Source organism: Perna viridis, chromosome 7 (genome assembly GCF_037379345.1).
Source record: "Perna viridis isolate PV_CMFRI_1.1 ecotype Kerala chromosome 7, ASM3737934v1, whole genome shotgun sequence".
Taxonomy (NCBI): Eukaryota; Metazoa; Mollusca; class Bivalvia; order Mytilida; family Mytilidae; genus Perna; species Perna viridis.
The window spans coordinates 14,849,221-14,918,835 of NC_142451.1; the positions used below are offsets into that span (position 1 = coordinate 14,849,221).

Sequence of the window (69,615 nt, forward strand, 5' to 3'; positions counted from 1 at the left end):
ATCAGCAATAAAGAGTGATTTTCTTTTGTTAATATTTATAAGAAATGTTTTCATCTACTCTGATACATTTTAGATTTATATGTTAATATCAATTAGGATAGTTTTTTGTTGATATTTTAAAGTTTAATTCTGTCTTAAATTCAATATCTTCAGATGTGTTCATACATTTGCACCCATTTTTAGTCATTTAATTTTACATCTTTGGTAAACTTAAGAATATTATTCAACGGATAAAGGAAAAAAAGAGTAAAAACTATTTCAATTTAAAATTCCCCTTGTAGTAGATTGATTAATTACATATAAAATTAATTGCACATTTTTATTCTTGTTGCAAGAAAATAGATTTTTTTTTCGACAAAAATATATGCTTTTTTCAAATACATGTAAAATTAAGAAATTAAATTATTTCATCATATGATAATTTAAAAAAAAATCAAGATGTTTACCATTTCGCTCGAAAATTGATAATGTTTATTTGTTTGTTTGTTCGTTGTTTTCTTTTTTCTTTTTGTTAAACAAAAGTAAACCTGCTATACAATTTATCATAAAAGATCATGTTAAAATGTCCAATAGTAGACAATAACCATGTGATTTATGTTTCTTTTGTGTATTTATTTACCAATTCTTTTTGTGTTTTTTTATAAGTTTATTTAAAAATATAAACAAAAACACAGCTTAATAGATTAATCATATTTAACTCAAAAACATTAATCATCAAAAGTATAAAATAGGAGAAAACATTGTCGGCGTAGGAATATATCGACTAAGTTTTGTCTACCAATGTGTGCGTTCGTTATTCAAGGTAGTAGGATTGTCATTATGTTAATATGAATACATTATTTTTAAGATATGGCCCAAATAAATATGCAGTATTCGGCTACCTGGTGAAAAAAGGTGAATTATCAACAATGTTCAGACTTTATTAAGATAAATGGTATTTATATTAAGATATATTTAATCTGTTCAGTACCGAAATTGCTTTATAAATAAGGCAATCATTACCTGTTTGATAAATGAGAAATTGGCGGGATCTCCACGGTAGAGGTTGACCCGACAAATGGCGCTATAACTTTTCTATTGTATATGTTGTACAATTGAGTAATTTCTTTATGTTGAACGTGTAATAAAGGCTCGACCTCAATATTCTAAATCCATTGCATGTTTTAGGCTTCAAACAATAGATTGTCATTTAATTTATTTTTATTAAATAAAGCGTTACTCTGAACAAGATATGCTGTTGTATGTATCAATAATTTTTTATTTGATTCTTTGTTTTTGATGTCACAGACCTTTAACTTCTCTCCACATTTGATATACGTATTTTTAATTTGACTAATTTCTTTGATCATTTTAAAACATTGATAAACTTGTATCAAGTCATCTGAAATAATACATGTGTATAATATATGTTTATACCAATAAATAAGTACTTGTTAAAGTTGTCTGATCTCCTTTGTTTTTGTTCACAAGTGTAATTTCATATCATATTTATGCTGATTAAATTTTTTAAAATTGTATTGTTCTTAAGTCACAAAATTGAATAAAAATTATTTGCTGATAGATTTTTATCCCCCGTTTGTTGAGTAATTATAAATACATTGTGGAACAAAATTAAATATAATTGTCGTTTTTATATCGAATATTTAGAATTACGATAACAATTTAAATTATAATTACAGGGTAATATTCGGAAAAGATTTAAGTTTTATTTACACATTTTATTACCCTCTCGTATCAAGTGTCCATTTTGAATAAAAAACAAATATTTAGTAACAATTTTCATTGAACATTAAGATTTTTATCAAACCGAAGCAATAGGATGTGAGGTATAAATCATTTTTATTTCATATGTAAAAACGTTTTTTTTTTTAATTGAAGTGAAATGCTAACAACAACAACATCTTCTCTAAGTATTTAAGATTTTATGTAATAAACACATGCAAGCGAACAAAGGTCAAGATAATTTACTTTATAATACAATTTGATAAATGAAGTTAAAATTTAATGAATTAAGAAAAGCTTCAATGGGTGTTTTGTACCTTGTAGCTGTTTATGAAAAAATCCAAATATTCCTATTAAAATTCATATCAAATAGCAAAATTTCCATCTTCTTAATCCAATATCAGAATGATAAACACAACAATCCTGTAAATTATATCCAAACAGGTAGGGAACAGGAAAAACAACAAGCCGCCATGTTTAAACTCCATATTACCTTCCGGACCACACTACTAGAGGAATGAGGTACGCTTACATCTAGAAAACTTAGAGAAATACTTTTCCTTGATAATTCCTAAAGTCATGAAAAACGACAAAAAATCAGAGAAGAGTTAACTTCTTGAGAGAATAAGACTTGTCTGAGGGCAGGTGCGGTCGCTTCTCCTTATATCTACCGCAGACCGAGTTTTATTGCTCTTTCATTTCTTGTATCCTGACCCGTTTTTGTCGTAAAGACATAAACTTTCTAGTCGGCTCACATAATTATGGAAATATAACCTTCCTTTTAATTCTAAGCTCTTAAAACCAAACAACAAACGAATCTTGATACTAAAACACTTTAATTTTACAAAATTACGACTTTCTTTAGGGGGATATGACCAGCAAGGGATTGTTTATGGTAGTACATATACTTGTTTATGGCCCTCATCGTTATATGCCGTTTTGTACCAAAAAGCATAAAAAACTTGGCATAGTCATTTGAACAGGCTCGAGGCGTTCCACATTGCTTCAAGAATAAGATGAAAATATGGCTTTTTCCAGTGAGATGCATAATTTCAAGTCAATTTTATGAGTATTTATGTGTATCAAAATGAATAAATCAGACTGGTTTTATTGTCTTGTACGAGCACTCGTCTTCACAACCAATTGTGATCTTTATTAAAGCAAGTATTAGGCTTAATCTTTCTTCCATTACAGCTGTCCATTTCTTCCTCCACGTGTCTAAGACTAACTTAAACAATGACAGTAAAATAACAAACAATTACATCTAAAGTTTTCACTCCAGAAGCCATATTTCTATCATTAATTTAGGATAAGAGACTAATCTTTTTCATTTTCTACGGTTCAAAATTTACATTTACTGTGAAATTGGGTTTTTGTTGCGTTTCAAAATTCTCATTTCTCTTCAATTATCTAAACTCTTATTTATGGCACAACACAAGTAAGCCCTCTGTTTGATTTATGGTAATTGAAATTGCTAGACTTTTTTTCCTTTTCTTTTGCATTTCAGGGTGGGGTCTTTTGCTTTAAGGAAAAATGATTGGGATCTTTAAGTATACTTTGTTTTTATTCCATTTATCTTACCTGTTCAAAGATTACCCGTAAAACTGTGATTTTTTGGACTGAATATACACAGGATCATGATCACACACTTATCTAAACACTTCTAAACATGTGTCTTTCGTGACAGTTATTAAAATCAGTAAAGACTTCATGTATTAAATTTTGTTGACAAAAATTACCTCCATTCTTACGAATACACAAAGACCTTTTTGATTGAGATAAGTTCTTTAGAAAGCGTTTTCTTTCAAGCTTAAAGAAATTCGACTTAAATTGAGGTATACACAAATTAGAACAATAAATGTTTGAAGGGGTGACTTTAGTTACTTAATTCTCTACAATTAGTATCTGATAAATGTACCTTACATCCTGTTCACCAACACATTAATTATTGATTGAAATTAAACAATGTGCTCTTCGACCCTTTGACCACTAGATAAAATTATAGATCAAATGAAGAAAAGGAGGAAACAAATTTAGAGAGGCGGTGAAAAATCTAAATCGGTATAGTACACTGTCCAATTTTCTCGTGGTATTGTATATATTATCCGATACTTTTATTTGTAATAGAAATATACCAGGTGTTGTAGTAAATTGTAGCATTAGAAATTAGAAAGAAAATACGAATTGGCTTCAACCGTGTCTTAATTATAGACAACAAACTCCATATAAACTTTCATCTTATTTTAAGATATTTTTCAAATTTGCCCATTTTCAATGGGACGGCGGCTTTAAATTTTCTAGGTCTGTCAACTCTCTATAGTCTTATTTGTTAAATAATAATAGGGTATAAGCATCTCTTTGACATGATAATTGTGGTCGTGGTCAAATTTGACATTCTAGAAAGGTATCCCAGCGGGAAAAACAAAACACATAACTCTATCTTATTTCAAACTGTCTACATAAGCCATTCCAGTGAGGAAAACCGGATAGGATTGGCTGGATTTACCATAATATCTTTTTTCCTTGATCAATCTATTTTCTTCATAAGAAACCGATATGTTTCTTTACACACTATGAAACACATTTATTTTTTCGCTAAATTAGTTCCTTCAATGATATTATGTGTGTTTTAAACTGTGTGGTCTTCTACAAAACTCATTTATTATAATGTGATCAGGTTTATTTAATTTTGATGTATTTCTTTCGGTCCCGTTATTAATGAACACGTGTTTTATTGAAACCATAAACAAACAGATTGAAGTGAAATTAATAGCAATTTTAGCAACTTCTACAGATTTTATACACGTTGATCATTTTGCTAATTTTTTATTTTCTTTATCATGCTTTAGATATTTAGCAGTTATTTCAGACATTAGTTCACGTCAAATATTTCCGGGTATTTTGTATTTTATTTCTACATTTATTATTTTCCATCTCTTCTATGTTATCTGAAATTAGACAGAAAAAAAATCAAAAATAATATTTATATAAATTTAACAAAAACAACAATGATATTTTCTGATATAAATTTCAAAATAAAATAAAACAGTGTAAACATAGGGATCAGAACGTTTATTATTTTCACAGTCTATTATATTTTCTTGTTACTTTGTTTATGTACCGTGACAAATTTTGATAAAACCTTCAATTTGCCAGATTTTCTTATCAAAAAAACTTTGTATATTTGGTTCATTTCTCTCCGCGCCACCTGTACAGAGTAAAATAAAGATGCAATAAACACGCCATTATTCTTTTGTAATTAAAACAGCACAGATCACCATCATATTTCACTTGTTACAGGCGCGGATTTACTTGATATATATTTATCACCAATGTAAATTTACTCAATGCAAAGAGAGATCCCTTTGAATTAATCCCTGTATTTACAGAAAAACAGATTGAAAAATATCTTTGACAGAATTTTTGAAAAATCTCTAAATAATGGGATATCCTGTGATAAGTGCCTTTGATGTAGATATTATTCTTTTTAAACAAATTACACCGATTGAGAACACCTTCTCTTTCACTTACCCAAATATTTACAACAATCCGTTGGATTAATTCAGAGTAGTTTTCTCTAGGATATTTGTTTATATAATCAACATAATTTAAAAATATGAACAGGCAAACCATTCAATTCGTCTACGCAACGAGAACCAGGGAACTGCTTTACGCAGCGGAGGAAATCCAGACTCGAAGCTGTGAAGAATTAGGGTCACGAGAGGTCAAAACCGTTGAAATGTGATTGGTTGAGTATTAAATGTGTCAGTTATCTGTTGAAAGGGCTACAGGGTCCCTGAGACATCTCAAACTTATTTCTGGAACTGAAATAATATTTCGTCGATGGTGTCGTCACAACAAAATACAGTTAACGGCTCACAAACTTATAAACATTTTGGAATGAGCTCGTATTTACCCTTACGACATACCGCACCGACCCGAGGTGATGATCTACATGCAACAACAGAAAATTCATCATACATGGATCATTTTTTAAATATCCCCGAAATATGTCCAACAGGAACTGACTATAGGTCCCAAAGATATTATATGGGATCTTACCAGGCGGAGGCATGTCGTATGGAGGCTCTACAAAGGACGCATGACCATCTAAGGATGGGAATGCAAGGGAGACCGTCATTCTACCCTAATATGAGTGTTTCTGGGAATTTACGTTACAGAGATGCTTGTCCGGAAAATATCCCCTCTAGTAACAATTTAAACAATGGAACGGGAAAAGATCCAATTAGTCCGCTTACACCAGGGACCCCGTCTGGAAACGAGGACGAACCACCGCCGCCGTTTTATCCCTGGATGTCTATTGTAGGTCAGTATAATTATTATTACAATTAATTAATATAACAAACATAAATGTAATGGAATTCGAATAATCTAAGATAAATGATTCCTTGTCTCGGAGAGAGTTATCTTCGAAATATCACATAAAAGCAGATATTTATACTCCACATAATGTCAAACTACATTATTTATTATATTCCTATAAAGGATTTCTTACCCAAAGATGTATTGTATAAATTTACAATTGATCAATTCCTAACCACAAAAATATACCATCAACTTAGTGTGAAACATGTATTTATCAAGCGATACAGTAATGCTTTAAATATTTGTTGAGTAAACCTGATATTAAAATTTCTTGTTTTATGGGAAATTTTACGACTTGGTAACGCTGTGCTCCAGATATCAAATTCATTTTTGTTTGACATTTAGAACTTGTTCTCTAAGCAGATGCATTTTCCTTTGCCATAATATTTAGTTTTTATTCCTTTTGCCCTCAGAAACCCTCAGACAAAAAGGCTATAAAATACAACACTACAATTAAATCAAGGGAGCTGTCTGATTTTATAGTTATGCAGAAATTTGTTCTCATTTTACGAACAAGATAAAACTTTTCATTTTCACGCTTTTCTGTGTTCTGTTAGAGAAAACGACAAAGCTACAAAATCTCGACAAGTTCATTACTTTAAAAAGGACCAATTAAGGTTGAATTGAAATTCTATTTGACAGAGTTAACTGCTTAACTAACTGCTGTTGTCAAAAATGAATTCCCTCTATGTAAAAAAAATGTTTCATATATAATTTTGAAACCACAAGCAGTTAAGATTTGTATTCATATTTTTAAAAAAATTATTGAAATTTGGAATTAAAAAAAACAACAAATAATTGAAAAAAAAACTTATCTAGAGAATATTGTTTTAAACAAGTATGATATTCAGAAATGACATTAATAGTAATACGAAAAAAAATCACACAATTTCAATAAAACTGTGTTTTCGAATTAGATAATGCTTATAAAATACTTCACATTTCGATTGTATTGTTCTCTTTAAATACCGGAGTTATGCCCCTTGCGATGTAGCAAAAATATTAATGTGTTTTTTGATATAATGTTATTATATTAAATTACCACAGCAGTTGTTTTGTATATTAAAATAGAAAAAAAAAGCTACCAAAGAGAGGTTAACCACTTTAACTAGCAAATCTATGTATAGAGCACGATAGAAAAGTGTACATGTGACTTCATAATGATTATGATTTGGAGAGACTTTATAAACAGGAATTATTGAAGTTTGGATAAAAGTAAAAAAAGAATTGTTTTACTGCAATATTTCAAAGTTAAATATATTTCAAACGTTGGTTTTCTTTTAATTCTCATTCCATCCATCCGAGAGATACACAAATATACATTCATTCTAAAGTATTTTTCTGGGATTTCATATTTTAATCAATAGCATAGGCTTCAAAGCTGATGCAAAGGTATTTTGAATATTTTACACCCAAAAAATATCTGATTCACCTTTCAAGCTTTGTGAAATACATGAATACCATTCAAGTAATTTTGAAATTCTAAAAACCACAAAGAAAATATTGTTATAAGTTTGAATGGGGTAATAAGAACGTGGTAATCCATGACGAATTGTAGCTGTCCAAGGAAAGGAGAAAATAATCAAGTGTTTAATAGGTAATGGTGTTCAAATCTTGAAAATCCACGACCGAGCTATTAAAGACTCATTATTTCTGCCTTTGTAATACGCACTGCGGCTGATGCCTATTCATATTCTTTAAATTGCAGTCATGTTCAATAATATGAATGTCAATTTTGAACATAATCAGTTTTAACTTTGTAAAAAAAATCGAAATCAATAATCGGATAAAGTCAAGATTTGTCATTTTTGTCTAACATTAAAGTAGTTGTTTTTGCACTCTAATTATAAAAGTGGAATTGATAAGAGAATAGAAATCTGATTCCATGTCATTAGCAATAATATCGAAATCAATTTTGGTTCAAAAACTGAAAATTGATATATATCAAGTGGCATTAAGAAGTGAACATCGTATAAACGGTTGTATAAACAGTCAGTTAAAAATCCCTATTTATAAATTGAAATTCTTGAAAATACAACGATTTTTTTATTAGTCAAATTGAAGTCATGAACAAGACACGAAACTTGTTGTGTCTTCAAAAATGAAAATAAAAATACCATTGATGAAATTTACACAAAAAATGAGCCAATAATTTATATGTATTTCTAAATAGTCAAGGAAACTTTTTTACTACACTAAAATCCATATTAAAAAAAACATAGGGCAAAATATGTGAATTATGAACAGCCCATGCTAGAACACACATCTATATATATACTTATTTAGAATTTATTACACTTTTTGTTTTTTCCTTAATTACATATTTATTATTAAAAGTATAATCTATACAACATGTGTCAACCATCATGGTTTCTATTCCTCTTATGAAAGAAAGATTCGTTATAATAAAATACAGATACCAAATAAAATAAGGGCTAAATTTGGACAAATAATGTTCTTGTGGTTTTTATGAAAAAGGACTTCAGGTCAGCATTAAGGATTTTATCGATTTGATTTAAAACTTAAACAGCAACAATTTATTTCTTGCACCATGGTCAAAGTAGCGCAAAATCAAGATGCAATGAACAGTTGCAAGTTGTCGATTTGCGCGTGTCCAGAAATTGTATTGATGCTGACCCTTCTCCATCATAATGCATTTATATTTGTTTTGATGTAGATCAAGTTAATTCACAACTAACCTGTGCTAAAATGTGATGTGTAGATCAAAGGTCAAGGGGGGAAACGGAGAAAGAAGTGTAAAATATTCATACATCATAACAAAACATAGTTATTTATTTGACTAATTTATTTTTAAAATCTGAATCAATTGAAATTTTTATATGAATGTTGTTTTTATCACTTTGTAGTCAAACACAGTTGACCATAAGTACGTGAAATGTCATATAATTTTAAGATGAAAATTGAACGGATTTTTTTTCGATAGTATACTTTTAAGTATAGTGATTATTTCGACAGACTTAATTTTGGCTTGCGTAGTTTATTACTTTCTTTCGAAATTGAACAAATAAAATTTACTCTTTTATTTTTGAGGTATCATGAACACATCCTTGACGAAAAGTTACTCTTTAAACACTATTTACATGATTAAACTTGAGATTTACTGTATATAAACTAGCATATATTACACAAATGTATTCGTCGAAAGACTTTATTATCCCCAAAGCTGTTACAATGCTCTTTATCACTTTAAATTATATCTCATATACACAACACAAGTATAAAATTTAGAGATAATAATTTTTGTCAATTATAATCTAATCTTTTATTTAGGAGATTTATAAATGCTTCAAATAAAAACTTAACCATCCCAAAGTTAGCTTAGTTTGGAATTGTTAAAAAGTGTTATATTCTCTGTAATCCTTTATGTTGGTATAAATTAACAGTTATGAATTAAATTAGCTACGATTTTGATTATTTATTAGTAGTTATATAGTGTTAAATGTTTTGTTCAAAGCTATTATTTTTAATCCAATTTCGATGCCTAAGTTAAATGTCCTTTAATGTGTAAATCTATGAGTCATTTTAACATTTTCGACCTCCAAGGGTTTTGTTCAAATTTTCTTTTCGAATCAAAACCGAGTTTGGAATCTTTTATGTATACAGGATGAGCCTTGGTATATAAAGATAAATATTAAAAAAAACCTACAACAATTATAAACATAGCTATAATGTGTATAATTAAAACGACTTCAAAATATTGAAACTGACCAACATATTTCCATATCAAAGTTTGATAAATAAACAATATTCCAACATGACAGATGTAAGCTTACTGTAGAAAAAGAACAACCGACGAAAGTTTTCAGTTTTGATCCGGATGACTGTTTGTTTCAATATTTGCATAAAGGATGGAATTTGGGATTAATTTAAACATCTAAGCAAAATGCATATTTGAATTGCAAAATAACAGCGTTTGTCAATTCGCCAATAAAAAACATACCAACTACTTTGTTTTGACCAGTGACTATTTTTAAAGTTTAAATGAAGGATGATAAAACTAAAATACTGTCAATTCGTTATTATTGAGGGAAATGACAACAAAAGAAAAGTTTAAGACTACGAAACATGAGATCTACGGGTTGCTTATAGAACCGTTACTTTTGGAAGCTCCTTATGCACATCAAAACCATTATGTGTGTTAGGTTTTATATCTCACGGAGATTATGAACCACGAACAGGATGAATCAGATCAAGGTCTGCTTGCTATAAGACTCATCTTTCCTACAAAATGTACAAATGATAGCGTGTCCTCAGTCATTTTAGTTTTTCTATTCGCTCAAAACGTTCCATCCTACAATGCAAGATGAAATAGCACCAATAACCTACAAGGCACTATTATGTCTGTATGTAAATTAAAATCTAGCCAAAAAAAAATACTTATGGAAACATTTTCAAGTTTATTGAATGTTCATATGTTAAAAGTTTGCCGAGTTTTTCAATGTATTGATTTCAATTCTTAAGCTATACATAAGCCTACAAGTTAATTCACATTTCCTTAGTAATCGTCACATTTTACCGTTTCCTATATTAATCTTTTGTGTTACTTTAGAGTCAAGCATGTGACACTTGCTACAAAGTCGGTCACGAGTAATGCAACTGCGCTTTCAGCTCACCCATTAATATTAGAATATTAAGTCGATGACTCTGAAACAAGACAAGTATAATTTATTGAAGTTCATAACTTGACTGACTTGCATTCACACGTTTTAAGTTGAAATACTTCAACATGTGCAACGAATGAATGTGACGAATTTTAATGCGACATATTTCAAATGACAACTGTCTGTTAAAGGAAACCATCAGAAAATTAAGACTTATAGTAATATATATGTCCATATTGAATGGTTGAAAATAGGGTTGCAAAATGAAAGGAACAATACACTTCGGGCTATGTACGTTTGTTACATTCCTGTGTTAGATATTACTTTGTACCTATTTTTTGTCATGGGTATATAGATTTGCCGTACAATTCTTTACTTATAATTTAATTGCTTATCTTAATTATTAAATCAAAACGCGACAGCTAAGCAAAAGTCAGAATGAAATTCCTATTCTTTCTTGATGTTCTAATGTTTTTGTCTTCTTTTTTCATTGTACAGTTCACTGGAAAATACATGTATGTGGTTGTATCTGATATATTTACCTAACACTGGTACAGTTCACCAAATCTTTTAGTATTTATATCCATGTTGTTCTGATACCATAATTTGCGAACTAATGAATTACTCGAACAAGAGTAAGATTCCCGTCCAAGGAACCACTCCTATGTCTGCCATTGTATTCTAAGGGAAGTAGTAATGGAGCCGGTTATTATACATCGGCAAACTTTTCGTGTTTTTAAGTTTTTTGTTTGTTTTTGTGCTTTTTAATTGTAATTTTGTTTTGTTTTGTTTTTTAATCGGTTTTCCTTGTCAGTCAAATGAAAACTTTGCACTTTCACTGTGTGTGCTTTGTAATTTAGATGGACTAGATCAAAAACTAATATCAAGGCCGGTTATAACCTTTGGCAAGAAAACACTTCTTGTATGTCAAAATGGGAGAATTATGATAAAAAATATAATGACTCATCTTAATTCTATGAACGGCAAATGTGGTTGTCAATTATCTTCCATGCTTTTCTAATCTGCCTGTTTTTTTTTCACAAACGTATTTGACGTCGAATGACATCCGATTCGCCGTAGAAGTGGCGTTTTAGGCAAAGAGATAATTACTGAGAATCCTGATCTTGGTGTTGAAAATTTAGTTGCCATGGAGATAATTCGTAGAGAATATAATTGAAGGCTTATATTCCATATTTTTTGCAAAAAGAAAATTGAGTTTAGATAATCAAGTCGAAACTGCGTTACTCCATTAGGGTAATAAAAATTAGAAGTTTGTGTATCTTGTTTCATTTCTCTGTGTTAGACAACTTTCATTTGGTACTGATGATGAAAACAATGGTAATTGTCTTTATATCCTTAATTAGCATATTGTCATTTCAACTAAACAACAAAGTTTAAGAAACGCAATACTTTCTTAGATGACTTGGTGAAACAATCCTTGATCATCATTCCAGAATTCAATATCAGAATGGGTTATATATATTTTTTATAAAGTCGTATAATTTCTTAAATAAACTATGTTTCTTTCTTGTATATTTTTTCAATAAGTGATAATTATTTACATATATTTTGTAAATTTGACACACATGCCCTAGGAGATGTGTTTGATATTAAATAGTTATATTCAAGACAAATTCACGGTGCATCTAAAATAATTGAGAGATAGGAAGTTAAAGCTGCATCATGTTCTTGTTGTAAGTTAAACTTTTTAAAATAAATGTTCGTAATCGGTAGATTTTAAATTTTGTAAAGCTGCAAGTGGAAAAGAAACGACTTTCCAAATTTGATCAAGCTGTTAAATACAAGTTTGTAGTAACATAAGTAAAATCTTCCCAGAACACAATATTTGACAAGTACATATATACTCTAAACGTTCCTGGCTTAGAGATTTTCTTTTGACCGGCAACCTTTGTAAACAAAGTGGTAAAAATCAAATTTATGACTTTATTTTAATTCCAAATTGCGAAATCGTCGTTTGCGGTACAGTTTTAATAAACCAGCATGTGTTGCCTTGTAAAGTCAGCTTTTATCGACCTGAAATAAAACTGGCTTTATGGCTATTCTGATATTGTTAAAGCAATTGAAAACACTTTAACTGTGGCCAGGTGTGAGCCAACAGGTGTGCTGTAATTTCTATATTTATTCCCCTCTTTACGACCAACGAATGTCTTTAAGTATAATTTTAAGTGCTTTATCCACATACTTTTCGATAGTAACAGTAAAGATGCTCGTAACAATTATTCACTATTATGGTTAGAAATGCCAAAAATATGTAAAAAATTGGACAACCATTATACAGAAAATTAATTTGTTGTATTGTGAGCTTAGAAGTATATCAACCTTTATTGCTTAAGTGACCGTAAATAGGCCATAAAGGGGAGATGATCCTGTTAGTTTGAATGGATCGTAATCTTTATGTAAACAAAGTCCACCATTCGGAAAATCTGCACCGCCATTTCAGTGTATTTTTTACATTTCAAACGTATTTGTCATGAATTGAAAAGTTCATCCAACCCATAGATGCAGGTGTAAATGTAACAATATAAGAAATCCCGCGGACAAAAATGGATTCCTTTGAAATGAAATTTCATCAGTCACTATTTTCAATGATTAACCTTAATGTACTTATGAAACTGTGACCTATTGAAATTACATCATGTCCATCGCTGCTGTTATTAAACACAATATTCTATAGATGTACTTTCGTCTTTTTATTGTAAATTTCCCCCTAAAACGTCATGTTTACAATATTTCGAAGTCTTTTACTTATTTAAAGTGTACACCGCGAAGCTTGGTAAGCTCTACAGTTAAAAATCTTAGGATTGTTAGTAAAAACTACTTCATCCTTACAAAAAGATCTTGAGTCTTTTCCGACTATTTGCATGGAATTTATTCTACAAATCCATGGATAATACATGAAACATTTATTGAATACACTGTATACATCCCCGAGATACATCTCTGGAATACACTCTTTACATACGTGGAATCAAGAACAAAAAATAAATTGGAATTTGTGGGTGGCGATATTTGAAAATAATTAGTCGGTGCTCACAACTCCGAACTATATGGCAACACCGCCTGCACAAAGTCCAGCGCCCTAGACCACTCGGCCTAGCTAGGAACGACAAAACGTTTGTATCGCGAATTTGACGGTTCTAACATCGTTGGGATGTGTAGATCTATACACGCTTATATACGCCCTTTTACGCTGAAATTGGGTATTAGTTACTTTATGGTATTAAGTATCTCTGTAATATTAAATGCACTAATCTTTTACCATTCTGACGTTTTTAGTCAAACTTTTACTTTTGCTGCTAACTTTCTAGAGAATAGTATTGTAATGAATGGAAGTAGATGCCAACTAAGATTTTCTTATTCTCTCGAAAGAAGTGTCTTTTCATTCGGTTTGATGCTTGCTTAGACATTGGCCATTGTGTGATATACACCTAATGTACTCTATCATACAGTGTCGTGTCAAAAACTCACTATATAGGATAATGGTATTGAAAAATTTCCGGAGAGTTCACGATTCGATTAAATTGATACTCTGATAATATAAAGCCCTTCAACTATCCCAATTGATATTCAAGTGGTAATTTTCTACTCAACTACCACCTCGGAAATTCGTCTTCCCAACAACAGGTCCGAGAAGGAAGATACGAAAAAGCAGAGAGCCATTAATTTTGGCTGAATTACCACTAAGTGTTATTAACCATTAAATATTTCATAAATGTTCTATCAGTAGTCAGTGGAAGCATCGTTAGTAAGAAAAACGGTCATATAATTATCTGGTTTACCGCAAATCAAGTATACTGCCAGGTAGACCTGCATTGGTAAATTTGCATATAGGCAGAATGTTCATCAAATTTTGACGTCGAATCATTTCCTTTCAAAAATGTTACTGCAGACCTGCACGCAGATTGCACAATATTAACTACGCTATCACATGAGATATAAAAATACCCGGACGCAATTATCAGAGGTGTATTCTAAAAATATATTTTGGTCTAAGATTTTTTCCGAGATGACCTATGAGTAATTGAACAGCCTTTTTAATTATTTTAATTTTCTGACTAAGATTCCTGATCAAAATGGCTATAACATTGAATATGGAATTGTCAACACAAAGTCTAGGAGAAAAAAACACAAGACAACAACATCTTGAACAACTATATAACACAAAAGTCAATAAATGCTTATAATACAATAAATCTGTAATATACTACTAGTCTTGTATTGGCCAGAAAATAATGGCAAATGATAACACTTGTGTTTTGTAACTGTTGCTTATTATCACTGTCACCGAAGAGTTGTGCATGAAAATCATTTCTACTGTCGACATCTGTTTATTTTGACAATCTGCAGGCGATTTAATTTGCAAACTTTATCAATTCAATAGAAATGAGAGGTATATATTGCTCAATCATGATATCTTGCCAAAATGCCGTAAAAGGGAAATGGTAACTAGAATATATAGTTAAATAATGTCAGTTTGAAGAGTCTTTTCGACATTGGAAAAAGATCGATCTCTGACTTTGCATTGTGATCTGTCATTCTGTTTAGAAAAAGATATGAAATCAGCAAAAACAATTTGACGACATTCAACTTTTGTTAACAGAAACACGTTATTTTTGATTTTACAAAAGGCAACATCTGCTAAATGTAAAAAAAAATGTCAATAGTTAATATACGAGGTTTACGATATAACTCTTTGGTGACACTGATTCTTAGCTTAACTCTCTGTTTTTTTTCTAAAATGAAAAAGCTTATTAGGACAAATGCCGTAGCACAGACGATGCTATATTGTTGTATTATTTTTTTCTTCTTTAATGATTTAGGGCGCGCTTTTTCAACACATTCTTTATCATATACTGGTTTTGGAATGCAATTTTATTAACCAAATTTCATGCGACTATGAAACATCCACCAAGTCAAAACCAACTGTGTGACAGTGCCAGGTACATACATAAATACGCAAGTGATACAAGGGCCATTTACTGATGATATTCATGAAGTGAATATGTTCAGGCATACAGGGATATAAAGCATATATAACTTACTTAGTTTATTATTATATCTGTATAAAAGTATAGGATAACAGGTATCTCTATGTAGAACTCTCCGCTTTCAGGTAAAAATTCTGTCGGTGACCGTCATCGAGCAGCAACCATGCCTACTCTTTTAATATATATAAGTGATCAGGTTTGCCTTTCAGGTCACATTAACGAGCACTGGTCTGTGGTGAAGTTTTCCCTGTATATAAATATATACACAGGTCCCATTAACGGGCTTTGGTCTGTGATGAAGTTTTCCCTACAGATACACACAGGTCACATTAATAAGCGCCATTCTGTGATAAGGTTTGCCTTACAGGTCACGTTAACGGCTTTTGTCTGTGGTGAAGTTTTCCCTACAGATACACACAGGTCACATTAATAAGCTCCATTCTGTGAAAAGGTTTGCCTTACAGGTCACGTTAACGGCTTTTGTCTGTGGTGAAGTTTTCCCTACAGATACACACAGGTCACATTAATAAGCGCCATTCTGTGAAAAGGTTTGCCTGATACGTCATACTATTGGGCAAAAGTTTGACTATAGATAAGTTACTGTAGGTGATGTCAGTGTTGGTAGAATAACTAGTATTGGTAATACGAGGAACGTAAAACCTTAAACGCTCCCAAAGAAACATATGAATTCAAACACCTAAGTCCTTTCATAATTTTTGTCAGTACTGTTATTTTTAACTTCCAAAATGGTAAATTTGTTATGATATACGGTTTTTATTGTCCTTATGTATTCTCCTATTGTCAGGGTCTGAAATATGTATGGGTTGAAATGTCCGCCTTTGGTTAGGAATTGTGGGTTGTCATGGTTCGAAACGTCTTTGGGTAGAATTGCCAGTATTAACAAGCTGATTACCTCATTTTCGTAAACATAAGGGTGCCATGTTCCCAATATTGGAAGGAGGTAAGATTCGAATAGTATTTAATCATCGAAGCTATTGAATGTTTCCTAGACTGGTGTGATTTTCAATTGCATTTTCCAAGTATACGGGAATGAAGCTGCCATGATGCTATTTTAAGATTCCGATTTCACACACAAATCGGATATTGATGTTCTTTTTTCTGGCCAAAAGTATACTGAACCCAGTTGATAATACAAACATTGTATAAATAACATAATTTCACTACTAGTATATTTTCCTAATCTGAGGTCAATACGAAAGAAAGAACAACGAACTAAGATAGTAAGATAGATGGTCATGTCATTTCACCTATCATTGAATTTATGTGTTAAGGTCGTTTTAGTACGACACTTGTATACCTATATATATCACAGTTTTTTTATGGTTTTGCATTACATATACACCTGTTGAAAAAAAAACAATATGTATAAGTTGGTACAGTGAAACCTGTATAAACCGAACACTGTTTGGACCTTAAAATTTGTTCTGTTTAGATTGGTGTAATGGTTACCAAGGTTCAAAATACATTGATGTTTATACAAAGGAACTTAATGTAGACAGAATTCCAGATTATTCATGGTTTGGTTTCATTTTATATATAAAGGAGATGATTGTGTGAATTGGATGCTACTCTCTATTTGTAAATGTACGCTTTGGTGAATTATGTGAAATAAAGGCGAGTTAAACATTTAAATTATCCGATATTCAGTATGTTACCCAAGTTTTGTGTTCTTTTGCGTTTCCGCTTATCCTTTGTCCGATGCATCCTGTCAGGGTAGACTCAAAATCATGTCTTGGGAGAATATATTTAATGAAGCTTTTGAAAAGAATCATTTAGTCAAAATTATGCCTCATCGTGAACCTATTCGAATATTTAATCTTATGGAAAGAGGTCGAGCTGCGGTTTATTTTCTGTAATTATTGCTCATGCAAACTTCACCAATAATCTGATCGTATGGACCTTAGAAGCTTTTCAATCTTTCTCGTTCATTTTGTCTCTCTTAGATCTAGACTGATTGCTTGAGCAACTAAATTCAATTATTGCTACATGTATATCTAATGTGGCCCTTGCCTAACAACAAATGCAGTATTACCAACGAACAAAATGCAAATTTATTCACAAAACAAGGAGATAAATTTCTTTTAAGTAAGTAAAATTAGGTAACATCAAAGTGTACAGGTAAATTAATCAGGTAATAAAACACAGGTGTGTTGCTGTGCGATGTAGTTTCACAAACTGAACGAGATTTTAGCAGGTCAAACCAGTCAACCTTTATTGTCGTAGTCTATTGTACAGATAGCAGTAAAGAATTTATGGAAATCCTCTTTAGTTGCTCCTTTTTGCAAAATGTATCTATGATATAATTTAATACAACTGTCTAGTAACTTTTTGGAATCCATCTTCCTAATTATAAATTCAATTTATATTTAATTATGTATTTTCAACAGAAGTTGTGCCTGTCTCGCCAAAACAAAAATAAAGAAATAAAGTCTTAATAGTCGTTTTAACATCATTATCAATATCAAAAGTGTTCACTTTCATTTCCATTTGTGTGTATTTTCTTTTGATACTGACATCTTATTTTTGGTTTTATTATAAGCTGGTGATAGCAAATTAAGAACACGACTGTCAAAATACTTAACAAAACTTTGATGATTTTTTTCTTCGCATCCAAGAGGTAAATAGGTTCAGAAACAATTCTTTTCATTCAAAAGATAAATTTAAAGGGTGTGTATGAATGTTTATAGAATCGCTTTCTTTTGTTCAAGTTCAAGGACAATTAGGACTTTCATCTAGTAATATATTCAAGTTTAATATCGAATCGATGAAGTTTTGAACGGGAATTTGGAATTAAGATTTTTTCTATTTGCATGACGCTTCAATTACTAGCATATTAAGGTGTTTGCTAATTACAGCTAACATCACCGTGGTCTAATTGAGATTTGTTCGGAGTTGTACCCCTGTTTGTTCTTTTTAGTCTCCTTTTTGCATAAAATCCGTGAATCGTGTATAGTTTTCATCCTATTTACAAGGTTCCTTTCTTCGATTCCTTCTCAATTCTCATCATTGTAAAGACGTTAGACCAAGAATATTTTGTTGTCTCTGTAATTTCGATGTGCTTACAATTTTGGATATATATTGTTATGCACGCCTTGCGAATGCTAAAATATTTAAGTAGCAGTATTTATAAAAAAACAATCAGACAGGATGTGATTCGCGTAAATCAAAACCCGCCAAATTTACATCTATGTCTAATTCAGAAACCATAACTGACCAAATAACCAGTCTTTGTACTTTTGAAATAAAGTAAAGGTTGTGTATAAAAATTGGCACTGTACAAGAGTCATTATTCTTGATTAAGTTTTAAGGTTTTAAGTGAGAAATGAATGCATGAGCCTCAAAAATATAGATATGTGGACCGACATGACGTAAACATATAGCCAATATGTAGACCGAAAAACATCGTTCATTCAGTACCATAGGCAGTGCCTGAATTTTATATGGACTGGTACTTAAGTGTTCTCTTTTTAAATGGCCTCAGAAAAGTTGTATGTTTGTTCCGTTTCTGTTCACTTGACAAGAACGACATTTCTTCAGCCGAGGTTACTCCAGGACAAACATTATGATTTCCACATATCTATATCTGATAATAAGGCCTGGTCTTTTGATGTGTACAAAAATATGACAAATTGACCAATTATCGTAAAGGACAGAAACACCTGATTTAGCCTAAGAGATAAAAGGTATGAACAGACCAATCTAAGGCATTCAGTGCATTGTAGGGCAGAAAATGGACTATATGAGCATTTCATTGATTATTGGCATTGCAATAAGAATCTAACTTGCTGACTAGCATTGTATTACATATATATTGCAGACTATATTATCATTGAATATTTTTTAAAATGCTAGACAAATTTACAGATAAGGCTAAAGAAAATACGATGATTGTCAGCAAAGCCTTCATAAATCACTGATTAAACACTCACGTAAACTTTAAAACAAATTTAAGCTTCTTCGGAGTGGAATCGGAGCTGTAGAGTCATTATGATTAATTTTACATTATATTGACTGAAAATAATTAGAACTGCAACTTTTTGTATCGTTTTATGCGCATGTTATGGTTTATTGTGTAATAAAATCCTCCATTTATTCGACTTAAGAAGCTTTTGATTGACAACGGGTTTGAAAAATCCTTTAAACTACGAAAAACGATAACTTTATACACAGCCTTGGGTTATCCCATTGCATAGTTGCATCAACTCTCATTGTACAAGCTGTGCAATTCTACAAGTGCATTTTTGATTACATTTATCAAAATGCGACCTGCTAAAATCAGCTTTGCTGATCACGTCATACTGCCCATCAGATCTCTTGTTTTGCTTTGTCGTGTTTTGTTTTACAATTTCCTGTATTTATATTCTCTACGTCTATTAGTTGTGTATCTTAATTTTAGGATTACGTTTGGGTAGTACTTTATGAGGGTGTTGTCACGTCGTTTGAGACCTTCACATCATAAATAGACATAATAATGTAAAAAAGTCGAAAAAAATACCATTATAAATAACCGATCCGTATTTCATAGTTCATTGATCAAAGAGTAATCAGTCAGAGGCTTGATGATTTGTCGATATATCCAAAATAAGGTAGACTTTGGACATTTACAATGCAAGAAGGTCTTATCTAGGGTCTTAACCAATTGTCTCTTGTAGATTAACTTGGTATAAGTGTTGTGTTAATCATTTTGATGTTTGATCCCTAACACTGTGGTGATATGGTTCACAGAGTGGATATTTTATATAGTCTTAAAAATGATGATAAATAGCTACAATAAAAGAAGTCATACATTATCCTATTTGTGTACCGTTTTCAGTAAATATATTGGCATTCATCAGAGTTGTCTATGATTGAGGTCTATAAGGGCAAACATACAGGCGAATAAGTTAGTTCAATGTCACAAATATATCCTTGTTTAGGTAAAGGAATTATAGTTTTCTTTATTTTGTTCTTATTCATATTTTGGTGTTTTAAGTAGCACTCCAGCTAAGAATCATGCAAAATGTGATACATGGTTGGAAAGCCTACATATTTTTATTTTTGATATTTTGTTTTAAAACGCTTTAGTAAACAGAAATTAACATTCGTTTTTTTTTTCATATAACCCCTGCTCATAGGAGATAAAAATTGTATAGAATGCACTGTAGAATTCGACAGTAAGGGAGATAACTCTTTAAATGATACTCAAATACAATATCTATTGGATTTTCAATGTTGATTATCTCCTAAGAGCAGGCAGATTTGAATGAATAATTACACATTTCATAATATAGACCCATAGAACAACTAAATTACAAAAATAAAAATATGTAGCCTTTTTCGGGGTGTATCACATTTTTCAGATTTTGCATGATTCTTACAAAGACAGCCACTTAACATTCCCCAAAGACAAAGCACTAATGTAACTAAGTTTAGTGTCTAAATGAACAATCTTTAGCTTAGAAATTATTCTGCACCACATAAAGGCTTTGATTTCTGATGTTTCGTTCTGAGCAAAATAGAAAACAAGAATTCTAACAATTTTACTTCATACATTTTTACCTTGGAGAAGTTATTGATGCGTTTTAGAATCGCATATTATTATTACGTCAGTATGTAGAAAAAGTCGGCTCCATAAATTCTGGCTAGGCGTCGATCGTGTTAAGCTAATGTTTAACCCTATGCTAGAAAGCTACTGCCTGTGATACGGACACCAGGCATTAATCATTTTTGTGACAATGTTTCACCAATATTCCAGCTTTATTTATTAATACAATAAAATATTTGTTCTCGGCTGAGGCCAATGGCTGCAAATCGATACCCATAGTATAGAATAACCACAGTTATTAATTGAATAAGGCTTTTATGTGATAAGAAATCATTCAATATATTAACATTTTTTCCTTTAAACATTGTGTGTTTTTGCTACATTTGGAACAAAATCGCATGATCGATCGCCTAGATGCATAAACTTTGTATCGACTGAAGCTGTATGCCTTTGTAAAGGTTGCAAGTATATCGTACGACATGCGTGTTGTATGCTGTCAAAGATCGAGACCGTGTTACACCAATTTGTTCCTACTTTGATCCGTTTTAGCAACAAAAAATGCACTTGAACGGGTCTGTTATTGTCGAGTGTCAAGCATCGAATCAGAAACGTGGAATGTCGAGTAGAAAGAGTCGAGTGCCGAGTCACAAAAGTGAATTAAATATTAAACCAGTTTGTTGAACTCGCAATAATTTAAGCTTATTGTTTACACACTGGGGACTCCCCCCCCCCCCCCCCGTGTAAAATATAGAGTAAGAAATCGACCACGTGTTATTATTTTTTTAATATAAATTCACCTTCAAGTTTTATTTTATCCTCGTTTAGCGATGGTTCTCAATTAAGTATAACATTCAATTCGATAATGCCTCAATTTGTCGCTTAAAATGCACCAGGAACACGGAGTTCTCATTTATCAAGTTGTATTTTTGAATTATGAAAGTAAACATTTTCTTGTTTTTGAAAATAAGAAACAACTAAACACTTTAAATCTTATTTTGACAGTCGGATCAACCAAATAAGTGCTTAAATATTTACAGGGTCAAAAACTACACCAAACCCATTTAAAGGCAGTGAATAAATTCATTAACGTTCACACTTGCCACTTACAATTTCAACACTTTGCACATTTCTATGAAAAATTAATTCGATCACGATATGGTTCTTACACGCAATTACTATGTGTATTGTATAACCAAGTCACTATATTTCAGTGCTATGACAAATATCAGCATATCTTCATAGCTGACATTTTATGTTGCACAAATGTACACCCAATTTATATTCATCTGAACAAACAATCACTGACAAAAATTACTTTGTAAGTTCATTCAGCCAATCATTATTGTGGTATGGCGGAATGTTGTAGCGTTTTCAATGCAAAAAAAAAAACAGAATGTTGTAAAATCAAACATCATAAAATATTGATAGTTATTGTGTGAATTGCGCTAAAGGCATGATAGTACATTAATAATGCATCATAGGCCCGTAAACAAAGTATAATTAAGCAATCATTGGAGCATAAAACAAGGTTTGCATTTCATAATCATCCCTTGATCTTCGTTGGTGATAATTTCGTCACTAACATACATATGAAACTTAAAATCATGTTTAAAAGTAGTAAGGTGTCGTCGTAATATGAGTTGGTTCATCAACTTTAAGTGTTACAGATGTAAGAAACAGAAATGTAAGCAGGTTTGTGTGCTTAAATACAAAATAGTCATATAGATTTGTCGATTCTGAACCCTTAACAAACCGATACTTGTCTATACTGAATCTCGATACACCGGAAGCCTGTATAAATCTTTCTGAAATGCCAGATACTAGTTTATCAAGCTCCAAAAACAGAGTCTAACGTTCAAAATTCACTCTAGACGCTGCCACCAGCCCTCTCAGAAAACGCAAGAATCTTGCAAAGTCGGAAAAAAGTGAATGATTTTACGCCACGTTATCCGATTGTCAAACGAAGTATGAATGACGCCCGAGAATTTCGAAAGGCCTGTCTGCAGCGGTAAGTAAGAGAGGAAACGAACGTCTGTCGCTGCGGGGAGCTTACTAGTTAATATGACCCTGTATAAATCACACGTGTCCAATCCAAAATAACATTCTCATTCCTAAAGAAGTTTGGTTACAGTCATATTCTACTATTCACAATCCTAAAGGAGTTTGGTTACAGTCAGATTCCACTATTCACAGTCATAAAGGAGTTTGGTTACAGTCAGATGCTACTATTCACAGTCCTTAAGGAGTTTGGTTACAATCAGATTCTACTGTATTGTAGAGCTTTTAAGTATTAAGAAGATGTATTTCAAATTAATATGTATGTCCATTTTTCAACTTTCAGTTTTGTTAATTGTTTATTACTAGAATGGTAATACGTTAGTTCGTTGTTCCTTTCCGTTGAAATTTAAGTTGGAAACTTATATGTACAAAACCATCATGTATATAATGAAGTAGGGCAAATTATAATCGGGAATGTACAAATTTCGTGGTGAAATGCATTAAAGCATTGTTTACTAATTCAAAAATGCAATAACATTTTCTTTCTTGCACTGCAGATATTATAGTTTGAGATTTTTTTCAAGAGAGATACATAAAATCAGCATCAAACTATGTAAAGATATATCTCTACCTAATGTTAAGTAATACAGAACACGTGTTCTGGAGTTGGTAAAACGTACCGGGTTTACCTTAGATAATAATCCATCAGGAAAACCATTCACTCAACAAAATAAAACGATATAAAAAAACAGCAAGTCACTCGAGTGAGAACATTATCATATTTTCGTACATTAAAATGTGAATAGTTGAGTACACCAATCATTCAAATGGGCCATTAGTATCGTCGTTGGTGTAGGTTAATGTTTCTTACTTGCCTGTGGTAACATGCAGCCAGATGCAAGGAATCTTAGGGCGGTCTGTAGGCTAAAGCTGTGTGGTTTGATCTTGCGGAAATTTATAGAGAAGCAATGTTATTTTGAAGTAGTATTTTTTGTGTGCTGAATCGACGGGAATATTAATGAATTTATAATTTTTCTTAAGTATTTTTATTAGAATTGAAGGTCACGTAATTGCCTTTTTCTGTTAAATATAGAAAGGGATGTTATGTAGTTGATCACTAACACACAGAGCAAAACAAGTACATGTATGCGGGAAGTGTAATTGATGAACATACGACTGTAATAAATTTTAAATGCCTGACATTATAACACGTGTTTTGCCTTTGTCAAAGTGACTTGAAATTTTTAACAGATAATGAATTCCGATGCTTAATTCATAAAATCAAAAAAAATATATGTCAAGGAGACTTTAACCACTTTATATAAAATGAAAATAGCACATGATAAATTATTAATGCATTCAATAATACACAGTCTTGTTTTATTTCAAGGTTCGTTTGACACCTTTTAATGATGTAAATTTTATATTTGTTCTCATAGTATTTTTTGTAATTGATTTCAGATATGCAACATATGTTTTGGCAAAAATTTGCAAAAAAGATTACCTTCTAATCATTTTTATTGAATCGATACTTTTATGTGACTAACGCTCTTTACAAAGGACAAATTGTGGTATACACAGTTTTATTAGTTTATTAAAATCTTTGTTAGAAATCGTTTTCTTCATTGTACTTTATTTCTTTATTAATTAAATATGTGAATGTCTTAAGTGAAAATTATTTGAAAAAAATAGCCAGTTGCTTAGCTTTCGGAAGAACAAAAAAAGACATTTTTTAAAGATTTAAAATGCTTTTCAAGTAATCTTTCCGCATGATTTTTTCAGTTATACACATGCTCAGTGAAGGTTCTTTTCATAACACCCTTTTAAGTCGCTAATATTGTTAGCGATTTCTTGCACTCGTCATTTCAGTACTTTACATTCGCATATGATTTGCATAATTATATATTACTACTCCACATTATATTGCTGATCGGTGTCGTGTTTACCGCCATAGTTTCATAGTTCTAGCTTCATACGAGATAAAAATGTACCTCTTAAATATCGTGCACATGTTTTCTACGTGTATTTTTTGTGCTTGTATGAGAACGGGAAGTTAATCTTAAAAGACGAAATGATCGGTTAGCATTGAACATTACCTAGTTTCCAATTCAGACAGAGGAGCTCGTTACAATTGACTACATGCATATATCTTATATACATTATCAAGGCCCCGCACTTCCTTGTACATGTAACCAGTTGTGTTGATTGAAAATACATTCAGGTCATCACGGTTACGAAAGAGTAATCATATCAAGGGAACCAAAATTCTAGCGGATGTCACCCGATTTTACAGCATATCGCATTCGTGCCATTTTGGATGTTGAAAGCAAGTCAAAATCAGTGGCATATAATATTTGACGATTAGCGACTTTCACGACTTCAGTCTTTGATTTAGAATATTTATTACACGATATACACTGCTTAATAGATTAACATGTTATCGCTATTAACAAACAAATTTTATTCTACATTGTCTTACAAAATGATTTCTTCCCTATCGCAATGCATAAAACATTTTCACGAAGACTTTGAAATATTTAAAATAAACATTTTCATGAAAAGCGCCATAAAAAGTTTTATCAAATTCTGTGTTGTTCTTTTCATGTTTTGTTTCCATAAGGGCGTTCACCGTGCCATCGAGTTCAACTTATTTACCATCCACCTGGTCAAGAAATTAAGTCTTTCAATATTCTTAGGTAATATTATTTATGGAGTGAATAAAAAGCGAAAAATAACGCATAAAACATTATTTAAACAGGGATAATATTCTCCCTTGATGTATGACTTATAATGGACTCTCTACCTCACACATTTACATGTCAAAGTTTCCGTCTACTCCAAATTTAGATTAAGAAATGGAACACGAGTTAACGAATAGTGTCGCGGAACAATACGAACAGTAGCGGCGGAGTGATTTATATCCCAAGGTAAATTGGTTTCGTTTTAACCGGAGTAAATAATTCAGCAAACTTCACCTTCGACGCATAAATCATATTTCTAAATTATATTAAACAGTGATATGATTATTATTTTGACACTTTGGCGAATGATATGTCTTCTCAGTATCCAGACCTCCCTGTACAAGGGAGATAATTCAACACGAGTCAATACTGCTATAACTGTAAATCATAGTGTGACTTTTTTCGTTATCAGCTGTGGACCAAAAAAGAAAATGACATGAATCTTTTGGCATTGACAAATAACAAGTAAATTAGATTTTCATGTAGGTGTAAAAACATATGAAATATAAAGTTATGTTCATATATATATATTGTATTGATTATTTCATAACTGCAAAATCAATTCTAGCCCTAAAAGAATGTCCACCTACTAAGCTATTTTTTTTAAATACTACAAGGCCTTACAACATCTGCCAAAAATTAAATATGCAGACAAAGTACGAAACACTGGGAACAATTGAAGGAAAATAATTCACTCTGCGACGTGGCCGTGCCGAGACTGGTACCGATTCTCTCAAAAACATATACATACATGTGTGATGAAATCGACCCATACAGTTTAAAACATGTATGAAATTTCAATGCTGTTTTAAGTGAGAGGACTAAATTACGAAGTCTCTATTTAAAATCTATTGATAAAACTTCAAAGTGAAGCTAGTAACATGATAGCTGTCATTTTCTGTAAGTAAAGTGTGACCTTTAGGTGTGTATAATTGCCATTTTGACTTTAAACGAACAAACGTTTCTATTGACCCCGTTCCTGACATTTGAGTTCGTTTCTAATCATTTAAAGTTCGGTATAATTGGTACCAGTTGATTTTTTATGGTACTTATTTTGCTGCATGAATGCAATTCTTGTCTCGTTTGAGATTACTTTGTCGACAATACATTGTAACGTGAGAGGGTACATTGGAATATAAGACTAAAATGTATTGTAGACATGCTGAAAACAAAACACAATGATATACAAAAAACCAAAGTGGAATATGAATGAAATATTATCATTATGCTGATAAAGTTACAAATTCAAAGACATATAATTTAAAGAAAATCTAAATTATTTTATTTCGTACTAATACAAAGTTTTGTCATCCATAAGCAACGTATCTGTATCTGATAACGTTTTTACTTACTGCATACTAAACTTAGTTCTATAACTACATGTCGTACAAGTATTGAGAACATAACACAGTTCTCTCCCTTTGAACATTATATAGATTTTTTTGAAGATAACATTTTTACACTAAAATGTTTAGAAGTATTTAAAGAGTCTCCAATTGGTTACACTTTTAGCTGAATGATAAGACTAAATGTACAATCGTTTGTCCAAAAGGTAATCTACTTAACTTACTGAAACAATAAAAAATAAAATACTTACCGCAGTAAATATCGGAATCTTCAGGATTATGTCGTTAAAATAAGGCATTCATACATTCAACGACTATAATAAAATATTAATATATAAAAACAATACATTAAAGTGATATTACTAGATAATCAAAATCGATATCCTTGCTGAAATTATTAGAAATTTTGTCAAGTTGAAATGAATTATGTTTTATATTTTCTATTTTATAGGTCCGAATTCAAACCAGAGACGAAGAGGAAGGCAAACATATACACGATTTCAGACGTTGGAATTGGAAAAAGAATTTAAATTCAACAGATATCTTACGAGGCGAAGGCGGATTGAACTTTCTCATATGTTGTGTTTAACTGAAAGACAAATTAAAATTTGGTTCCAAAATAGACGGATGAAAGAAAAGAAAGAATTGCAAGCTATAAAGGAAATAAATGAACAAACAAAATCTCCCGAGAAAACAAAACCGTCGTCACCAACATCTTCTGGTGATGTATCTAGTTGAAAAACAATGTGTTCTTAGGTTCCTACCTCCACGGACTGAAGAGTTCGCTCCCCGGACATCCGGTTATCCTAAAAACGAGAAGGCTAAAACGAGAACTTATTTACAAAATATACTTTTAATGTAGGAATTAGTCGATGTATTTTACCGGAATCAGATGTCGGGCATCGGAGCTGAAGACACTGCCCTAATTTGTAACGAGAAAGTTTCACCTCAAAACGAGAATATTCAATAGATTGATGTTGATATAGTGTATGCGTACGGTTATTTTGCGGCTTATTTATCAGGGGTACGCCAGAAGGAAGGGTCGAGTTGTCCTTGAACAACCTTGTCATTGCCATTTTACTACTATGAGTATACATAAGATGTCATTGTCATTATTATGTGTCTATTTGTATCATGCATAATTATTAATATGGAGATGTGTAGTAGTAAATGTGAACCGTTTTACTGCTCAAATTAGAGTGGCACATACTGCAGAAATTTTCGCTTTCTTTATTTAGCATATGGTCTTGCCGCTTTTTAGTGCAATATATTGTCGTATAGATTACTACTGATGTGATCAAGAACATGTATGTGTAATGCAATCTGACATTTATTGCATCAGCTTTGAAAATATAAACGTTTTGAAAGCGTATGATGCTTTCAAAGTATTTTTATTGTTTCAATAATGTAAAAATCTACATAGAAATTAAGTAGCGTAAAAAAGAAACATTCTAAAAAATAAAGAAGTAACTTGTCGAGGTATAAAGCTTTGAACCCTTCAAGTATATATTGATCTTCAGTGGTAACAATTTTCATACATTTCTTTGCACTTTATCTCATTTTTAAGACAAAATTGTCGAAAAGGTTTCAGTCAACTTCAAACGAACGTATTTCTAATTTTATCAAAGTTTTTTTCTGTTCAAGATTGGAAGCGTTGGAATTTAACAGATGGTAAAAAACCTTACATTCCTTTCATTTTGGAAGTGATTTCCCCGTCTTGATTTTGAATTTACTTAAAAACAACTTATTTTCAAAGTAAGATAGAACAGGTATATCCTAAAGCAGAAAATCTACTCTCATTTATTAGAAGATTAATTTGAGAATACATCGATCAAAATTTGGCAAATTACATAATTAAAACAGTTCTATCCAGTTTCTGTTTTACAAGCATTTAGAAACATGTTTATTTTCAGTCAGACGTCAATGAACTTTTTTACATTATATAGAACAGAAATACTGATATTTATTCAAAATCCTATTTCCAAGTAATTCGTTAATTTGTTTCCATTGCACTTAACATGTCATAATAGTTAAGACATAATACAGATTTTGAATGAACACGACCTGCGACTATAAACAACAAACTATTAAGCCATCTTTGATAGATTGTTTTAAAATATATCAAACTGAGATTACCTAAGAATTTCCATTTCCTGTGATCTTGTTGGTCAACATTTGATTTGATTTACACATAACTATAAGGCATAGCTCTTAGAATTTCCATGGAAGACCCGGGCACATTCAAATTCTCGTTTCCTAATAAAATCATTCATTGAGATCATAATCTCCTGTTTTCTAAAAAACAAATGAATGTTGGTTTTATATTTAATGAAAAATTAAGATTTAAATAAATTACGTAGACAGCACTATAGACTTTAAAGGGAAACAACTCTTTGATTTTATCACAATTTAATTGATTTGTAATTGATTTATTCAAGAATTCGAAAAAATATATTCTTCTGAGTCATCCACTTATCTGTTCTCTCTTACATCATAATGAGTAACATTACATTGGGAAAATGTGGAGTTAAATTAAATATCATAGGATCTGCCTGATTCCAACATGGACAGTATCTAAAAATATGATAAGTCTCCAACAAGCTAATTCGCGCTAGAATCATCTACCTACATACATATCTTCTTACAACGCATTTATTAGTAGGACGTGGTTGATTATTTTAGTCACAAAATCATCTCAGGTTTTAATTTTCACAGGTAGTATGTATACATGTGTGTGTATACATTTGTTTATTTTTTGCTTTTTGTGTATTGCTAGGTGCTATAGTTTATTGTATTGGTACTTGTATTTCCATACTGCCCTTTGCCTATATATCGATAACAGTACAGCAATAGAGACAGAAACGAATCAATGAATGATTCTATTACGCTATTAACTATAACAGTGCTATAGATTGCTTTTAAATATATTAAACTAAGGTTAACTCATTTTTTGTCAAGGAAGGCTATGTATAGCCTGAAGTTGACTTAAAGATCGTCGGCAAGTGGGATTCAACCGGAAGTGGGATATTGTCACATTGAATCGCCTAAATATTCCGCGGTCTGTTCTCTTTACCCTCCCCCTTTTCCACCTTACAAAGTTCACGTTAGTATATCGCTCCGCCGCCGATCATTCAATTATCCACACTCAAGTCAAGTTTATTTGTTTCTTATTTCTGTGATCTAATTGGTCAACGCTTGATTCAAAAAAGGGTTAGTGCAAAATCTTTTCTGATCAACTGTAATGTAATCAACATGATATAGAATGAATATAATTTTATTTTTGATTCCCATTTCGATTATTGCAATCAGAAATTCATTTTTTAGTGATTTAATAAGTGTACTTATAATCAAATTATTTATCTTCATCTTATTTCGAAATGTATACTGCTGAAAAACTACAGTTAAAGCAAATTTTGGATTGAAAACAGAGGATAGAACATGATATATTTGTAAATTCTATAGTCGCTAAGTATTTCTCGAAACAACTAAATATTTTTGACATTTTTTTCAATATCTTGTATGTAAATTAAAAGCAGGTTGTATTTATTTGACTATTCTTTCTTCCCAAAAGACGAGAATGTTTTACTATTCAGGTGTTATTTTACTAAACTGCTGCCATTGTCGTAGAATAACAGTGATTTGTTTTTCTTTATACAAATCTACGTAAATAGATTCGTGATAATTCATCAAGAAAATGTATGAAAAGACTTCAGCCATTTTTGTTTGTCAAAAATGTATGTTTGTATTTATGTATATGCGTCTGGCTGGACCCTACATTTAACAAAAATGTTATGCGTGAAAATTGACGTTAATTGACTTAAAAGAAATAAAATTTTCAAGTTTAAAGTTATAAAACTATTCCAAAAAGCAAGCTATTTTTCTTCAGATCTTTGGTTGGTTAAATATCAGTACGTCTAATAATTAGGCATTTTCGGAATAAAAAAAACCAACAAATATAAAAAATACATCCAAAATCATTCGATTTAACTTCCTGCCTTCAGCAGTTAGAGATATAAAACAATGTTCTGAAATAATTTTAAACCGCTCTTGGGAGACCCAACAGGGTAATCAAGTACCTTAAAAAATCCAAATCGCCATTAAATAAAAGTTAGATTGCTCATCTTCGTAAAAACAGAAAAATGATTTCAATTTAGTTTTTATAACAGCAAAGTTTCAACAAAATTCACTACAGAACAAATTAAGACATTAAATTTTCTCTTGTTTACATTGATCTGACCACTGAAAACACTTTTGTTAATTTTACTACAATACTTATCAAGCCAACACATAAAGACGAATATACTCGGTCCGATTTTTTTCACTGTGTCTGTTATGTAAACCGATCTTCTTTTTTAAGATACTCTTTTATTCGATATAAGTGTAAATACGAGTAGCTTCGATCTCTGCCTTAACCATTTTCTTCTCATTTGCATTACACATAACTCACATGTAAGTAAAAAAATCTACATTGATAATACTGAAAAAAAAATGAAAAGTCCCAAAATTCTCATGACAGAAACAACAAGAAGACATTTCAAAATTAGGCTTTTATGTACGGTCATAATTCATCCATCGGTTAAATCATTAACAGCAGACACAGGACGCAGAAAATGAGAAAAAGATTTTTTCCATCTACTTGTTTCTGATTTATTTAACTCATGGGTAAAAGTTAATGATGTCACATGATGTAAAATGGCGTAAATGTTTTTTTCACTATTGTAGAATTCGTTATATTGTGTTATTTCATGTTTACTGTATGTCATTATCATGTATGAATTTTTCATATATTAATATTTCATTTTGTGTCCACTTATATAGGGTAAATGAATTTTATTTTCTTTATGATACTGTATATTTCTGTAATGATTATTGTATGTTAGTTCTTACTTCTTTTTTTGAAAACCATAACGAGAAACGCAATAAAATGACTATTGTTGATTTTTTTATAAATAAAAACTATTGTTTATATATGTATGTTTCCCATGATGAAATGATATTGTTTACTAATTTCCTGTTTTCGCCCTATCTCCACCTATCTCAAAGCCTTGCATATCTGCCTCATTCAGTGCTTAAACTCGCCAATGTATGCAAAAAAAGTACAGAATAACAGAAACAGCTTTGTGGATTTGAAATGAGTGCTCATGACATGTGATTTTTTTCACATCCTTTGTGGCAGAGCCTATAATAAACTAGAGGAGTGGTAACGTCGTAAATCAGGAATCAATTATGGTCTTCGAAGAAGATTGGTTTTCGCCTTGATTATGCCATATGCTATATTAAGGAATTTCTTTTTGGCTATAGTCCAGGGTTTGTCTATCGGTTCGGTAATTTTGTCCTGGTCCATGCTCCCAGTTTTAAGTGGAGTCCGAGTTGCTCATCTGCCTTTGTTACTTTGTATGTAGGATGTTAGTTACTTTATGTTCTTTGTTATGTATGTCTGTTTTCCATGTCTAGTCTTTGTCCCTGGAATACATTATTTTGATTACTACTATAACCTTGGTTCCCTTGATTATTCTTTGGTGCTTTTGTTATTACACTTTATTTTTTTTTAGTAAAACGCAAAATTCAAATTTGAAAGTTCAAAAAAAAAAAAACTTTGTAAAGAATTTTTTTAAACCAAACAAAATCAATGTTATATATAAATTTCATCGAGAACAGTACAGTCGTTGGAAGCATATACTTGAAATGGATACCCAAACAATGTGATGATTTTGTTTTGCCACCGATCACCAAAAAATGAAGTTTTACAACTTAAAGAGATTTGCACTGTTGGTAAAAGAACCCAAAACATATAGTAACTTCTTTATCAGAAAAAAACATAGGAAACAATTTGTTAGAATATAATTGTATTCACATAGATGTATTTACGCTCTGTGCTAATAGAGTTCTCTGTTAAATTGGAGTCCTGTTCTTACAGGAACACCTTATGAATTTGATGTTTTTGTTGACCATAGAAACTTTTCAAAAATCAGTGATATTTAAGGAATGACTGTCATATTTATTTCGGTCTATCAGGAAATAACCTCAATTGCGTGGTACACCCTAAATAACTTGTGTAGCGGGTTATTTTCAAGTGTGCACCACGGGCTTTGAGGTTATTTCAAATTGACCGAAAAATATAACAGGCATTCCTTATAATTTAATTTGAGTGTCAAAATGTAAGGAATAAATCAGTAAAAAAAGGTTGATAACGTCCAGTCGAACTACAAAATTTGGTCTATGAGGTAATGGACAAAATTTTTTATCCAAATAGAAAGCATGTTACATCTAATGTAAAATTATACTTTAATACAAGAATTTAAAAGAAACATCGTCCGGTTGCCTGGTGAAATAGACTGATACTATAACATTCCGGAAAGAGTCTCAGTTTCTCGTTTAATTATTCTTTACTATGTAGTTGCTTAGCATTGTTTATTGTTTGAATCTTTCTTCTGGATTTGACTTTTATAGTTTTCGTGACTTCCCAATCGCCGATTCTCCAGCTTTTCGAAACCATGTAAATCTAATTATTCACAAGTATAGAAGTTGAGTTTTGAGCAGCATATGAAGTTTATCATTGCTGTGTTTGGTCACCCTTTTTACAGGACATTGTTTTCTAAACTTACTGTTAAACGAAGTTGACAAGAATCAGATATAAATAGAATATCTACTTTGTTAGCCAGAAACATACTGCATAATGCTACATGTACATGTATATACAAATGACGAACTCTCGTCGTAGATGTAAGGAAAATAAAGTATAAGTACTGTAACTTAGCTGTACAATGAAAAAATCAGATTTCTATTGTTCATGATATCATTACGTATGCACAGAGTTATAACTAAAATAAATATTTTGTTATTTTTACTCTGCTTCAAATTCAAGCATAAAATATCTCGAGTGGTCGTTTCATAGTCAAAACTCTGTTCTCTTCGTGACAAAATGTTCGAATACGAGTATTATTTTAATACTGAATAGTCACATTATATCTAACTTTGATAGTTAAGATTATTGTTAAAACAGACAGGAAAAAAGACAAAAGAAAAACACACACACACACACAAAACAAAAAAAAACAAGGAAAACCCAAATGCCATGAAAAAGTTGAGAAATAAATCAGAACTTTTCGGTCGTATAATGGTGTTATGCTGATGTCGTTTCGTCCGTAAACTTTCATGTCCGAACAACAACTTGAGTATAAATGTATAGATATTATACAGCCCAAATGCCCATACCACAAAAGAAAGCCTTGGTTGATTTTTGGGGTTGAACCATTTAGGAATTAGGGAATATAAACAAGCATTTTCATGATGTCCGAACAATAACTTGAGTCATTGAGAAGTGATCTCTTTGAAATGTCAATACCATAATGAGGTGTTTAGGAATGAGGGGCTAAAACAAGAGTTTTCCTTATGTACTGACAATAACTTGACTACATAGTTGATTGATATCTTTTATATTTTAGTACAAGTTGCCATAAAAAAAAAACGGTTCGCTGGGATTGATTTTGGGGGTTGTGAAACTGATAGAAAACAAAGAGACCAGAAATATGCATTTACCCAATGTACAGATAATAACGAGTAAAAGTAAAAGTGAATAGATCTCTTTGAAATTGTACACAAGGTGCAATACCTCCAGAGAAAGGCTGGGATTGGTTTTTGGGTTGTGCTTATTGAGAATTTAGGAGCAAAAGTGAGCCACTTTCGATTATGGTCAAATTTCTTTTCCTGTGTCAAGTATATAATCGAAATCAAAATTCAGAGCTGTATCAAGCTTGATCAGTATGTCCATACTTGTCTCAAATGTTCAGGGTTGGACTTATGTGGTCGTATCAAGCTGCGTCGTGCGAAGTATTTTATTTTGTCATAGTTTTGCTAATTTAAACAATAGCAAACTTAGATTGTCGGACGATCTTAAGAAAACAAGTATATTCAATAAATAGAAAATGAAAACATTGCGAAGGCAGCATGCCTATATACAAAAGTTTTTTTTTTTTTTTGTGCATGACATACTTTCTTACATGTTCTACATTTTCTGCATTAAAGCTTTCAATAATTTACAGCACATCTGGTGAGTTAAATATAGTATTATTTCCTTTAAAAAGTTCACACTTCGTGTTTCGGTCAGCAATACGTACTATACGTATGCACCCAGTCTGTTTCCAGATATCCGATTGACCTAATAAATCCGTATCATTGACAGTGATAACACATCAGCCCAACTAACGTGCATTGATGTTAAATGTTTCTGCACTGAACCAGGAACTCAATTATTAGAAACATTCACAAGAATCAGACAATATCAAGATATGAATAAGTTATCTGCCGTAGTTTACTCCATTTATCTCCTTTCCCGCGTTTACCTCTTGATTTTGGAGTTGTTTATATCTGTTTGTTGTGGTTTCATTTATATTTTCCAATCTTTAGTACAAGAATTAATTGTAATATGGTTATGAAATAAAAAAAAACTATTACAATTTGAATACTGGCATTTCAACAACTTGTATGGAAAAGTATATGCACGTTTTTGTGGCCTAGTCTAGATTTTCGAATTTGCTGATAGATTTTCGACTGTTTACACAACGTTTTAAATTCGGCACGTGGTTTCATAATAAAGTACACATCACTCGAAAGAAAAAACAATATTTGACAGACAGTGCTAAATGACTTCATGTACTTTTGCATTTTTGTTTTCGCTTTTTTTTTCATTATGTAATCATTCCAGAAAAAGTGTCATGATAAGGAAATTGTACCATCTTAATACTATTTTGTATCTGGAACAAATATTTTGAAAGGAATCAGAGAAATGAGGAAGAAATGCATTATTATAGAACAATTGGCGCCAAGACAGGAAGCATGGCAGGATTGAGATATATTAATTATTTCGTCATACTGATAAACAAACCATTGTTTTTATTTTCAGATTCTTTATTTTTATAAATTTATAACTTTATAATGAAATGGCATTTAGCTTTTTCATAACAATAGAATACGGTAGAATTTTGCAATATTTGAAAGCTGATTCCTGGCGTCTATAGCATCGGAAATGGAAAAGTGTCAAAAATGTCATATTCTGATACTACATAGTCTAAAAGACAACCATTTTAAATTTGGCTGTGGAAAAATATAATTTTCCTGACTGATTATTTTGAGTTCAACTTTGAAAAAAGTCTTTCTGCACTTAAATATCTTGTGTTCCATGGATATGTGTATATTTTTTGTCTATTGTGGTGGTGGTGGTAGGTATTCATATAAAGTAAAAAAGAAGAACAGGTATAACATCACCTATTTGATAAAGCTAGTTACTAAGTCTTAATCTGAACAGATAGTAAAAAATGCTTTTAGAAAAACATTGATACACAAAGGAAGATAATACTGTGATTCATTACGGTTCATGTTCAAAGGGTCACATCTTATATACAGTAAGGTATTGAAAACTAATACGTCAATCCGTTAGAAGTACTAGCAACACAAAGTAATCATGTTACCTCTGAGGCAAGTATATACCAAATATGTACTGAATGTAAAGAATTTCAATAACACTCCAACCAAATTATTAATTTATCAAGTTTCAAAGGTTTGGTCTCTATATCATAAATTAAATATTCACATCCGAATCATTCCGATACCTTTTCGGTTCCTCGAGTGATGTAAAGGGTATTGTTTTAATATTTCGTCATAAACAAAAAACCTTCTAGGACAATTTTTTAAAAGATATTACATTTAATTTCACTAATGCATTTTGTGTGACGATGGAATTTCTTTAACGTGAAATTATTGGTGCAACATTTCTCAATTATACTCACTTAAACACCTCTTTAAGATAGCGAAATGAGTCACATGGTTGCATTATAGGACTTTTCAGAAACTTTAGGAAATCAGAAAAATTCAATAAATTTGATCCCACCGGAGCCATAAATCCCAAAGACGTTTCCGGAATTTAATCAACATGAATGGAATCAGAAACCTGCTCGACTTTGATGTCAGAATTGATATAGCTGAAGTAAATCATTGCGAAGGAAACTAATGCAATCTACCCGATCAAATACCGATTATACCGAGGTATTCACTTGGTAGAAATAAATCCATATCAATCCAGTATGTTGCACGCCATCAGAGGTCACGATTAGGCAAACATCGGAGCCGTGAACAATATTTCTAGACAGAAATTGATACCTTTTCTATATAATGGAATTTTATCGATAGTTCTTTTAAATTGGATAAAATAGGACACACTTTCAAACACCCAGCATGAAAACGAATTATGAAACGCCAGGAACGAAAATCTCATTTCGAATACATAATAAAAGAGTAACGTTTAACTTTATTGAAAATATATCTCCATCATTGCTACAACCAACTCTAGTACAATAGAGCCAAACTTTGAGAGCAGAATCCAATTAGGAACGTTTAATGTCTGTAATGTATTATGTATCGTTAGGTTATAAATTTAAATCAGTAATGCATATTGATATATGTTATGGATGAACATTTCTGGGGATGTACTATCAGTTAAATAGCGGATTTGAACCTATATTAATATATCTTATCCGGTACCATCAGAGGTTGTCCTATCGAAAATGCTGTCCAGTTATACAGTTTACGCTCTAGATTTACTTAGAAGGTATCACTCGGTTAATGAAAGCTATATTTTATATAGTCTAGTTGGCCGAGTGGTCTGGAGCGTTTGACCTAGTGCAGGCGGTATTGCCATAGATGTCAGAGCAGAGAAGGGTTCGAATCCAGCTGTGGGAGCGACAAAAATTTTCACTGCAAATTTGCAGCCTCAAATCTATTTAAGAGTTTTGATGTACCTCTCTCTCTCACACACACACATATATATATTTATATAAACGTCTCAGAATGTGACGACTCTATTCGCTACACTATATATATATATATATACTTCATATAAAACTCTACACTGTTCATTGGTTAACATAGTTTCATTTTACTGGTACACCAGCCCTTCCTTTATGAGAATACCATTTTATCTTCATGAATATCATCCTTCCATAAAAAATACCCGCTTCTGCCGGATTTTTTCAGATCCTTTCCGCAACGTTGTCTATTTTTCTATTCATCTTCCAAAATAGGAACTATCAGACGCTAATTTCTTAAAAAGATGGACTTTGCAAATGTAAATAAAGATAAAACCAGTAAGAACACAAAGCAGACACAGCGAGTTGTGCATAGAAGTGAGATTGTTCCATTAGTTTCGATTAAAGAACTGTGCTTTTGATCGTGCTGAGAAACCATCAAAACACGAACATCAATTTTCAGTATGATATAACAAACACTGCCTGTACCACACTCAGAAAAGAATATCACCTTCAACCTTGTCTCGGCGGTATTCTTCCTTCGTGTCTCGTATACCACCCTCAGCTGAAGGCAGTATGTGTATATAGAACCAAACGATTTTTAAGTAGTACCTCTTCCCGTTTCATTAAGTTATATTAATTATACAAGAAAAAAAAAACCTAATTTGTGAACTATAACCCATGACACATACGTACAATGTTACTTATTGACCATGTACATATGGAACATTACTAGTCTCAATCATTCAGGCGAACGACAAAACAACAAATTACTGAGAATAAGAAGATAATAATGAAACAAACTTCTATAACTTATCACAATTTCGCATTTGTTCCTGTCTTAAATGTTTGGCATTCTTCCTGTTTCATTGTCGATGTAACCATTATCGCTCGTGTTTCATTGCTGGTATTGTCGGTAGCATGTTCTTCCCTTGAAAACATGTTTCAATGTCTGGCTTTTCTTTTTATCCTGCCTATCCATCCAGCTAAATTGGTATTTATCACCGATGTTTTATGTGATTTGAAACTGTGATGTGATCAGCTACTCTGCTTCTACTTCTTTGTCTTGGAGATGAGTGTATTCAATTTCATTTTATTCCTATTATTCTGTAAATGATTAGAAACGACTGTTGGTAAATTTTATGGTTGGAAGGTGACAGTTTTATACTTTTTCTCTGGCATGTTGTAATTAATCAGAGACAACAAGAGATTTGAAAATCATGTTATCCTGTTTTTCTAGGAAGTACATGTCAATTATAACTCGAAGTAATCAGGGTAGTTCTCTACGATCTGACTTCTTGGTATCTTATCATTCATCAAAATATTCTGTGATTCGAGTGGGCTTAATTTTTTTTTCTTTAGCCATACTTGAAACGTAATAAAAATGTTCGAAGTGAAATAAACCGTGATTTTGCTAAACCATATAAAAGTTATAAATTTCAAAATTTGTGTTTTAAAAATTGTAAACAGATGTTGCATTTTATGACCACTTTGACACGTGATATAATTAAGTTTGACATGTGGGTTAAAATAGCAGAACCATCAAGAAATGTCAGGAAAGCTCACGAATTCATAGGACAAAATGACAATAAAAACTCATGTATAGATTACTGCAGCTTATTCTTTTTTACTCTGTGGGTTTAATCATTAAATGGGTGACATGCTGTTTATGTTGTGACCAATAGCCTGAGGATCAAGGCACATTAAGTAGGGATACACATTTATATAGGGTTTAGGCGGAATAATATTATACTGATTATTACATGTCAGGCAAAATCTGTATCAAATGTCGTATCAACCCGAGACTCCTATATCAACCCAAGGGTCACAAGCCTTAGGGTTGTATGGGAGTATTGGGTTGATACCGCATGTGACACAGACTTTGACATGTCATGTTCGTTGCATCATACATGTATATTTTAACCTTACCTCAATGGTGTTAGGGATCTGATAAAGGTATAGTGGTATAATATAGGTTTTTCCGGATTTCGGTCTAGATGTGTGATATACAGTATGCGATTAACTAGAGTTTAAACAATAACATATATTGCACATACAAAATAGGTATCTTTTAATACTAAATATATAACATTATACACATACTGCCTGTAGTAGAAGGTGTTACGCTAGAGTATCAGACGAGGTAAAAATATTACCCGAGACGAAGTCGAGGGTGATATATTTACAGAGTGTGATACGAAGCGTATCAATCCTCGACCTATATCACCCGGCGGGTCGGTGGCCCTTTGGGTGATATAGGAGTCTCGGGTTGATACAGCATGTGATACAGATTTTGACATGTAAATATCATCAGCAAAAAGGAAAAGAAAGAAAATAAAAATTTTCGACAAGATCACTTACTATAATATATTATTTAATGCTTATCAAAATATCTTGAATCACTACGACATTAGAACAGATGATATACAAAAATGAGAATAAAAGGGGGTGGGTCATTATCACAATTGTACAAAATAATCAGATTTTGAAATAATGAACCAAACCATTCAGTGCATGAGATGAAGAAAGTGACAAACCCAGAAAGATTTCAGTTAGAAATGCCACACAGGAAAGAAAAGTTTCAAGCTTGGGAAGAGCCGTGCACTTATATCAATCTTAATCAATTGAAAAATAAACTGTTATTTGTTGAAATATGGCCATTTATGGCATTGCCCATTTAATTTTGCGGGGTGCACACATCTTTTGTGTTGTCACGCTGGTACATTCGACCTTCGTTTGAGGTTTATTTTGACGAATTACACAGAACCAACTATATTAAATGATTGTGACGTCATTAAGTCAAATGACTTCGCTTATGTACACCATGAATACTCTCACAATTTTTTTTAAATTTTTTTGTACGTTTAGTTGCACCTGTGCTGATCTGCAATTTAATCCCGAATATGCGATGATCGAATTCCCTGTTTTTTCTTGTGAAATTGGTATTTCGTAGAAAATATTTCTTTATTCATGTCATGCCCCTCGAACCAATATGCCACATTCAGCATCCTTCAGTGGAGAAAATAACAACATTTGTTTATGTAATACCGGCATAAAATTACAATTTCCGGTACTTTGGGAATTTTAATAAGAGAAAATTGTCTATAAATTGCAGTATAGATACATGTAATATATCATTGCTGTGTCATTTGATAATGAAGTTCACGCTATCAGGTTATATTTAAATGACCATAAAGACATGTCAACTTCCTAATTTGAATACTTTTCTGTATTTTGTAATTTACATAATTTACAGGTCTAGATATTTTTAAATGCGAGGTTGTCAATGACATTTTGTTAATCAACATCAAATCACGATTTTGTATGAACGGCGAAATTATCTTCATTTGTCATGTATGACTTAAATTAAGCAGTCGCCATGCATTCACTGTGTACATAGAATTTCAAAACATTTAAGTATCATATTTAAAATATTACACTTTGGCCAATGAAAAAAAGCGGATATCAAAAAGGTAAATCCATGGTCAAAACATACACAGGCAAAATTATTTCACATGATTTTCATGTGAATTGAGCAAATAAACTTTGTGATAGAGTTCACATGAAATTCAGGTGAAACGAGCCTTCACATGAAATTCACGTGAATTGTTCACATGAAATTCGTGTTAAGTGAATTTCACATAAATCATGTTAACTTCATGTGAAGTTCACATTAATTTCACGTGAAGCTCGATTAACATGAACTTCACATGGAAAATATTTGCCTGTGTATGAATTAACAAAAAGACAAACCTTAAATAAAATGAAAAGGAAGGGTAGGCACTACTTCGTGCCGCCATCGTAACATTTTCCTCGACTGAAGTTTTGTGTTTTTCATTTTTCACGATAACAACAAGCATCATTGAACAACCATTCAATGACATGAAGTAAATACATTCCATAAGAGTCGTTTGTCCCCCGTTTAGACCCTCTTAAGTGAACGGTGAACGTAATGACACCCTATAGTCCACATTCATCTGCTTTCAATGAACTGATAGTAAACGTCACTTACAAAGAGCATGCTTGTTGTTAACTTGAACTCGACTCAAAATTGGAATTTTATTGTTTTTTTAGGAAATAAAAACGCGGCAAAAATTTAATAATACTCATTAAATTTAAGGATCTTGTTTTAAGTGCATCATCGTGCTTTTGACATTTAGTGCAATACCAATAGAACTTTCAGATACTTTAACAAAAAAAAAGAAATCTTAATGAAAATCATATAGGTTTGTCACGAATTTTGTACCCTAGCTCGTGTGAAAATATCCAACAATGTGTCAGTAAAACCAAGAAGATTCTGAAAATTAATACAAAGGGAATGAAATGAAATATAATCTGGACGTTTAAAGAATGAAGACAAAACAAGTACATACAGACAGAAACAACAAAATAAAAACAAATCGTATTAAAGCTGAAAAAAAAAACAAAAAGAGACCATGTAGCACCTGCACTGGGGTAGAATGCGTCCAGACTCTCAAAGAGTTAATTGCTTATTTCTTTGAATTTCATAATTGTTATTGTATAGTCACATATTTCTACTTTAGTAGTGCTAAAGTTATTATACTTTATTTGAGAACAAACTATTGTCTCCGTTAGAGATGCAACTTCACATAAACTTATTTTGATCGATTGGGTATTGATATAACATGACATTGCTTTACGTGATGTCCATTGACATTACAATGCTTTGCCTAGATATCTATACACATTATTAAAATGGCTGAATATCAATTGATGTCGTTTTGAATTGTTTTTAACATTCTCTTGTATTGTTTGGCTTTGTTTTAATTGTCATTGAATTCGTGTGGATTTGTATGAACTTCTGTTGTGTTTAAATGTCTATGATATTGTTGGAATTGTTTAGATCAATGTCTATAAATAATTCCAACAATGTCACTAGTTGTTTCAATGTCTTGTATTATGAGGATTTTGACTAATGTTAAGCGATTGCTTGATCGCTTTGATATTGTATAGCCTTGTTTGTCTCTTGATAATCCTGTTATTTCGTCATGATGTCATTTTTTTAAATGTCAATTGATAAACATTGTCTATTGCTTGCTTGACTTACAATGTTTATTTATATTGCTTAGCGTTGTGAGAGTCTATTGACATTGCCTTGTATGAATGTCTATCGATATTGCTGGTGTTGTGAGAATTTATCAACATTGCTCAGCGTTGTGATAGTTTCTTCTATATAAGTAGGCATTGTTAAATTATTTATTTATATGCCTTGAGTTGTTTGAATGCCTTTTGATATTGCATGCTTATTTTAATGTAGGTTAATATTGCAATGATTTTTGGAATGTCCATTGATACTTCATTTATTTATCTGCATGTTCATACAATGTAAAAAAAGATATCGTATGGTTTAGTTATAAATAATATTTTTTTATATATCATAGATTAATGTGCATACGATACTACGTAGATTTGTTTCCATGTCAGTTGCAATAGTATTGCATAAATTTATCTGAATTTACATATTAATGTAATACTTAGTTTTCGTGACTATGCACGATTATTGTTTATTAAGTATTTATATAGTTGCTGCAATACTTGCTGATATATATTTTATTTGTTTGCTTGCTTGCAATTTAAACAGTCACAAGTTTCTATCATACTTGGGTTTTCTTTATAAGTTTTTGTACTTTAGGAAAGAAAGTATAAAATCATTTTCAAATTATACATAACTATACTTTACAATTTGGACTATTGTTGTAATAATAAGCAATTGACAAGTCAGTTTTGTAATTTTAACCTAATTAGTATATATTCTTAATCCTCAAATTACAACTTATTACTTGTAATGAATATATATCATTTTCACCTAGTTGGTGGGCGGTCATTGTGTTCAGAAGTTGGCGGTATTTTTTTGGTTCTCTTTGATCATTGATCATATATCAATGTAGAAGAAGAGCATGATTTGGTGGATCGAATACCTCTTTTCATTGGGTAAAGATATAATCTATATTGTACAATGCACAGCTATATTTATGGGTGGCTATCATGACTCCCCATCTCTCGACTGCTTTTAACTGATATCCTTCCGCCAGTAATCAAAAAGTTTTGATTCTATTTCTCGAACCAATTAACAAACAAGATAACTATATAAGGTATCATATATATCTTTATTGCAAATTCATTCCACCAAAACACATACACGTAAATGATATGTGTAATTAAATAGAACTTCTGTAGGACCTTGCCGTACCTTAATTTAACCATAATTTAAACATAACTTATTTAAAAGATATTTTACTGTTGTCTTATTGGGTGTTGGCTTGATTAAATTTAATGCCCATATTCAATTTCATAAGAATAGACTTTTCTGCCACAACTTGTCCCGCGTATTCATTACCTCATAATTTAATTAATGAATGTGAATTTGAATAATAGTTTACATTTGGCGGGTCCGTTCAATTACCCGTGCTTAAAAATATCATTCATTATTGCTTTATCACATATACCAGCAATGTCGTAATTTGAAACAGGAGAAACTCAACTGCTTTCCCACCAAGTCTGATTATTATCCAAGCACAATAACTTAAGATTTGACTTTTCACTGTCATTTAGTTTTTATTTTTTTTTCGTTTGCTTTTATTTCTAAATATTATAGATAATAATTTTTTAATTTATCATTATTTTATAAACTAAACTATTTTCTGTTCATAAAGATGGACTAATGAGTGATCAGCTTTTAAGCAATGTGATAGCTTAAGGCTCATAATTATCTAAATTCCCATTTGTGGTATTAAAAGATTGAATCACTGTCATGATGATAATAGATATATAATAAACATGATTATAACCATTTAATCAAATAGTTAATATTGCTGTAAACAAAAGAAATATACTTGTTTTCAATTTGTGAGTTACGTCCTGATATTAATGGGGAAAAAAATTGACAATTTATTTCCTGTGGTCAAGTTTGATAATGTCACGACATGGAGTTATTAGAGTTATATGCTGTGGTTGTCAGGCTATAATACGGAAAACCTGAGCGCAAACCATAATGGTGCACCGTGTTGGGAAAGATGCTACGTTCCTCGCACATTAAAGAACCCTGCTGTGGTATTCGATAGAAGTAGGAACCTTTGCGCTCCGCCATAGGAAGCTAAATTACCCGACCCTACCCATCCCTCCCTTTTTCCTGTGACAATCAAAATTTGTCGACCCTATTGTGCTTGTGTCCCATCCCAGTTTTCATCATCATCATTTCATGTTCATTGTATCCTCCCATTTCATGTCCTTCGCCTGAAAATAGCTGAAATATTGCTGCTCGGGCGTTAAACCCCAACAATCAATCAATCAATCCTGGTCTTCGTCCCTGGATAACATTCTTTTGATTTCCGCTAGAATATTTGTTCCCTTGATTACTCTTTCTCTAAAAAAACGCTAGTGTTCATGCAAACGATGTGCGTTTTCGGTATATCTGCTTATAAAATAGTTAAACTTCAAAAATAGAAGATAAATTAATTTTGAGATACACTAACTGGATGTACATGTACGGGGACATTATTAAAATTAATGAATAATTAAATAAGCAAAAAACCATAACATGTTATTACTACACGATGCTTTGTATGAAAATGTAAGATGAAATTTGAATTGATATACTTTGGACAAAATAATTAGGCGATCTGGTGTTTTGTTATCTAAAGGATTTAGCCCATGATATTTCTATGATTAATCCTTAAGAAGGACATGTCGCAAGTTTGATTATAGTTCTCAAACAAAATTAAAAAAACGTGATTATATATATTACACAAGGCGTCTGTTACATGATGAAAATTGTTTTTTTCCTCACTCTCTTAAATTCGTTACTGGCTGTTGTAATACTGACCAATATTTGTGCCAATATTTTATTCAAAAACCCTTTCCAGTCTATTTATTTTTTTGCATATTAAGAATTTAGGACATGATGTATCAAAAGTTGTTGCCGAGTTTATGCAAATGTTATCATGTTGCTACTATATAAGTAGGAAAAAATATACCTTAATTCATGGTATTTTTGCAGTAGTTTTATGACATTTTGTGATTCTCTTGGGCCGGTATCTAAAAAAGGGTCATAACAAGACAAGCATCATATATTAGACATGTGAAGAAATTTCTGTTTGTAATTCTCTTAAAACAACAAAATTGCTCAAGGTGTGTATAGTTAATGTTTTTAAGTGAAAATGTTATAGGAAGATAATGAAACTACAATCACTATGAAGAGTTTAGGAGTTAACATTAATAAAGAACTCCCTCCAAGTTTGTTGTGAAGTCTTTATTTTTTATCCTTTTTCATTCGGTATCATTTTTCTTTATGTTTTCTTTGATACTTGATTATCGAACTATTAATATCAATTTGAATGTGTTGACTCAGTTTTAGATTAAAACATTCTAAATTACTAAGTCTAAAGAAGTTTTCAATAATTGTCGTAGGTGCTTTCGAAGGTTCCGCTCAATTCATCTAAATAGACGACTTCGTTTTAAATCATGATATCCAATCTCTCTTAATAGAATAAGCCGAGTTGTTTTCCGAACGACTGTACAAATGTTTAGTTGTTTTGAACAGAAGTTTAGTTTGTTTTTTTTATGAAGTCCGAGTTGCTCATTTCTTTTGTTTTGTTTTGTTTTGTTTTTCCGTACGTGTTATTTTGGTTATTACATATTCTTTGTAGTTGTGTGTCTGTTTTCCGGTCTTGTTCTTTATCCTTGGATTATATTCTTTTGATTTCTGCTCGAATCTTGGTTCCCTTGATTACTCTTTCATATGAAATATAACAGTTGATACACATTATTTTGTGAAAATAGTTTTTATATATCATATGAACATATCAAAGGTATTATTTCTCGCAAAATGACAAATTCATAGTGCCTAATTCAAAATTAACAATCAGAGAGACCTATTGCAAATTCCGTAATGTTTTACACTTGTTTCTGTAGTAAATTGAATTTTAAAAGTTATCATTGGACAAATACTTCAAAGGAAACCACGAAGAAATTGTTTTTTTTATCAAGTTAGGAATATTCTACAACAACTCATTAAGTGGCCTTTAATTTATGATACGCCACAATTCGTTAATTCATACTATTAATTATGATACAGTGTCGACAATGTGAGCTTAGCAAGAAAATTATGGAATGATAAAGTCAAATAAATATAGGCTGAAATAAGTTTCATTCATTTTATAATTAATGTGAATATAAGAAAAGATATAAAAATATGTGTCATTTAGATAAAATTGGATAATGATACCTATTGTTCTATGCATTTACAAATGTTAACTTTTTAAGACAAAACGGCCTCTGTGGTAGAGATCGACAGTTTTCTCCTCAATACTTTTTGTCCCTGACGAAGGCCGTAGGGCCGAAAATTTGGGCTCATATTTTTCAATATTTTTACGTTTTATTCATATTTTTTGTATTGAGTTTCTTTTTTACCTTTTATACGTGGCTATACTTCACTAATTCATTATTCGTATGTCGTAGGAAAATAAATTGAAACAAGATAACAGTCAAAAAGGTTTTGGAACTCAATTAACATATATATGCAAGTAGTCCCATTGAAAAGGAAATCATTTCCGAGTTTCTCATCTGGAAGCCACTCACAGAATTACTACAATGTAAAACTCTATCGAAAATATAAAAAAAATCAAGAAACTATAACTCAGAGCCATCAACTTGACTTCACAAAGAGAATACAGAAAAAGACTAAATTAACTCGATCCTGTTATTCAATGTCTTTTTTCCTTCGCAAAAAATGCATGTATCAAATTTTGAACAAATGAAGTTAAAATGCATTATAACTACTTATTTTACCGATTTTGACTTGTGGCATATTTTTCCTCCCTATTGGTATCAAAATATACCAGAAATAATTAACTGTAATGGAAGAGGGGTATAGCATGCTATAAAGCCTGATTTAAACACCCTTCATTTTGGAAAGCTTGTACCAAGTCAGGACCATTGCGGTGGGGTCCAACTTTCCGGTTTTTACCCTGAAACTGCCATTTTAATATAAGGGCATTCATTTTAATTATTCCTTTTAACTACTGCCTAGATTTTATCAGTTTGTATCAGTTCAGTAATTTTGTTCTCCCCCTTCATTTTAAAAGACTCTTGGTTGGGACTGTTAATTGTTAAGCGGTCATCTTGTATCTAATTGTTTTATTGTATTTTTATTAAGCTTAGTGTATATTTCATTGAACATTTTTCGAATTAAAATCGTGTTATACTAAGGTGAAAATGCTTTTTCGGAATTGTTTGCTGTAGATAGTATTTAAGGAACATCTTAGGGTAAAGACTATAGGACATGTGCTTATATCAAAGAGCATCCTCTTACGATGCAATTACTAGGAAACATTACTTGAAAAAAAAAACATATGCAATATCAATATGAATTGGTGTTGACCAAGATCATGGTCATAGTTCCTGACTTATCAATTAATTAGTAACATAATTCAAGAAAAAAAAAGACTTTCGGTAATATTTAATAATTTATTCCTTTTGTATAATATAAAAAATTATCATGAACAAAAATATTAACAAACTAATTGGTAAAATTTTACAAAAAGTGATTAGTCGAGACAAAAACGATAAATTAACTACAACCAATAAAAATACAAAGAGAAAAAAATGCAATGTAACCTGTTAAAGAGGCAAAAGACAATTAAGAGAAGAGCTGTTCCAATTAAACGTATTCATAATTGTATGACAAAACAGAGTAACAATGTGAAAGGGAAACAGAGATAAGAATATATTGATACGTAAAATATATAGACGATTCAATTAAAAAAAACTTATCTTTATCTTTCGTATGTTAATTTTGTTATCTCTCTCTTGTTGAAGTGAAAACAACGTTTTGATTTAATCAAATTTTATGAAGTCACAGATTATGTGGGACTTCGACTATTTGTTATATTTCGATTCATTACATTGATATCTTTTATAACATCCCTCTAACGTGTGTGGAAATGTGTTTTATTCGCCAATCGTTATGTATATACATATAAATAACTCTAATAACATCCTTTAACTGTGCGATTGCTAGGATATGTTCAGAGTAAAACAAAAAAAAAGACAAATATGCATTAGTGTTGCCCAAAGGCATGGTCATGGTTCCTGACTTTTTAATAAATTAGAAAAATTATTTAGGAAAAAGCCTTTCGTGTGATGTTCAATAATTCATTTCTTTCCATAATATAAAAATTTATCATGAACAAAAATATTAACAAACTAATTAGTTTAAAATTATAAAGTGGACTAAACCACAATAAATAAATCTACAGCCATTAGAAATTGAAAGAAACGAATGAATCGAGGCAAAACAATAAAAGAAGAACAATTCCGATCAAAATATACTTTAAAACTGTATGACAAAACAAAGTTACTGCCTTGCAAAGGAAACAGAACACAGAACATAAAAATGTGTAAAAAATTTATTACGTTATTCCGAGGATTCAAAGTTCATTTCATTAAAAACAGTTTTTCTAATGATAGTTTTTGTTTTATCTTTCCCTTTGGAGTAAAAAAAAACACGTTTTGATTTACACAAGAATATTAAAACAAACTTCATTAGGACATCAACGATGTGGGACTTCGAATGTTTTATTGAATTTCTATTGCATGTCTTAGTTGGTTACTTGTTATGTTAGGTCATGACACCACTCTGATATTTGTAGAAATGTGTTTTGTTTACCAATCTCCTCAGATATAGAAAAAAATATCTAATTCAATTTATCAGTAGTTGACAAAAATGATTTTACTGTTAAAAGAGTAAAACTGTTTTTAATAATTTGCCATGAATATCATAAATAAAACATTATTAAAAGTGTTTAATTTTGTTGCAATAGCAAATTAAGTGACTATATTCTCATTTAGAATGTAGACTTCATTTAAAAAGAAGATCAGGAGCCCTACGATGGCAATCTTAATTGAAAATTTAATACTAATGAACACCAAATGAAACCAATAATAATGATTCAGCATTATGGTCTTTCCGTTTGAAAGAGACGTAGATCTTAGAAATTGGTTGTTGACAATGCACAAGTTAAAAAAAAGCTAAATTTCAAAAGAAAAACATTGAAAAAAATCTCATTCCATGCCGTTTCTTAGATAATGGGAAGGTTTAAAAATCTGAAAAAGGCGCCGATTTCACAAAAAGTCGCAAGTGTAAAGTTGATCGTAAGTAATGACCTAACAACCTAAAATAGCATTGTGACGTCATAATTTACGATCAATTTCACACTAACGACTTTTTGTGAAATCGACGCAAGGTATTTCTATAGTTTCTAGTAAACCAAAACATACTTCCTATTGAAACATTTATACATATCTTGAACAAAAATAAAACAAACAAATATCGGACATGACAAAAATCTTTTAAGTAGAAATACAACAAAACAAAACTCAGCTTTTTAGATGAAACCACGAAAGGACCAGCATGACCTAGATACTACCTTAGAGCTGAGTTCTCCGTACCGTTTCTATTAAAGTATAAAATTATCTTGAAAATATACTATTAAACTAAGTTTGATAAAGCTACAATTTCACTCTGTATGTAAACCAAATGAAACACTAGTGAAGAGTATATAAAAAGTGTGAAAGAAAATACAAAAAAAAAGGATAAAACATAAAACATGAAAAAGGCATACTGTAGTATACAAGACAAAGATTAAGGGTTAGAACTAATCATTAAAACTGCAGGTTTATATACAGGGTGTATCTTTCGAATATTACTGTCAATGCGACAACCAAATCTGAAAACCCTGAGATCAGTTATATCAGGTCGCAAAAAGTTTGCTCCATTCTTTCACAGTTGCGACTAAAACAGTATGGTATAATATGAACCATTTTAAAGTTTTTAAAACAATGAAGGATGAAAACAAAATTACAGAATCGAAAAACTTTATGCAATAAAAAGTCAAAAGGGAAAGTCAAACAGAAAAGTATAAAAAGTATTTAAAAAATGGCAATGTCAAGATATAAATCAGTACTTTGAAAACTGCCACAATCTTCCTAACTTGGTCCAGAAATTCCGGACAAAAATGGTGGGATAAACGAGATTTTGTAGCGTGTTAAATACCCTGCTTGTGTATTTACAAAACCCCAAAATAATGTTAAACTAAAATGTTTTAAGCCTACTTCAAATTTAAATTTTATACATGAATTATTATCCAAATTTATTTTAATTACAATATCAAACTCTTTACATTTATTTTTATAACGATTTAGAATCTAAATTAATCTTCTTTTTTATTATTTAAAAAAATACGAGCGAGTACATTGATTTGACATATAATTTCTAAAATTCTGATTTCAATTTTGATTAAAAATTGTTCGAAATACGACCTCTACATCGGTCATACCGATTCAAATATTGTTATCGAAAGGAACTCAAATAGGATATTGCTATCTAGAGAAAAAATTCGACGACAGAGAAACAACAAAAGAAATTCTGCTTTGATCAGTATTAGAATTCGATGTCGATATTGTAAGTCGAATTGGACTCTTGGTCAAGCTTCAAAATAATATTTAAAGCATATAATGGATTGATATGTTAATGAAATATATATAAAGCGTCAAAGCAAATGTGAAAATATAAGCAACTTGTATTAAATAGTTAAACAGTTGCGTTTATTTTGTATAATTTTATAAGATATGGTTTTGATTAAGCTATGGTAATTTGTTATACAAATGATATACTAAAACAAACCGCAAAACTGCAATGGACCTTATGTGTGTAGGATTCTGTATCTTACCATACGTGTTTCTTAAAAGTTCCCACCAAAACTTGGCATCAAGTTCTCCCTACTTTTATAGATCAAAGAGAGCAAACAGATGCACTATGGAGAGAACAAGTTGAAAATATTTTTACCATTTCACAAATCATCTGCAGCATTCGCGGTATTATTGGAACAAATCGTTCACATATAAAAACTGTTTGAAATAGAAAAACTTGAGCAATAAAATACAGGATGTTTAAGTGCATTTTTCTGTTCCCCAGCCGTTCAAGATGTATGATTGTCATCTGAAAAGGGGGTTTATTACCCTTTAAACATAAACTAGATAGAAAACGTCATTATCTAATATATTTTCATAACGCTATCCACCTTCTTAACACGTCTCAACACGGAGTTCGTTGAGGACAGCTGAAAGAGCTATTTTCTCCTTTTGTTACATTGCTTCATTAATGTCTTTGGTAAAGAATATAGTAATGATTTACACCGTTTAGGTTATCTGTACGATAATAATTTACAGAAATTGTTTCGTTTGGGAGGTTCCTCCAATCCACCTTTTTTGTAAAAGGTGACACGTTATAATTGTACGCGTACAACATTCTTGGGTCCGTGTAATCACGCCATGGGTTGAAACGGATGTGGAATGATACTGTTGGCAAAAATTCAATGAAAACCATGAAGAAACAGTAATCAGGACACGAATTTAAAACACTAATATAAGTCTGAGAAAAAGATACATAGAAATAAAACATTATAAATGTATAGTAACCCATAAAAAATTTTATAAAATATATTGAACTGATATAAGATAGGTTCAACCAGCCAACAACATAAGGAGATCGGACCATATGCTTCTTGTGGTAATGGTCACCACAGTATAAAGAAGACACAATTTAATATCCCGATTCTTCCTTTACATGTATAACAGTTTACAACATGTATTTTCTTGCTCTGTTATTTTTAAAATATTTTCTATAAACTTACTAACTAGTTTCGAAAGAAATGATATGGATTTGTTTTTCAGATATGTCTTTGGTATATCAGTAATGACCGTTATAGTGTTTCGGTCTCTGAAGGAATAACCTCAATCATGAGGTGCACACTAAATTACCTGTGTAGCAGATTATTTTCAAGTGTGCACCACGGGCATTGGGGTTTTTTCAAATAGACCGAACAAAATGTAACAGTTATTCCTAATATTTTAATTTAAGTATCAAAATTCAACGAGTCAAATATTAAAAAAAGAAGTTTGATGACGTCAAAATCATTACAAAAATTTGGTCCATGAGATGATAACGAAATATTTTATCCAATCAGAATCCGAGTTATGAAATGAAATTATTTAAAAAAAAATAACATTTAATTTATCATGAACTTTCATCTTAGTTTTGTATGTAATACAATGAATGGACTAACACAATGTGTATAAAATTGAATTATATAGATGCATGTATTTATGTAACTTTATTTTATTTTAAAAGCCCTAATCAGTCTCTCTGAATATATACGTATAATGCCAGTTCCTTGTTTTTATCATGTTTTATCAATATATATATATATTATTTTTTGATAGATATTCGTTTTGTCCCAACTTTATTTGATATACCTCCTAAGTCCCAAGAGTGTCCTCAGACTGTTTATTTAAAGGAAATTAAGAGAGAATCATAATTTGAACGGTCATCAAAAAGAACATTACCTAAGGATAATGACTAGACAATTAATGAAAGCAGACTCGCACACAACAAAAAAAGAAAACATAACCAAAACAACAAACACTGAGAAACATATAAGCAACCAAACTCCGAAGCAGCTCCAATTCCGTACCGTTGACGTTCCTCCAATAATCACTGCACAAACTCCAAAACAGCTCCAGTTCTGTACCGTTGACGTTCCTCCACTAATCACTGCACAAACTCCAAAGCAGCTCCAGTTCCGTACCGTTGACGTTCCTCCACTATTCTGGAATGGAAAAGGTAGTGCAGGCATGGAAAAGACCAATGCTCCGGAGTTTGATAAGCAACCCGGACTTCACTTAAAACTGGGAGAATGGACGGGGTGCACCGATTATAACATGGGGAAAGTTTTGCGTCTACATTAGGGCTTAACATATGAAAATGTTATAGAAAGTTATAATTATAGTCATGTTTAAGGTTAATTAGTGGATAAACGATTACTACCTGTTTATTACTTGCCCGGAATTTAAAATAATGAAATTGTTCAACTTTATGTACTCGGTACAAATGTACTTACTACACTTTAAAGGAGTAGAAATAGCATGGACACTTTACCAAGTTAAATCACTTTATAATGATTTAAAACATGTCGAGTAAAATCCAAAAACTTAGAATCATATACATTAAAATGAACAACATACGTATGTACTATCCGAAAACTGAACTGTTTTATTTTAATCAAAAAATCCATTAACTTAACTATGGAAGCAATTAAAACATTCAAATCTATATTTATTTCCATATTTGAAAAAGCAATATGTTTGGATCAGAGTGATTTGAAAGAATCAAAATATTTTTTCTACTATCTTCAATCTATCAATTATTTTTTCAAAAAGGTCTGTACAAATATATTTATTTTTAACAGCCCTCCCCCAAATCAAATGGTCGTCCCAATAATATAAAAGATAATATAAAAGTGAATTTCATTGTTTGAGTAAATTACAATATTTTGAATGAATTAAAAAAACTTCTCAGGAATACTGCACGTTGCTGTTGTATAACTTCACTTCAGAGGCGTCCCCTAAACAAATGACATATACTAAAATAACGTTTGGTCGTTGGTGCGACGGACAAAATGACGTAGGGAGTAAGGGCCAAATGGTATGGTCATTGAAAAGACAATAGCAGCGTTAATACTATCATTTCACCTCTCGTAAATATCATCATATGAATTACAGTATATTAAAACCCAATAATCCGAACTAGTGTCACTTTAATCCCCGGATTTACCGGCCTGGTAACTGTCGTATCCAATGTCTAAGAATCAAATTCGGACAAACCTATCCTAAGTGATACTGTCTAAGTCTATACGTCTTGTCCTATTACACTTGGACATTTCTATCCTAAGGGTGATACTGTCTAAGTCACTTCATCTTGTCCTCTTCATCTCGGACATTTCTGTCCAAGGTGTGATACCGTCTAAGTCACTACATCTTGTCCTATTAAGTCTCGGGCATTCCTATCCTAAGTGTGATGCAGTCTAAATCGCTACATTTCGTCCCTTAGACTCTGACATTTATGTCCTGAGTGTCTAATCACTACAGCTTGTCCTATTATGCTTGGGCATTTTTGTCCCGAGTGTGATACTAAGTCATTTCATCTTGTCATATTCAACTCTGACATTTCAGTCCTAAGTATGATACTGTCTGGTCATATTCAAAAGACCATAACGTTTATAGTATACGTCTGATTGGGCTGATTTTTGTCTAGAAATTATTTACTGTATATTTTGCCTGACTTCTATCTGCTTTTTAATGTGGTAATAACAATAACGAATAAAATAGTGTGAATTGAACCAGCAATTCAAATAAACTACACACACGCATACACACAAATAAAAGTAGTAACGTCACAAAGTCTTCAATTCAACAACAACAAAAGCACAAATGTAGAAAAGTAAAAACAAAGACAAAGAATGTTAAAAGAACTAATTGTAGAATTTCTGACTATTTCTACCTTCGTAGAACTTTCGGTAAATAATAGGTTCGGATTATCGTATGCATACACACAAAGAAAAGTAGTAACGTCACAAAGTCTTCAATTCTACAACAACAAAAGCACAAATGAAGAAAAGTAAAAACAAAAACAAAGAATGTTAAAAGAACTAATTGTAGAATTTCTGACTATTTCTACCTTCGGAGAACTTTCGGTAAATAATAGGTTCGGATTATCGTCTGTTTATATACAGATTAAGCTTTTTTTTAAAAAAAAAAAAAACTATTTTTCGACACAACTGTTTTAGATGGTAACAAAGAACAACAGGTTTCTCCTGATTTTGATATTTTACCTATAATGTACCTTAATACGAGAAAAATGTTGAAGACTAAAACCATGAAAATGGGATAAAAAGACAAACATTATGTACCATCCGTTGTATTTATGATACGTTCGTAACTGATTGCGTCACCTTGTCTCATCTTCATTTTATTCGAGGATATAATGCAAATTAGAAAAAATGGCGTGATTAGAAAATAGAGACAATTTGGATTTCGCATTGAGTTACATACACCAAATAAAAATGTAAATTACAGATCTGTACAATTACATTAAAAAGAATATTAGGACATAAATCGTGCTGGGTTTCCGTCGGAGAAAGGGAGATGCTGGCACATTTCATACGTCCATACTTATTAAGATAAAAGACAGACATGACCGGGTTAACGCAGACTTGAACTCCGGACAGATTTCTTATTAACAGTGATTTACTTTCTAAGCTCTTCCCTCATTATGGACATGTGGTAAGGTATTATTGGAAGAAAACTCCAAATGCATGGTTATAAATCTACGTCGCGTTGATGGAACAAGACAGTCGAATCTCGTATCTCAAATGGCCGCGGTTCCACTCGATAATTTGTCGAGAAAACAATTCAACACCATTCTTTGTTTATGAGTTGAAATTGAATTTTGTGGTAAAATTGACTTTGTTTATGGTCGCCAATAATTGTACGTTACCCTTTTACAGACTGTAATTTGTAATTAAAGGAACCTTAGCATTTTATAATTACTCATACAGAACTTACAGGAAGATGGAGATAGTCTGTCTTTTTCGCTAGGGGAAACAACTCTACCACGCCCGCTACATGTACATTACATGATATTATATTTCCGACTAATGATTACGGTGTTGTACATTTAAATTTTAACGCCTAACTTTTAGATTCGATATATTTTTTCTGTATCAAAAACTATTATAAAAAACCACCAGCAGATTATAGTTTATACAAAATGTCACATAATAACAATACGCTATTTTCTAATCCTTTTACTGAAAGCGGTGCCCTTCATACATTGCTTACAAAGAGTTCCAGACAAAGACTTGAATTATTAATGCCTTAAGCATGTACCTAATTTCTTTGTAATTCTAAAATTATTAAATGTAAAAAGGAGGAAGAAGTAAAACAGAATTTGGCTTTGACAAAATGTGTTTTTACGAAAAGTACTTGGCTATGCGTCATTTTTCTTTGAGATGAAAATGATAATAGGCATGTAAATTAACATTCTATTCCCCTCAGTCTTTCAGCCTATTCACCATACACAATTGGGTCATTTTTCAAGGGAGTTGGGAGTTTTTTACGCCGTGTAAACTATTCCCCTTTTTACAATTTTACGATATCCTACATACTATATATATACATGAATATTCTGTGTTCCGCATATCTCAGCACATGCACCGATATTCAGAATTCGCTGAAGCGACTCAGCTTCATGTATTTATAGTTTTAAATATGTTTGATGCTTATGCTTCAAATATCATCAACAGAAAATTATTGCGTATATATCAACATTCCATGAAGTATTTCACTCTGTAGAGTGCTTTAAGTAGTTGTAACACATACAATATAACCAAAGCTGATAAATAACCAATACATTAGTTGAAGGAATTTAGAGGCATGATTATAATTACCTGATAAATAAAATTATCTTTTATCCAAATAATATGTGTATGTTTTAATTTGAAGAAGTACAATTGTATCTGTTTTAATTTCCTTTTATAACGTTTGTTAAAGTTCTTATTTGCGAACAAACAAGACATCAGGACAGTACTAATAAGTACGCATAAAACGCATTATGAACAAGTCCAGAACACCCCAAAATAGATTTCTTAGTACATGTGAATAAACGAAATGCAACCGACTCCATGAAATATAAATCATCGTACTTCCACGAGTGAAACAGTTGTAGGATGTGTGATGAGAATAAAGCCTTAAAGGCCATAGGTTGAGTCCTATACTTTGATTAAGTATAGGCATTATTACGTCGAGTGCTTGTAAAATTTATATTATAAATAATATTGGTCCATTTTTTTTTATTATGATGCGACCACATCTCTAGAAAAAATGTCCGTTGAGTTGATGTACTGTCAAGCAGACGGATACACAAAGCTAGCAGAATAATGATATTCATACATAATAAAATACTAACGACACGAAGTGATAACAACACGGTTTCAGAATGATTATAAATTATGTTCCATATTCTATCTAATTGAAAATATTTATAATTTTGCCTAAGAGTAATCAATTTAAGGCAACGAAGATTCGAGCGGAAATCAAAGAAATAAATTCCAATGATGAAGAATTGACAGAGAAAACAGACACACACAACAAAGAACCAATGATGAAGAATTGACAGGGAAAACAGACACACACAACAAAGAATCAATGACAAAGAATTGACAGGGAAAACAGACACACACAACAAAGAACCATTGATGAAGAATTGGCAGGGAAAACAGACACACACAACGAAGAACACGACATAACCAAAATAACCAAAATAAAACGTACACAGAAACAAATGTAAATGAGCAAACCGGACTCCACTTAAACTGGGAGCATGTACCAGATGCATCAGTAGGGCAAGTGTCCTTTGCTTTTCTAGAAACATTCGCCAAGTTGCTCATAAAATGTCACGTCCGGGGTAGACAAAAGGGGAAAGGAAACTGACACGGTGAAAAAAAATCGGTTCTCATGGTACAGATGATTAAACTATAACGGGCAACGATTACATGATGATAAAACTTTTGTAGTGATGACTTTAATCTTGTAGCAACATACAAGTAACCCTGTTCCAGAAGCCTAATTGCAAGAAGTCTTGCAAAGTACAAAATTTCCGCGTAGTCTCGGCAAGCTCTGGCATAACGTATGAGCTGTAATATGACAATACTTACGCAGGTACCGAAGGGATAGTGTCACAGAATATCCAAAAAAGCTGTGGATGAAGATCACCACGAATCATGTTAACCCTGCGTAAATGCGTTGTCCTTTTTTCTAGAAGGATGAATGCTCATATCTTCACGATGTGACAAACAAAGTTCCTGTTTTAATGCGCAATGAGCTTTTCTCTAACTTAATATGTTAGTTAAGAACATGCGGATGAACATGGACTTACCGTCTACTGAACATTTTACAACCTTTCTGAGAAAATTGGTACAATATCTTCACTTCAAAAGTTCTACGACCGTTAAGCATGAACTTGTTGATCGTTATGGTATACCAATCTCCAATGTGACGGTGTATATTTCTCTCATTATAATGAAGTACTACTGCATTTTTTTTAATTAAAAGAAAACAGAAAGGGGTTTCCCTATTAGTGCACCTATTCCTTGCCCGAGGGTTTGTGTGGAGTCAACGTTGATCATTTACGTTTAGCTAGCTTCTTATTTGTTTGGTTTCTGTAATCAGAAAAGGTGACTTTGGTTTTTTGTTTGTGTTGTGATAAGAAGAAACCTTAGTTTAGCACATTATATCACCTTTAGGTGAATTGCTTCGACGAAATTGTCAAAACTTGTGACCTGTCGCAAATTTAGTCCTCTAAAGTCGAAATGTGTGTCTTAAGACTCGAAAACACGCAATTGATCTATAATATTATGCCATATAGTGGGTAATTTTCGCGGTGTGCTAATTTTGCCGTATTTTAGCGGTCGGATTTTTCTATATGTAGATGCAAGTATATTTATCAGCTAATGTCCATCCGAAGTTTAAAATATTTTTGTTTACTTCAGCGGGAATTAGGAGTGGAATATTAGACAACGACCATTTTTTTTCCAACGCAGTCGGTATTGAATTAGCTATGACATCACGTGACATCCACCATGCTTAACCATGGCAACATAACCGATGCTCTTACAACCTGGCATTCCATTGAACAAATGTGATAGCAACCGTGGAATTTAAGGCTCCATTGGGACATTGTCCGGAATATTTTTAAGATCAAAGATCATAATAGATATAGCAGTCACCTGAGCCTATAGATTTGAAAATACCTGTTGCCATCAGCAATAAGACAAAACTGCGGGAAAATAGTTCCATTGGCATACCCCGTTAAGGTTCAAATGCAGATAGTTAGGTCTCTCGTATAGGCATTTTTAATATACGTTATTATTATTAACGACAATTAACTAACCCAATAAACAACTTTTATTGCAAATTAAATATGCTGATTAATTCGGTTTGAATTAACAACGATTCTATAAAAAATAGTTGACATTTAACCTAATTATCAGTACATGTTGTTCATTTCTATCAAATAACCCGAAATAAACCAGTCGTTCACTGTTAATTTATTCAAATTGCCTATACATAGATGCTCTACTCTAAGACGCATAATAAACCATCACATGTATAGCTAGAAATGAGAACCCTTCGAAATTATAAATACTCAACAATCCTAGAGAGGAAATGTTTTTTTAAGAGGAGATGAATGCTAAGCACTTTATTGAAAGGGCTGTCTTCAGATATTGTATGCAGACCCGGACTGATCCAAATATTTACAGAAGTGGTAAGTGATTCCCATAAAAAATTATTTGAAGAAAGGAAGGTCCAGGCTATTATTTGCCTCTAAATATATTTTTTTGCAAATGTTAGCAAAAGGATAATCCAACCTCCGAAAAAATTCCGATGTATCAAACATGCGTACATTATTTTATATAAACGGAGCTTTTCTATGCATTAAACCGATATGCCGGAAGGGAATGTTATAACATTTACGGTCATAGAAGACTTTTTCATCTGATATCCCTATGAACGAAAAAAAAAACGCCTATAAAAAAAATGGCGGCTATATTGAAAACAAATAATTATGAACTGATGTTAGTCCTAACATATTTTTGTTCGGTTACAGTTTCGTGACATCGGAAGCCCGGAAATGACAAATAAAAATAAAACTTTGCTTAGACGATGGCATAGGAATTTTGATAATGCAAATTTCACAAGAATGGTGTCAGTCTGTGATCTGGTGATATATCTTTTCGTAATAATTATTCTATTTGGCTATTTGGCGATGTGTTTAGACAAAACAGTTGTAGATTATTCAGGGCTTTAAAAGTACCTAATTGTTTAAATTAAATTCAAAGACTTTACCGTTTATATCTGAAATCAGGTACCCAGAAACTTAGCGCTCTAAAATAACACATTGGTGTCTATGCGACAATTTGTAGCACTTGAGCTATATAGCTTATCAACTGAGAAATAATTGTAGGTAGTTGAGAGGTATATGCATCTAAGGACAGACTTATTTCAACGATTGTGGCTTACGTTGAATGAGTTTCGACCTGGAGGTCGAAAATTTGAAATTTAGGAATTGTGGAAGACCAACTTATAGTTCGTAGTTTAATTATGCAGTATGTCGGAAAGTTTTTTATTCATTCATCTGGGTGTTCCATTTAAACCGATATCGAACCTGAAAATACATATATACGAAATCTAGCGAACTGCTACGACGCCACGTGAATTTTTGTGTGATTTTTAAAGATAAATTGAGCGTCCTTCGTAATCAGATTGTTGAATTTAAATCTGTTTGTTTGTTTGTTTGTTTGTGAGGTTTAATGCCCGAGCAGCAATATTTCAGCGATATTCAGGCGATGAAAATGAAATGATGATGAAATGAAAAATGGGGTCGGACACATGGATAATGGGGTCGAGAAATTTTGATTGCCACTGGAAAGGGGGAGAGGTTGGTAGGGTCGGGCAATTTAGCCTCCTGTGGCGGAGCCCTATGGTTCCTACTCCGGGAGAATACCACAGTAGGGTTCTTTAACGTGCGAGGAACGTGGCATCTTTCCCAACACGGTGCACCACTATGGTTTGCGGTCATGTTTCCGTATTATAACCTGACAACTCCAGCATGTAACACGCCAGGGGTACCCTATTCCACCACCTGGGGCACACAACCCAGTTGCTCAGTGGGCAGAGCGCCCTAGCCCCCGGCTAGGGTTCTGAGCACTATTTAGTCGCCTTTTACGACAAGCCTAGCGCTGTTGCAGGCCTATTCTTTTGACACCCGGACCTGCACGGGTCAAATTAAGATGTTCTATGTTAATCATTTACAATAGTAAGCTTGTGTTTAGATACGTTTGAAGTCGATTCCCGTTCTTTCCTTTCAGCATATCCCCTCTGCCTATCCCTATTTTTGTAATTTGACGATTATTTGATGCGTAAAAATTAAAACGATTCATATAAGTTGATTCAGCACATCAGTACTTTGATTGAACATTTTCTTGATATTGATAGTAGTTGGATATCTATAAATTTACGGTTAAATATATTTTTGTTATGAAATTGGTTTGTGGGTCTGTATGATGAAAGAGTAATCAAGGGAACCAAGGTTATAACGGTAATCAAAAGAATGTAATGTATTATCATTCATTCCAATCTGTCTGCTCATAGGGAAAATCCAATAGATTCTATTGTATTTTAGTGTCATTTACAGAGTTGCCTCCCCTAATTTTGAATTCTACAGTACATTATATAAAATTTTATCTCCAAAGAGCACGGATTATATGAAAAGCCACATGTTAATTTCTGTTGGCTATAACATTTTAAACAAAATATCAAAAATTAAAATATGTAGGCTTTCCAACAATGAACCACATTTTGCATGATTCTTAGCTGGAGTGCTACTTAATGACAGTTTTGAAGCATCTAATGAAAGTATAGAAACTTTCTACAACCGGAGTCTGTCCGCGGCTTGCCCCTGCAACCGCTTGAAGGACTCCACGCTGTAATGTCTTTATAGAAACGAAACTTAGACTAAGCACATAAACCGAGCAATAACTATGGAGGTAAATCCAGAAACACAAAAGCGTTCCAATCCATGAAATTGAAACTACAATGTTTCAAAAGACTGTCAGTAATTGTGCAATATAGTAAAAAGAAATGATAAAAAAAATTAAATTTAGAAAAAAAAAGTGCTCAGATGTTCTGACAATACCTATGTTATAAAAAGTTCGTGAAAATAAATAACAGCCATTCCTGGGTAATCATTTGCAGTGAAAAATAAAAATGTATAAAAAATAAAATAAAAATTGGCATTTATGATATAGCTTAGTCAACTTGATTCGTGACAAATACTTTAGTGTCTTGCCGAAAATGAATGTACTGCAATTCCCATGAGTATTTTGTATTTGTTTTGTGGGCAATAAATGCAATATTTATGTCTATATTTCTACTGATACTTAGTCATGAAGCTTATGTAACAATCCTTCAGTACAATATATAACTCGTGGGAAAAGACTCACCTTGAATGCACGACAAGCCTGACCGTGAACGATATCCGTTTTATTTGTATCCGGTTTTTCCAAGACATTTTCTTTTGTTCAAACGGCTGTTAGTGAGATGTTTCTGAATCACTCTTGGTTTATTTTAAGTTTTTTTGCTACAATGGAGCTTTTGAATATTTTTACTTGTTTTTTTATGTATTTTGCATTTTGTTTCTAAAGAAAGGTTTGTAGACTGTTGGTATATACTGGTTTTGATAAGTTTCCTGGTGGTTATAGATGACCCTTTGCTTGACATATTTTGAGAGATGGACTTTCCCTATTCGTTCTTTCACATGTTCATTTCTGAATAATATGTGGACCGTAAGAAGAAAAAAAATCATCGCAAATGTCATCCGTGCACGAATCGCGCGAAGGTTCTAAGCCTCAAATATACTGATATACAGCATCATATAATACAACTACATCTGATTAAAACAGGTTTAGCTAAGACTTCACTTTCACTGACAGTAGGCTATTAGGATACACTGTATAAGTATCAAAACCCACTGCTTTTACCGGAGACTAATTATATGTCCCTTATTTTCGTTTTCTATAGTCCTTAAACGATATACAGTATTGTAAAACTGGAAATTGTTGTAAAACTTGTTATCAGTAACAAATATAAATTCGTGTCAAGTGTAACTATTACAGGAAGCATAAGTACGGCCAATAAACTTCTTCAATGATATTTCAATTGGTTTCAACATAAATCATGTATGCCATACAAATTGTTTTGCGGTTGTTTTTGGTTTTTACAACCCGTTGTAATTTTTCTACACGTTATAAAAATCTTAGGTCGGTAGAGAAAAACGAAATGGAAGGTTAGGTTTCTCCACAATCGTTGAGGCATTGTGTCTTAAGGTTTCACGTACAAACTTCTAGTGGAGGTATGTTTAATGTATGTTCACATTCATCTCTTCACGTGATATGAATGCCTGGACAGGCACTTTCTATGACAAGTGTTACACAGAGACTTTGACGTTCAGGCTACCCATTCTGCATTAAAAACGGTTAGTATTGTCTTCCTTTTAACAACACAGTTACTAATATGATCATGTCTGCTAGTTCCGCGTCATGAAGTCAGAACAAGGAGCAAATAAGGGTTAGTAAGTGTACAATGTGTTATTCCAAAAATTGTGTTTAATTTTTTTTGTTTCCCCAGAAGTAAGTAGCTTTGAATATCGATACCTGCATTGTTTACTCTACCGGTTTCACAATGTCTTATATTTGGGATTGCTACGGAGTTTGTTTTTATATTTAGGCTTGTTTTTTTTATATCTCTCAATCTGAGGTGACAAAATATTTCTCAAAAGTAAGATAATATGTTAAAAATTCATAACCAATCAAGGCTAAATCCTATATATTGAATACTTGTGCCATTGTTTCAACGTGTCATAGTTTTCCTTTCCTCTTTCGTCTACCCCGGACTTGATATTTTTATGAGCAACTCGGCGGGTGTTTCTAGAAAGCAGAGGACGCTTACTCTACCGGTGCACCTGGTTCATGATCCCAGTTTTTAGTGGAGTGCGAATTGCTCATTTGCTTTTGTTACTTTGTATGTATTATTTTAGTTACTTCATGTTCTTTGTTGTGTATGTCTATTTTCCATGTCTGGTTTTTGTCCCTGGATTACATTCTTTAGACTACTGCTAGAACCTTGGTTCCCTTGGTTAGTCTTTCGTATAACAAACATATACGCATTTCTCGTTTCTTTATGAGAGTGTGTAAATTTCAGTCTTGGTTCTGTGAAAGTGTTATTAAGTGTGAGTCGGTGAACTGTTCTAGTAGTCCTTATGTATTATATTAAACGTTGAACTATTTCCTTTTGTTTCATATACGTCATATATCACCATGAATTATGTCAATACAATTCATTTTTGTACAGTTAAACAGGAAAGATCCTTCTTAAGAGGATGTCAATGCAAAAACCAGACAGTTGGTCGCAAAAGACAATTTTTGATATCACAAATGCATCCTGTCTCAAAGTTAAATTTGGTTTTTTTCATTAAATGTAACGGTTAAAGAGAAATAAGTTAAATAGAAATTGAAATTTATTGAAAAAGGAAAGTAACTTTTTATTTTTGCGCAAAATTTGGTTGCTTTGTCATATTCTAAGCCAGCCATTAAAAAATCATGCGTACATTTTGTATGATATAAACATCACCTTGGAACCAAAAATTCAGTGAAAAAAAATTATGTTATGCCACCCATTGCCTGAATTTTACATGGACATCCTCTTAAATCTTCTACAATATTACATCGTGCAGTATCAGATTCCAAGTTGCTTTTCAAAGAAATTTTTAGCCTTCTTTTCAGTGTAATGTATGGGTTTTGAAGGCGTCGTAGGAGAAATTTCAAAGAGACAAAACGACGTTTTGTTATTTATTTGTTATGCGAAATTTTACTTTGAACACCGTACATAATTTGTTTGTTTGGCTTTTTTTTTAAGAATTTCATTTTTTTTTCAAATACATCAACATTCATGAAAGTTTCTAACGAATCAGGAATTAAGATGACAATTTTTGAGATTTGTGAATGAGTTATTTTCTTGTAACAGCTACAAACTACAGACAGTCCATCATGTCAGACGGAAAGGGGGTTACAGTTGCCCACTACAGACAGTCCATCATATCAGACGGAAAGTGGGTTACAGTTGCCCACTATAAACAGTCCATCATGTCAGACCGAAAGAAGGGGGTTTCATCTCAGGCTTCATATATTTCGTTGGTTTGATACATGTTTTTATTATTATTGTGTGCTCTCGACAAAATGAATTTTCGTTGTCAATGACTGAATCCGTCAGAATGTATTCCATTGCACACCTTGAATTGAGCTCCAGACTGCCTACACCTAACCGGTCTAACGTATCAATGGTACCATCAGTTATAATGTGAAATCACGAAACTTAGATATATATACACTTTTTGTTTCCCTTTTATTAAAACCTTAAAGGTGAAGAAAACGAAACAAAAGTCAAACAAGTTTGTTTATGCCAAAGTTTCTCTAAGTCGTGTAAGAAAACAATTTATTAAAGACATGACCTGTCCTAATTACCAAAATTATATTCCTTCTTTAATCGTAAATAAAATATATACATGTTTGTAATATGATTTACATGATATTCCACGTCACCGAAGAAGTATAAATCTCCAAGTGCATGTAATAAACAATCTAAAAACATTTGAAGAAACCGTAAAATCGCTACATGTTGCAAGGGCTACATATTTATTACCGGTGCCTAGGGGGGGGAAATTTAGTTATTCATTCGGGTATTTCATTTCTGAAAGACCTGGACTTCCTTAGCGGTTAATGTATGTCCAATCGGCCGAAAAAACTATTTCTAATTTATTCATGGGTCTAATGTGTTTGTGGTAATGTCAAATTTCGGAAGTCACGATACCAAAGAAAAAATCATTTTCGCTAGCACTGGAGTATAGAAGTGAGCGTTATCTGGTTAAACGGATAACGAAATTCGAACGGAATTTTATCTCGGGAATTAAATTTATGTTCTAGTGCCAACAGTTTCCTATTAGCAATGTTTACTTCTTGTTTTATGGAAGAATGTGCATAAAAATTGGAGTTAGTTAGAATAGTTCTAAATTTTCATCACGTGACTTATGCAAAACTATCTCTTTCTTTGTTAGCTCCATTCTTTCATGGGATGCATTCTATTTTTGTTTTATGTGAATTAAACAAATATTCATTCCATGTTTAAATGGGATTTAAAAAGAATGGTCTGGAATATATGAAAACAGAAATGTTTGACAAGAAACGGTAAGTTTTTGTTGATTGTATATAAATAGTGCCATCTGTAATCAGGAAAATGAAACAAACTACAAAAGCCGATGAAACAAACTACAGAAGCCAGATAACAATTTTAAATAATCTCTCAGAGATCTTGAAAGCATGGAATTATTCTCTCAGAATACGATACTATACTGTAAACATAAAAGCAGGACTGGTTACGGGAAAGGTATATACTAGCGAACGAATATGTGTATCAACAGGTGATCTCTAACATCAGGAAGTTAGTTACAATGTGAACGAGTACGGTGTGTATGTTAAATATGTATGAATATTTACATGCATTAATAATAGGTTCATAAATGTCAAGGGAACGTATTTATTTGAACAAATCCATCGAAGCTCATATCTTTTAGTCAATGGGCCTGTTCGTCTGAAACGATTTTCTTGATTAAAAATAGATTTATACCGAAACTATGAGTAAGCATAAATAATCTTAATATAATAAAGGTGAAACTTAGCAATTTTTCTCTATCAAAAAGTATTGGTTTTTCGTTTGATACGACAGGCACTATTCTTCTTGGTACAAACAAAGATATAGAGTTGTTTTCCTCATTCACTTGCGTGTACGAGGTAAATTTTGGGATTTCAACAGGTATACGACTTGTCGTTTTGAATTTCAATATATAGGTCTCCGCTGCAGTCTACAGTTACATCTTTTGACATACTATTATGCATAATTAACGTATGAAATAGTAAGTGGTCAAGGTCAATCGAAAAAGCAAATATACTCGTTTAAATAGTACCCGTCTGTCATAATTATTTTCACAACCAAAGCTTAAATTCGACAAACATAATCAACTTCAAGTTTAGACCAAGCAAGAAGTTCTAGACGAATGACGCTTGGTAATGCAAGTCATGACATCTAGAAATCCAGATATTACGCGATCTCGTTTGATTTTCTCAGACAGAAACTTTGCGATGACGATATAAGGTCAAAAACAATAAAACTGCACTTAATCTCAACATTCTTCGAGTAGCAATAAAACTTTCATATCGAAAATGATATGTGAGGCCATAAACCATGACAATACTAGATAAGCAAGGAAATACAAGTTCTTTTATCACTTATATAATCTGACTGATTATGGAAGCATATTTTTCTGGCTTCGTCGGGTGGTGGAATCAATCTTTTGCGAGGTTAGTTCTTATATACTAAGTGCTTGTGTAAGCGAAATGCCGTGCATATGCAATATGTAAGAGCATACTCAAACATTTCATATTAGGCGGATGTTTTATGTATAATATTGAAACACGCTGTTGTATGGAAATTGATTTTGTAAAAAGATGGAATTGTTTTTGATGAACAGAATGAAACTTGTCGCAAAGGTTTATCCAAAGCCTTTTATTTTATTTTTTTTTGTATTAAAAGTAACAGTAAAGTCATGGATAGTTCAGTTTTTTGTATAGAATTGAAATTTCACTCTAATTAATAAAGAAGTGAAAGACTTCTTTCACTTTTTGCAAAAATAACAAAATTAAGTAATGAATAATGGTTTATAAACTTAGTTTCAAATTATAATTTAAGTGTTTGTATAAGACTGAAACGTCATTCTTAATATACACCGATTGTCTTTCGCAATGTCGAACAATGCTTATGAGACCGAGGGACCTCGCTAACAGCAAGGAAGCAGATAAAATGCTTGACGAAATTTTTAAAAAATTCTGGTACGGGATTTGCGTCTTGTCTGTTTTTTTTTTATGTAAAGAGTGTCTTTCACAATTAAAGATTGGTCGTATTGAAATGTCTAAATCCACTACTAATCATTTTATAGCGACGGCAAATACAAACTTCTGTACACGTATCTGTTCTTTTGTTTAGATCGCAAGAATATCTACGTTTGACTTGTCTAGAAAATCAATAGACTTTGGAACTATGTTACCGCAATGATTGAAACATTTTGTATGTTAATGTCTCCTCTAACAATGAAACTGTTTTTTTTCTAAATTTGGCAAGAAATAAAAATGTAAACATACTTTTATAAAAGGAGTGGACCACGCCTTGTGTTTTAATCTTGTGGTCGTAAAATATGAAGTATGTATGGTAAAAAGAAAGTCTAGGCAACAAGCGAGTACCATAAAACATATACTTTGATATGTCTTCTGTAGTACCCCAACAGTAGACTGTAAAACTGACAATAATCCAGGTAGACTTCGTTGAAGGAGTATGTAAATATCACCCGAGAGTTTTGTGGGCCTCCAGAATGCTATCACAGTTGGTCACATCATCGAAACGCATAGTAGAAATAAAAGGAAAGTCAACTTTTCAGTGCGACTGATACTTAGAAATTGAAGAGAAATAATAACATATAAAATTATAAAAATGATTTAACTGAATGTGTAAGCATATTAAGTAGCATTATTTTCCGGCTATGAATGTCACATGACTTCAAAGAGAATATGCAAAATTAATGTATCTACTTTACTTTGATTTAAATAACTCCGATTAGTGATATAAAAAAAAACCTAAGTTTGTTTCTTGTTTACAGGTTAATTGCATATTAGTCTCCGTGGATTTCTTTTAATAGAAATAGGTCACTGGAACATTCTCTAAATTAGCTCTTGTCAATTAGGTCAGTCAGCTGAATCATTGAATATTTTTCAAATTCGTATTCTCCTTCGGATTTTATATTTCTTAATGAGTT

General features: G+C 31.8%; 1 protein-coding gene across 1 annotated transcript; it reads left to right on the forward strand.

Annotated features, from left to right (window-relative positions):
• The first annotated feature begins 900 nt into the window (after positions 1-900).
• LOC148611487 (uncharacterized) lies at positions 901-32,337 on the forward strand. The gene is made up of 4 exons (XM_088592085.1): positions 901-934; positions 2,167-2,244; positions 5,347-6,049; positions 27,821-32,337. Exons 3-4 carry the CDS (start codon positions 5,566-5,568, stop codon positions 28,105-28,107), a joined length of 771 nt encoding a protein of 256 aa, XP_088448211.1. The 5' UTR covers positions 901-934; positions 2,167-2,244; positions 5,347-5,565; the 3' UTR covers positions 28,108-32,337.
• The last annotated feature ends 37,278 nt before the right edge of the window (positions 32,338-69,615 follow it).

What these genes read in the sequence shown, in the direction of transcription:
- LOC148611487 (XM_088592085.1), top strand. Translation starts at nt 5,566, where the DNA reads ATGGTGTCGTCACAACAAAATACAGTTAACGGCTCACAAACTTATAAA. An exon ending in TCCCTGGATGTCTATTGTAG is followed by an intron (nt 6,050 to 27,820) that starts GTCAGTATAATT and finishes TCTATTTTATAG; the next exon opens with GTCCGAATTCAAACCAGAGA.